General features: G+C 43.8%; 1 protein-coding gene across 2 annotated transcripts; it reads right to left on the bottom strand.

Moving 5' to 3' along the window:
* Positions 1–33557: 33557 nt before the first annotated feature.
* HNRNPAB (heterogeneous nuclear ribonucleoprotein A/B) lies at positions 33558–64831 on the bottom strand. 2 transcript variants are annotated; one of them, XM_044280871.1, is made up of 9 exons: positions 64676–64831; positions 64344–64569; positions 51393–51561; positions 50122–50280; positions 39753–39884; positions 38947–39040; positions 36874–37029; positions 36693–36773; positions 33558–33867 (listed from the first exon to the last, which is right to left on the bottom strand). In XM_044280871.1, exons 2-8 carry the CDS (start codon positions 64538–64540, stop codon positions 36703–36705), a joined length of 978 nt encoding a protein of 325 aa, XP_044136806.1. In that variant the 5' UTR covers positions 64541–64569; positions 64676–64831; the 3' UTR covers positions 33558–33867; positions 36693–36702. The 2 variants fall into 2 exon arrangements, with proteins under 2 accessions (XP_044136806.1, XP_044136807.1); XM_044280872.1 differs by having other exon boundaries at positions 64383–64569.
* Positions 64832–72089: the final 7258 nt, after the last annotated feature.

Here is a 72089-nt window from a genome sequence, read left to right as displayed (position 1 = left end):
CTTTTAGGAGGGCATTTTTAGACATTTGGATCCCAGACTTCTTCTCATGCTTTAGGGCCCCTAAAAAGCCAGGGCAGTATAAATACCCCACATGTGACCCCACTTTGGAAAGAAGACACCCCAAGGTATTCAATGAGGGGCCTGGCGAGTTCCTAGAATTTTTATTTTTTTTGCATAAGTTAGCGGATATTGATTTTTTTTTGTTTTTTTTCTCACAAAGTCTCACTTTCCGCTAACTTAGGACAAAAATTTCAATCTTTCATGGACTCAATATGCCCCTCACGGAATACCTTGGGGTGTCTTCTTTCCGAAATGGGGTCACATGTGGGGTATTTATACTGCCCTGGCTTTTTAGGGGCCCTAAAGCGTGAGAAGAAGTCTGGAATATAAATGTCTAAAAATGTTTACGCATTTGGATTCCGTGAGGGGTATGGTGCGTCCATGTGAGATTTTATTTTTTGACACAAGTTAGTGGAATATGAGACTTTGTAAGAAAAAACAAAAACAAAAACAAACAAAAAATTTCCGCTAACTTGTGCCAAGAAAAATGGCTGAATGGAGCCTTACCAGGGGGGGAGTGATCAATGACAGGGGGGTGATCACCCATATAGACTCCCTGATCACCCCCCTGTCATTGATCACCCCCCCTGTAAGGCTCCATTCAGACATCCGCATGATTTTTTACGGATCCATGGATACATGGATCGGATCCACAGAACGCATGCGGACGTCTGAATGGAGCCTTACAGGGGGGGTTATCAATGACAGGGGGTGATCAGGGTAATCAGGGTGATCACCCCCCTGTCACTGATCACCCCCCCTGTAAGGCTCCATTCAGACATCCGCATGATTTTTTACGGATCCATGGATACATGGATCGGATCCACAGAACGCATGCGGACGTCTGAATGGAGCCTTACAGGGGGGTTATCAATGACAGGGGGTGATCAGGGTAATCAGGGTGATCACCCCCCTGTCACTGATCACCCCCCCTGTAAGGCTCCATTCAGACATCCGCATGATTTTTTACGGATCCATGGATACATGGATCGGATCCACAGAACGCATGCGGACGTCTGAATGGAGCCTTACAGGGGGGTTATCAATGACAGGGGGTGATCAGGGTAATCAGGGTGATCACCCCCCTGTCACTGATCACCCCCCCTGTAAGGCTCCATTCAGACATCCGCATGATTTTTTACGGATCCATGGATACATGGATCGGATCCACAAAACGCATGCGGACGTCTGAATGGAGCCTTACAGGGGGGTTATCAATGACAGGGGGTGATCAGGGTAATCAGGGTGATCACCCCCCTGTCACTGACCACCCCCCCTGTAAGGCTCCATTCAGACATCCGCATGATTTTTTACGGATCCATGGATACATGGATCGGATCCACAAAATGCATGCGGACGTCTGAATGGAGCCTTACAGGGGGGTTATCAATGACAGGGGGTGATCAGGGTAATCAGGGTGATCACCCCCCTGTCACTGATCACCCCCCCTGTAAGGCTCCATTCAGACATCCGCATGATTTTTTACGGATCCATGGATACATGGATCGGATCCACAAAACGCATGCGGACGTCTGAATGGAGCCTTACAGGGGGGTTATCAATGACAGGGGGTGATCAGGGTAATCAGGGTGATCACCCCCCTGTCACTGACCACCCCCCCTGTAAGGCTCCATTCAGACATCCGCATGATTTTTTACGGATCCATGGATACATGGATCGGATCCACAAAATGCATGCGGACGTCTGAATGGAGCCTTACAGGGGGGTTATCAATGACAGGGGGTGATCAGGGTAATCAGGGTGATCACCCCCCTGTCACTGATCACCCCCCCTGTAAGGCTCCATTCAGACATCCGCATGATTTTTTACGGATCCATAAAACGCATGCGGACGTCTGAATGGAGCCTTACAGGGGGGTTATCAATGACAGGGGGGTGATCAGGGAGTGTATATGGGTGATCACCCGCCTGTCATTGATCACCCCCTGTAAGGCTCCATTCAGACGTCCGCATGTGTTTTGCGGATCCGATCCATGTATCCATGGATCCGTAAAAATCATGCGGACGTCTGAATGGTGCCTTACAGGGGGGTGATCAATGACGGGGGTGATCAATGACAGAGGGTGATCAGGGAGTGTATATGGGTGATCACCCGCCTGTCATTGATCACCCCCCTGTAAGGCTCCATTCAGACGTCCGTATGCTTTTTGCGGATCCGATCCATGTATCCGTGGATCCGTAAAAATCATACGGACGTCTGAACGGAGCCTGACAGGGCGGTGATCAATGACAGGGCGGTGATCAATGACAGGGGGGTGATCAGGGAGTTTATATGGGGTGATCAGGGGTTTATAAGGGGTTAATAAGTGACCGGGGGGGGGGGGTGTAGTGTGGTGTTTGGTGCGACTGTACTGACCTACCTGAGTCCTCTGGTGGTCGATCCTAACAAAAGGGACCACCAGAGGACCAGGTAGGAGGTATATTAGACGCTGTTATGAAAACAGCGTCTAATATACCTGTTAGGGGTTAAAAAATTCGGATCTCCAGCTTGCCAGCGAGCGATCGCCGCTGGCAGGCTGGAGATCCACTCGCTTACCTTCCGTTCCTGTGAGCGCGCGCGCCTGTGTGCGCGCGTTCACAGGAAATCCCGGCCCTCTGCGTTAGGCGGTCCGGAGGTGGTTAAAGTTGCTAAGGTCTCCAAAGGTCAAAAATTCCTTCAGTATGTTGGGAAGGCTGACCAGTGGGTCTGACAAAAAGATCATCTGCATAAATGGCAATCTTCAACTCCAGTTCTCCCAATCTCAGGCCCCTGATAGACTCATTGGCTCTGAGAGCTCTGGCTAGAAATTCCATAACCATAATGTACAGCAGAGGGGAAAGTGGACACCCCTGTCTGGTGCCATTATGAATACGGAAAGGTGTCGATAATGATCCGTTAACTCGAACCTGGGCGCTAGGATCACGGTAGAGAGCGAGTATTCTATCAATCATGCCAGGGCCGAAACCGAACGCCCTCAGGGACTTGCCCAGAAAGGACCAATCTACACGATCAAATGCTTTCTCATCGTCAATCGATAGAAGACAGAGAGAGGATCCTATTTTGCTAGCTCTGTTTATGATGGCCAGAGAGTGAATGGTGTTGTCTCGTGTTTCCCTCCCCGGGACAAAACCCGCTTGGTCCACATGAATCAAAGAGGGCATAAATGGCTTCATTCTGTCTGCTAAAATTTTAGCATAGATCTTCACGTCCACATTAATCAGAGAGATAGGACGATAATTGCTGCAGGCTAACGGGTCTTTACCTTGTTTTGGGATAACACATATGTGGGCCATCAATGCCTGGGGAGGGAAAGACGAACCACCCGTCAGGGAATTACACATTCTAGTAAAGGGGGTGGAATTCTCATACAGAAAGTGCTTGTAAAAGCAAGGCGTGAAGCCGTCAGGACCAGGGCTTTTACCTGCTACCAACCCCTTTATTGTTTTATGAACCTCTAATGCTTTTATCTCTCCATCTAACTCCTCTCTCTGGTCAGAGGACAGCTTAGGGCCGAGTAGACCAGACACTTCCCTCTAAGACTATGCAATTCATCATAATAGGAGCGAAATTCCTGGAGGATGTCCCCAGTCGCATGTATCCGTCCCCCCACCCTGCGATTTAGGGAGGGACATTCTCACCAGCATTCTACCGCTTTTATCCCCGTGACCATAGAAAAGTTTTTGCAACCTATCCCTAGCGCCCAGGTACTTTTGATCAATTATTTTCCTGAGAGCTGTGCGAGTCTCGCAGAGCTCATAGAAAAATGCAGAGGAGAGTGACCCTTTATGCTTCTGCTCCAAACCAGCCAATTTCTGCAATAGTGATTTAACCTCCCCAGATCCAATTTTCGAGAATCAGTCTAGAAGCATGTAGAATAAGTCTACCTCTAATTACACATTTTAAAGATTCCCATTGAATAGTCGGGCTAGAGGGTTCAGATTCGTGAATCAATGCAAAGTCAGAAAGGGCGGATCTAATGTCAGCGGCACATACAGGGTCTCTAAGTATGTTGTCATTGAGCTTCCAGGTACCGAAAGTTCTGGAAGAGTCTCCAATGTCTAAAGCAATCCAGGTCATAGAGTGATCTGAAAATAAGACGGGTTCAATGCCGGCAGCGGGTCGTGAGTCAAGTAGAGAGTAAGAAATGAAGATGTAGTCAAGACGGTGATAAGTGTTGTGTGAGGCAGAAAATAACGTGTAGTCCTTGGTAGTGGGGAATAGAATGCGCCAGACGTCTACTAATTTGAGGGATCGGAGGTGTGTCTTGAAGCTACGGGCTACCCCAGAGGAAATCGAGGACCTACCGGAGGAGGCATCCAAGGACACGTCTAAGGGGAAGTTAATATCTCCGCCAAGGACGATCGGCAGACCATCAGCAAAGTCGATCAGGGTGGAAAACATCTTGGAGGCAAAACGGGAATGCCTTGTATTAGGGAAATAAACATTAGCAATTATTAGGAGATTGGAAGATAATGAAGCCTTAATGAAAAGGAATCGGCCACAACCGTCAGATACTGTGTCTATAATTTCACATGGGATTGATTTGTGGACCGCAATGGACACTCCTCGAGATTTAGACTCTTGGTGTGTACAGTGCGACCAGGTCGTGTAATATCTGTTTTTGCAGGAGGGCACATGACCTGTCTTGAAGTGGGTCTCCTGCAAAAGAGCTATGGAGATTTTTTGTTTGTGCAGGTTATACAGGATTTGGTTGCGTTTGACAGGCTCGTTAAGACCGTTTACATTATAGGAGCTAATTCTAATAGATGCCATCAAGTGCAGCAGAGGTTAACAACCTTAGTACATACTGACTTACTCACATTGAGAACAAAAACCAACAACCAGTGACGTTCTACCCGAGAAATAAACATCTCAGGAGTGTCTCGGCCACACTAACTAAACAGGTAGGAGAGATGGAAGCCCAAGCTGAGCAAGCACCCCCCCACCACCCACATAGAAAGAAAAACTGGTAGTAAGCTATCTGTTAGAAGAGCGAACGCCTACGCTCTACAAATAAGAGCAAGGGCGAAGTCCATACATACAAAAACTGCATATAACACCCGTAGGGGTACATATACAATATGTGGAGACTAGCTAGAGGAGACTAATTGTAAACTGAGAATAGGGAACTGGACATATAAACCCAGATAATTGCAAAACGAGTGTAAGAGACCACTTGGAGAGTGGACAAATAAGAGTCAGCCACAAAATTGAGAGACAGAGGACATCACGACGTCTTCCTTGACTTCGCTCTCCGCGGAGATACTTGTGTCCACTGTGCTCTATCTGGCAGCTGTGCTGGAGACGACATCAACGGCCAGTCTGGAAGAGAGACCTTGGGTAAAGAAAAAGTCTCTAAAAACTTGGGGAGATCTTCCAGGTCCCGGAACGTCGCCATCTTGCCATCTTTCCTGGCGTGCAATTGGAACGGAAAGCCCCAACGGTAAATAATGTCCTTCTCTTTCAGCAGGGCCAGGATAGGACGTACCGCCCTTACCAGATAAATCTGGTAAGATCTGGATTTGAGCACTTTGAAAAGATAAGTCCTCGGACTGCCGCATGGCTTTCATAATGTCCTCCTTAACTTTGAAAAAATGTACGCGGTAAACAATACCCCGCAGTCTGTTAGGGTCAGCTGGTTTAGGGCCTAAGGCCCTATTGCACCCGGTCTAGCTCTATGGGGGTAGTGTTTGACCCTTTCAACAGAGAGCTAAATAGCGACTGAACGGTGGCCTCCAAGTCAGACGGCATAACGGTTTCTGCTAGCCCTCTTATGCGGATGTTGTTTCTCCGGTGACGATTGTCAATGTTGTCAATGTGGGACAATATCTGGGAGATCTGCATAGAGTGTGCAGAGAGCACCTTCTGGTGGTCTTCAAGATGTTCAAACATGACCTCCTGTGTCCTTTCAGAGGCTTCCACCCAGTCCCAAGTGAATGCTTTCCCCCTTCAGTACCTCCATCTCTGTTTTATAAGTCTGCTCGAGTCGGGAGACCGAATGCTCTAAGTCCTACTTTGTAGGCAGCGCATGTAGCTGAGCTTGAAGGTCCCATCCGATATCGGAGGTACACGAGGAGGGGCTATTTCAGAGGGTGCCGAGCGTGGAGGTGCCGGCGGCCATCTTGGGAGCTCCCTGCTGTCCCGCTGTATTCGGCTGTAAACCGAAAAATTTCTGTATACCGGCTCCGTGCCCTTGCTGGTCAGTATCCGCTTGACCCTTGGCTGTTTTTCTGCCCATTTTGATCGAGTTAATGATGGTTTTATAACCGGAAGATAGTTGTTAAAGCCGGAGTGGCGGGAGAGCTGCAGCAGTGCACATCTTACTCAGCCATGAGCAAGCCACTCAAGCTTTCTACTCTTCAGTGTTATTCTTCTCATTAATGTACCAGTCTGCGAAGAGGCCTCTCCTTGTCTACTTGTAAATTTATGACGGGAGAGAAAGATAAGCTCTATGCATCTGGTGATAATTACCTATACAATTAGGTATTTATTAATAAAGCAAAATATATAATATGTATGTATTCATTTATTGAGCCTTAGTTAGTCCTTAGCATAAAACAATCAGTAGGACACATTATATATATATATATATATATATATATATACATATATACAGTACAGACCAAAAGTTTGGACACACCTTCTCATTCAAAGATTTTTTTTTATTCTCATGACTATGAAAATTGTAGATTCACACTGAAGGCATCAAAACTATGAATTAACACATGTGGAATTATATACATTAAAAAAAAAAAGTGTGAAACAACTGAAAATATGTCATGTTCTAGGTTCTTCAAAGTAGCCACCTTTTGCTTTGATTACTGCTTTGCACACTCTTGGCATTCTCTTGATGAGCTTCAAGAGGTAGTCACCTGAAATGGTCTTCCAACAGTCTTGAAGGAGTTCCCAACAGTCTTGGCCCTTTTGCCTTCACTCTGCAGCCCAGCTCACCCCAAACCATCTCGATTGGGTTCAGGTCCGGTGACTGTGGAGGCCAGGTCATCTGGCGCAGCACCCCATCACTCTCCTTCATGGTCAAATAGCCCTTACACAGCCTGGAGGTGTGTTTGGGGTCATTGTCCTGTTGAAAAATAAATGATGGTCCAACTAAACGCAAACAGGATGGAATAGCATGCCACTGCAAGATGCTGTGGTAGCCATGCTGGTTCAGTATGCCTTCAATTTTGAATAAATCCCCAACAGTGTCACCAGCAAAGCACCCCCACACCATCACACCTCCTCCTCCATACTTCATGGTTGGAACCAGGCATGTAGAGTCCGTCAGTTTACCTTTTCTGCGTCGCACAAAGACACGGTGGTTGGAACCAAAGATCTCAAATTTGGACTCATCAGACCAAAGCACAGATTTCCACTGGTCTAATGTTCATTCCTTGTGTTCTTTAGCCCAAACAAGTCTCTTCTGCTTGTTGCCTGTCCTTAGCAGTTGTTTCCTAGCAGATATTCTACCATGAAGGCCTGATTCACACAGTCTCCTCTTAACAGTTGTTCTAGAGATGTGTCTGCTGCTAGAACTCTGTGTGGCGTTGACCTGGTCTCTAATCTGAGCTGCTGTTAACCTGCGATTTCTGAGGCTGGTGACTCGGATGAACTTATCCTCCGCAGCAGAGGTGACTCTTGGTCTTCCTTTCCTGGGGCGGTTCGTATGTGAGCCAGTTTCTTTGTAGCACTTGATGGTTTTTGTGACTGCACTTGGGGAGACTTTCAAAGTTTTCCCAATTTTTCAGACTGACTGACCTTCATTTATTAAAGTAATGATGGCCACTCATTTTTCTTTACTTAGCTGCTTTTTTCTTTTTTTTTAAATTAGTCTTTATTTTAATTTCGTAGAAAAACATCCAAAAGAAAATACATTAGTCTAACAATAGATAAAAGTCAATATTAAAAATTGGTGATTACAATTTATCTTTATTTTATACCCTCCCACCCATGGGGAGTGGGGTGGGACGTGAAAGGAAAAAAACAAAACAAAAAAAAAACACATCCAGCCCTAGAGTAACCAGTTTTTCCATACTTGGTCAAGATTTTGTGATTTTTTTGTATGACTCTCCATCACACGTTCTTCTTTGATTAAGTTATCTATTGCTTTTCTCCACTGTCCCACTGTCGGTGAGTCTGCCTTTATCCATTTCCTAAGTATAAGAAGTCTGGCCTGGAATAGTACTTTATTCAAAACCAGTCGTATTTTTTTTATTTAACTTCAAATGTTCAGTTGCCCCTAGAATACAAATTACTGGATCATTGGGCAACTGAACGTTCAAAAGCAAAAACACGGTTTCTACTATTTCTGTCCAATATCTAAGGAGTTTGGGACATCTCCAAAAACAGTGTATCAAATCGGCTTTCTCCTCCCAACATTTTGGACACTTATCTGTAGCTCTCACACCCATTCTTTTCAACATCCATGGAGATCGGTGTAATCTATGCACTATGAAAAATTGTGAGATCTTGTGTGAACCCCTATCCGAAATCATCACATAGTTTCTAAGGGAATCTCTCCATTTCTCTTCCGTAAAAGATTCTAGATCTTTCTCCCATTTTTTCACAGCAAGCATTGTAATCATTTTTCTCTTTACCTCCATCAAAATCCCGTATCTCCTTGCGGTTGTTCCTCCTCCTTCCCCTCCTCTGGTAGACTTGTCCAGCATGTCTGATTTTTCCCTTCTATACCTATCGTCCTGCTCCACTGTCCGCAGCGCATTCCTAAGCTGAAAGTATTTATACATGTCTCTATGGGGGATCCCAAATTCCACTACCATTGTATTATAGTCCTTCAGCTTATCTTCCTCAAAAATCTGATCTAGGTATTTCATTCCTTTTTTTTCCCAGTCTATATAATCCCTAATCGTTTCCAATTCCTTTAAATTAAGATTTTTCCAAATCGGTGTATAATGCAAAAACCCTTTAATCTCCAATATCTTCTTAATTTCCCCCCATACGTATTCTACTAGGTTTAGTGTCCTGTTACCAGTATTTTTTTTCCCCAAAAAACCTGACTCCAACACCTCTAAGTGATTACACTCCTCTTTCCATCCCCATCTATTTATTTCTTGCCTACCCACCTGACTATCTAAACTACCCTTTATATTCCCATATTGTGTTATTAAATAGTAAAAAAACAAATTAGGAACCGCTAGTCCTCCCTCCCGCACTGGAAGCTGAAGGACTTCCTTCTTTATCCGAGGGATAGCTCCCTTCCAAATAAAATCCCCCATTAGGCTATCAAATAGCTTAAAAATGTTCTGCGATATTCTCACTGGGGCATTTTGCAAAACATAAAGTATCTTTGGGAGAAAGACCATTTTTATTAGATTTACCCTACCTTGTATTGACATTGGTCATCTTTTCCATATATGTATTTTGGTTCTTAATTCTTTTATTAAAGGGAGGACATAAAATTTTTCATATTCTTCTATATTTCCGGAGATTTGTATACCGAGATATTTAAAATTTTCGTGTTTTTTGAGAACGTGCACCCGTGTATCTCCCTGTAATTGTCCATCTCCTAGTAATAACTTATATGATTTCCCCCAATTAATATTTAGACCAGAGAAAAAACCAAACGTATCTATTATTTCTATCACTCTATTAAACTGATCCCCAGTATTGTGCAAAAAAAGTAAAATATCGTCCGCGTACATTAACAGTTTTTCCTCTCCACCCACATATCGAAAACCTTTAATCTCCCTATCATTTCTTATTATGCTTGCCAAAGGATCAATTGCGATAGCAAATAACAGTGGGGAGAGAGGGCATCCCTGCCTTGTGCCGCGGTATAGGGCAAACGGCAGGGACAAGCTCCCATCCACAACCACTCTAGCCCTTGGGTTAAGATATATTAACTGGATCCACCCTATAAATCCCTCCCCTATACCAAACCTCCTTAATACTGCCCATAAGTACTCCCATTCAATACAGCCCTTTTGGGCATCCAATGAAAGTATTGCTTTCTCCCCTGCATCTAATCTATTGGCTTCGATGTTAAGGAATAACCTTCTTATATTTGAGTATATTGTTCTGCCTGGTATAAAATCTGTCTGATCTTTATTTATTACTACTTTAATAACCTTTGACAGCCTATCAGCTAAGACCTTTGCCAAAATTTTAAAATCCGTATTCAGAAGGGATATTGGCCTATATGACCCGGGATCCATTTGTTCTTTTCCCTTTTTTGGAATTAATGTAATAATTGCTTCCTTCGTGGAGTTCGGTAGATCGCCTAGTTTCCGAGCCTCATCCAGTGTTATTTTTAACTCTGGTACTAAAACCTGAGAGAAGGTTTTATATATTTCAAAAGGGAGCCCATCTCCACCTGGTGTTTTTTTCTACTTTAACCTTCCCCAGAGCTAAATTTATTTCTACCACCGTTATTTTTTTTCCCAAGTATTAGTTTTGGACCTGGGATATCCTACTAAAAGCAATCTTGTCTAGATATAAATCTAACTCTTGTTTTGAATATTGTACCCTGGACTTATAAAGCTCTAGGAAATACTCCAGGAACACTTTTTTAATGCCTTCCGGTGTATTGAATAATTTACCCGTTTTGTCTTTAATTGCACCGATCCATGATTTCCCTTTTTGATTTCTCACTATATTTGCTAACATTTTGCCAACCTTTTCACCCTCCGAAGCTAACCGGATCCCTTGAAAGAGCAATTCTTTCCTACTTTTTTCTAGTTGGTATATTTTTAACTTTTCCTGTTCTTCCTCCCAGACTCTCTTATTGAAATCAGTAGGGTATCTTATACATGCCATTCCTGCTTCTTGTAATTTTTTTTCCAATGCCTTCCCGTTCTCTCTGGTACTTTTTTTCCAGTAATTTACCTTTTTAAACAACACTCCTCCCAAGAATGCCTTAAAAGTGTCCCAAACCATGAGTCTATTGGCAGAACCATTATTTACCGTAAAAAAGAATTTTTTACTCCTCAATTATACTCTCTTTAACTGAGATCAGTAATAGCCAATGAGAATTTAATTTGAACAACGGCAAAATGTTATTTTTATTCAAGTCTAGTTTAATTACCATTGCATTATGATCTGACAAAGCCATGGGTATATACTTTGTCCTAATCCTGTTTTGGGACATTACATTTTTATTTCCAAAAATCATATGTATTCTTGACCAAGTTTGGTGTGTTTTTGAATAACAAGAGTACATGGTTTTGTCAGGGTTCTATCCCTGAGTGGATCCATAACCGCATTATAATCACCTACCGCAATCAATATACATTCCTGTTTGTTCAACAGAAATCTATACAATTGATACAAAACATCTGGTTTATAAGGTGGTGGGATATATATATTGGCAATTACAGTTTTAATCCCTTCTACGTAACAATGTAAAAAGAGGTATCTGCCATAGTCATCGGTCTCACATGCCACAGGTTCAAATTTAATCTTATTGTGTATCAAAATTGAGACCCCTCTAGAGATGTGTCTGCTGCTAGAACTCTGTGTGGCATTAACCGGGTCTCTAATCTGAGCTGCTGTTAACCTGCGATTTCTGAGGCTGGTGACTCGGATGAACTTCTCCTCTGCAGCAGAGGTGACTCTTGGTCTTCCTTTCCTGGGGTGGTTCGTATGTGAGCCAGTTTCTTTGTAGCACTTGAAGGTTTTTGTGACTGCACTTGGGGAGATTTTCAAAGTTTTCCCAATTTTTCGGACTGACTGACTCGTTTTTCTTTAATTAGCTGCATTTTTCTTGCCATGATACAAATTCTAACGGTCTATTCAGTAGGACTATCAGCTGTGTATCCACCTGACTTCTCCACAACGCAACATTTATAAGGCAAGAAATCCCACTTATTAAACTTGACAGGGCACACCTGTGGAGTGAAAACCATTTGAGGTGACTACCCCTTGAAGCTCATCAAGAGAATGCCAAAAGTGTGCAAAGCAGTAATCAAAGCAAAAGGTGGCTACTTTGAAGAACCTAGAATATGACACATTTTCAGTTGTTTCCCACTTTTTTGTTATGTATATTATTCCACATGTGTTAATTCATAGTTTTGATGCCTTCAGTGTGAATCTACAATTTTCATAGTCATGAAAATAAAGAAAACTCTTTGAATGAGAAGGTGTGTCCAAATTTTTGGTCTGTACTGTATTTATAGAACATTCTTTGCCAAGCTAAATTATGGATTCTCACAGGAAAGACTTGTTTTAAGTCCTTCCCATTTAATATATGATCTAGCAAAGATCCTAGATCCCTGTTATTTGTCTTAATAGTCTTACCAAAGTCATATGTGTGAAAATAGTCCAGGATGGGGCTGAAGGATACAGTTATCTCTTCTAAGTTATATCCTTGAATGGATTTGCCCAGCCTGAAGTCATGTGATGTGTAGTTGGTTAGAAGGGGGCAGAATGTCTTTAGCATTCCATATTGATGTCTAGGATTAGACATGCCCATATTGATATCATGAGGTTTTCTCTGAACAGAAGTAATATATATATATATAACTTATGTTCCTATTTGATATCCTAACTTATCCTAATAGCTTGGTTATAATGTGACAAGTTATTTCCACTCACATGTATTGTTAAGCTTATAATGCTTTATATCAATGCTATATATATTCATTTGCATGTATCATTGTGTTTATTTACTTATATTTGTTTATAACTGTCACCGCCAGTTCTGTGAGAAGGTCTGGCAGACGTTCTTCTCTACCTCTTGCATGACGTTCTTTGTTTTGGTTTCACTTTGTCATCTCCTTTCCTTCTCCCAGGTGTCACCTATTTAGACTAATTGTCTCCCTTTATATTCCCTCCCATACTGCCTCACTTTGCGGTTTATACTACTTCCTGGATGAGGTGTTCACTGCTGGAGGCTGCTGCTGCTGTTTGCTAAGATAAGTCTTTTTCTTTATTTGTGTTTCCTTGCTGGCTTGATTGTAGGTGACCCTGACTCTGTCCGTATTAAGTGCAGGGAGCCGGTGGTCGTGTCCCCTCACTATTATAGGGTCTTCAGGTGTCACACAGTCTTAGGTACGTGGGCATGCAATTGTCTACCATTCAGACCCTTGCATGGACATAGCAGTCAGGGAGAGTTCTTAGGGTTTTATAGGGCTCACCCATATGCTCCTTAGTTTGGGATCAAGCCAGTTGGATGTTTATTTATAAGTTCTAGCTATCTGCAACATCATCCGTGACATTATAAACCGCCAAAACCGTCATAAGCATTGATCCGGTTTCAGCCTTGATTGACCGCCTGCAAGGTCTTTCGCTGGAGGTAGCAAATCTCCATAAAACTGTGTCTCAGTTTCAGGTGACCAGTTCATGGAGTTTGTTCCGAGCCTAAGCTCTCGCTTCCAGGATACGTTCTCTGGGGTAGTGAGAATTTTGTTCGCTTTAGAGAGGCTTGTAAACTCCATTTTCGCCTACTTCACCATTCATCTGGTGATGAGGCCCTGGGACAGATATATGATGACCTGGATCGTATTGCTCTGGCTGAATCTAAACTGCGTCTTTTATGCCAGGGTAAACAGTCCGCAGAGATATATTGTTCTGAATTTCGGAGATGGGCAGCTAATACTGGTTGGAAAGATGCTTCACTCCGAAGTCAATTTTGCCATGGTGTTTCAGAAAGATTGAAAGGTGCATTTGCTTTTCATGAGAGACCAGCCTCATTAGAGTCTGCCATTTCTCTAGCTGTTCGTATTGACAGGCGTCTTAGAGAGAGAGGAGACTATTCCTTCCTGTCATATTCAGCCCAAGGACAGTGGGGCTGTCTCATTCAGTGTGCAGGGGTCTCAGTCTCTCTCAATCCCCTCTGAGGAGGAGGCCATGCAGCTGGGTTTGCTTGCCTCTGATAGAGGATTCAGCTCTCAGAGGAGGGTTTGTTTCTGTTGTGGGGGTATAAATCTTTTGGCTAATGTTTGCCCCTCTAGGAGATTCATGGAGTTTTCTGAGAATAATAAAAAAAAAAAAAAAAAAAGAAAACTTTCCATTTGCTACTATTGGCAAGGTTGATGTGGAAATTGAAGGTTTGTCGTTTGCTTGTAGTTCCTATTTTCTCCTACCTGCCAGGGTGGCGCTAGACAGCAAGAACATTGTTTGTGAGATTTCTTTAGATAGTGGAGCAGCTGTCAATCTCATTGATAATCAATTTGCAATAACGGTTTCCAGTTATGCACTTTGGAAAAGGATATACCTGTTTTTGCTATCGATTCCGCCCCACTTTCTCAAAGATCGTTAAAGGGCATAGTTCACAATATCCATTTGACTGTGGCTGACGCTCATGTTGAGGATATGTCGTGTTTCGTCCTAAGCGGATTACCTACTCCTCTAGTGTTGGGGCTACCCTGGCTCACTAAACATAACCCCACCATTGATTGGCAAGCAAAGCAAATAAATGGTTGGAGTGAGTTCTGCAGAGAGAATTGCCTCAGGGCGTCTCTTTCAGAGGTACCATCTTTTCGGATGTGTTTTCCGAGAGTGGCATCCAGGAGTTTCCCCCTCACCGGCAGTACAACTGCCCTATTAATCTCATCCCAGGCGCCAAGCCACTGTTTTGTTTTTTTGTTAAGAAAAAAGATGCTTCTTTAAGACCTTGTCTGGATTTCAGGGAGCTGAACCGTATCACAATTCGTTACCCATATCCGCTTCCTCGGATCCCGGACCGGTTTAACCAGATTGTTGGGGCTAAAGTTTTTTGTAAGTTGTATTTAAGAGGGGCATACAACCTAGTCAGGGTCAGGGAAGGGGACGAATGGAAGACGGCCTTCAATACCCCTGAGGGTCATTTCGAGAATTTGGTTATGCCCTTTGGTTTGATGAATGCTCCGGCCGTCTTCCAACATTTTGTGAACATCATTTTTTATCATTTAATGGGGAAATTTGTACTGGTGTATCTAGATGACATTTTGATATTTTCTCCTGATTTCAAGACTCATCGGGACCACCTACGTCAGGTCTTGCTGATTCTGCGGGAGAATAAATTGTAAGCTAAACTGGAAAAATGTGTGTTTGTGGTTCCGGAGATTCAATTTCTTGGTTTTCTTCTCTCCGCTTCTGGTTTTCGCATGGACCCTGAGAAGGTCCGCGCTGTGCTTGATTGGGAGTTTCCTGAGAATCAGAAGGTGCTGATGCGGTTTTGGGGTTTTGCCAATTATTACAGAAAGTTAATTTTGAATTATTCCTCTGTTAAGCCACTCACTGATATGACTAAAAAGGGGGTAGATTTTTCCTTGTGGTCAGTAGATGCGCTTAAAGCCTTTTCTAGTATAAAAGAGAGTTTTGCTTCCGCTCCCATTTTGGTACAACCTGATGTCTCTCAACCTTTTATTGTTGAGGTGGGTGTGGGTGCGGTCTTATCTCAGGGTCCCTCTCCTGCCAAATGTCGACCGTGTGCCTTTTTCTCAAGGAAACTCTCCTCTGCAGAGAGAAATTACAATGTGGGAGATAGGAAGTTGTTGGCCATCAAATTAGCTTTTGAGGAATGGCGCCATTGGTTAGAGGGAGCCAGACACCCTATTACCGTGTTTACCGACCATAAGAATCTGGCCTACTTGGAATCGGCCAAGCGTCTGAACCCGAGACAGGCCAGATGGTCTTTGTTCTTTTCTAGGTTTAATTTTGTTGTCACGTTCTGCCCTGGGGTTAAAAATGTAAAGGCGGATGCCCTGTCACGTTGTTTTCCGGGAGGGGGGAACTTTGAAGACCCGGGTCCCATTTTGGCTGAAGGGGTGGTCGTCTCTGCTCTTTATCCTGATTTGGAGGCAGAGATTCAGGCAGCCCAGGTAGCCCAGGCAGAGGCTCCTGATCTTTGTCCTCCTGGGAGGTTGTTTGTGCCTCTCGATTTATGACACAAGGTTTTTAAGGAGCACCACGATACTGTCCTTGCTAGGCACCCGGGGAGTAGAGCAACAGTGGATCTGTCACGACCATGGTCATGGTCGTGACTCCTTATCCGCATGCGGTTGCCTGCGGTCTGGTTTTGTTGTTCAACCACAGGTGAGTACCGCTAGTATGTTGCCTCACTTGTGGTTGCCGCTGGCAACATGTTGTTATTGTCAGTATAGCAGCCTGAGCTGTGCTAGGCTGCTTGCTGCTATGTGCATGTGGTTACACCTGGCAACCTCTCTTGTAGGTGTGCTTTTAGTATGTCTGGTGTGCACAAGGTTTATTTATGGGTGCATGTCCCCTTTAAGTTGCTGTCCTCCCTTCCCTGGTGTGAGAAGGGTTAAGTCCCTTCTGTGTGTGTGAACACTGGGTGTATCTGTGTGGGTGTGGCTACATGGGCTATTTAGCCTCTGCTGAGAGCAGTAGTCAGAGGGGTACTTCAGCCATGGTCTGCTGGAGTTGTCCTCCTACTTTATACCATCTGCCTGTGAGGGCCACCCTTGTGGTCATAGATGTTTATATGTTCAGTTGATGTTGTATTCTGATAGGGGCACGCAATTTGTTTCCAGATTCTGGAAGACCTTCTGTTCTCGGTTGGGGATTTGGTTGTCGTTCTCTTCTGCTTTTCACCCGCAGTCAAATGGTCAGACCGAACGCGTCAATCAGAGATATCTGCGCTGTTTTGTGGCAGAGAATCAGGAGGATTGGTATTCTTTTTTGCCCCTTGCTGAGTTTGCTTTAAATAACCGTCGCCAGGAGTCCTCTGATAAGTCACCATTTTTTGCTGCATTGGGGTTTCATCCGCAGTTTGGGACATTCTCTGGAGAGGGGTCTTCTGGTTTACCTGATGAGGAGAGATTTTCCTCGTCTTTGTCATTTATTTGGCAGAAGATTCAGGGTAATCTGAAGAGGATGAGTAAGAGATATAAGCATGTGGCGGATAAGAGACGTGTGCCTGGTCCGGACCTGAATGTGGGTAATCTGGTGTGGTTGTCTACAAAGAATATCAAACTGAAGGTTCCCTCCTGGAAGTTGGGTCCTAGGTTTATTGGGCCTTACAAGATCTTGTCCGTCATCAATCCCGTTGCCTTCCGTCTTGATCTTCCTCAGAATTGGAAGATCCATAATGTTTTTCACAGGTCCCTATTAAAACATTATGTCCAACTCACTGTACCCTCCTCTTTGTCTCCTCCTCCGATTTTTGTTGTTGGCAATCTTGAATTTCAGGTCTCTAGGATTGTGGATTCTTGCATTATCCTCGGTTCTCTCCAGTACCTCATTCATTGGGAGGGTTATGGTCCTGAGGAGAGGATATGGGTCCCAGTGCCAGACATTAAGGCCACTCGTCTCATGAGGACTTTGCATGGGTCTCATCCTGAGAAGGGGGGCTCTGAGTGTCCGGAGTCCACCCATAGAGGGAGGGGTACTGTCACCGCCAGTTCTGTGAGAAGGTATGGCAGACGTTCTTCTCTACCTCTTGCATGACGTTCTTTGTTTTTGTTTCACTTTGTCATCTACTTTCCTTCTCCCAGGTGTCACCTATTTAAACTAATTGTCTTCCTTTATATTCCCTCCCATACTGCCTCACTTTGCGGTTTATACTACTTCCTGGATGAGGTGTTCACTGCTGTAGGCTGTTGCTGCTGTTTGCTAAGACAAGTCTTTTTCTTTATTTGTGTTTGCTTGCTGGCTTGCTTCTAGGTGACCCTGACTCCGTCCGTATTAAGTGCAGGGAGCCGGTGGTCGTGTCCCCTCACTTTTATAGGGTCTTCAGGTGTCACACAGTCTTAGGTATGTGGGCATGCAATCGTCTACCATTCATACCCTTGCATGGGCATAGCAGTCAGGGAGAGCTCTTAGGGTTTTATAGGGCTCACCCATATGCTCCTTAGTTTGGGATCATGCCAGTCGGATGTGTATTTATAAGTTCCAGCTATTTGCAACATCATCCGTGACAATAACCTTGTAACCAATAAACCTGTGTTTTATTGTACAAACCGGATTCCCAAAAATTTGGGACACTATACAAATCGTGAATAAAAACTGAATGCGATGATGTGGAGGTGCCAACTTCTAATATTTTATTCAGAATAGAACATAAATCACGGAACAAAAGTTTAACTGAGAAAATGTACCATTTTAAGGGAAAAATATGTTGAATCAGAATTTCATGGTGTCAACAAATCCCCCAAAAGTTGGGACAAGGCCATTTTCACCACTGTGTGGCATCTCCCCTTCTTCTTACAACACTCAACAGACGTCTGGGGACATCCGCTTGGATGGAAGGAATTGCTTGAAATGTAACCTTCCTTTAAATTTTACAAGTGACTCATCAACTGAGACATTTTCAGAGGGGGTATAAACAGTTAAACATTTTTCTGACAGATAATTTAGAAGCGGCTTAATTTTATATAACCGGTCGTAATCCGGAGAAGAATTTGAGGGGCACTGACTGTTGTCATTGAAATGGAAGAACTTTGAGTATTTCATATCGTTGCCTGGACATAACAGTTGCAAAACTTGGGGTGCTATGGATGGGACTTGCCTCCCAATAAGACCGCATTGTAGGTTTTTTTACGATACCTATTGCAAATGTTAAGGCCAACATTTTTTTCATTTCTTCCACATTTGTGGGTGTCCATTGTCCAGGCCGGGCATAGTAAGAGGAGGGGTTATTTGAAATATATTGAGCACCATATAAATTTGTCTCTTTTACAAAAAGCTCAAAAAGGTTGTCAGGTACAAACAGCTTAAAAAACTGTAGTGGGTCAAATCCAGTGTAATACCTGGTACAGCATTAAATTCTGGGACAAACGGGATGCCTGTACTTGGGGGTTACCAATTCAGAGAGGCAGTTTGAGGGAGCGTTTCAGGCACTTGTGCCTCTCTGCTGAAAGTCGGTATAAATCTGCTGGTGCTAGGCGTGTCTGAACTTGGTCCACTTGTAGTTGTGACATCTCTGCTGGTGCTAGGCGTGTAAGAACTTGGTGCACTTGGAGTTGTGACATCTCTGCTGGTGCTAGGCATGTCAGAACTTGGTGCACTTGTCGTTGTGACATCTCTGCTGGTGCTAGGCATGTCAGAACTTGGTGCACTTGTAGTTGTGACATCTCTGCTGGTGCTAGGCGTGTCAGAATTTTGTGGTTTGGTGGTTCTGCACCTCTTTGATAATTGTCCAGCGTGCACACTACTGTCAGAGCTCTCTGTGTCGCTCTCCTCAAAACCACAGAAACGGACATCAGCGTTATCAGACAGCTCAGTGTTTGTAAGCCTCATCTGCAGTGTACTGTTTGAGACATGTTTCATTTTTTTTTTTATAACTATCAGCGAAAACACTTATTTATTCTCCATTTAACTATATGGGATGGATTAAAACAGAAAGTGTTCCTTTTGTTTTCCGTTATACCAGTTCTGTTATTTTTCATTATAACCATGTTATATGGAAATCAAAACTCTTATGTGAGTGATATAAGTCACATCACTGACCACCTTTTTCACAGATTTGAGCACGGACACGGATGTGTGAATGAGACTTAACTGTCAGGTGGTTGATCCCACCTAAACTGCTGCCACTCTGGCTCACTTTTTTTCCATACCTGCCTAATCAAGTTAGTAAAAAAAAAATTTTTATATATAGGGCAGCACTCTCAGTGTAGGAATAAATCGTGTGCCTTACCAATTATCTGCTGTATAAAAAATCTGCGTCACATCCAGATAAAGTGAAAAAAATGGCGTCCTTTATTCACCCAAGTAGCGATATTTCAGTTCGCTTACTGGTACTAAGCAGATTATATTCCAGTAAGAGAACTGAAACATCATTAAAGGACACCGCTTTTTTCAATTTACCTAGATGTGACACTGCATTTTTTTATATACTGTATATATATCAAAAGGAAAATTCAAGGCAGCACATAATTGTAACCACAGTATGGATTGCCTGCAATAAGACGCAACCCACCGTCTTGAAATACAAAGAAAAGACTGCAGCACTTCCAATCAGTGAAAAGTCCTTTATTCACCCATGCAACGTTTCAGTCCGCTTTCTGGGACTTGAGAACGGTCCCAGAACGCGGACTGAAACGTTGCGTGGGTGAATCAAGGACCTCACTTTTTTTTTTTTCACAGATTAAAAGTGCTGCAGTCTTTTCTTCTTTGTATTTCCAGATGGTGGGTTGCGTCTTATTCCGGGCAATCTATACTTTGGTTACAATTTTGTGCTGCCTTGAATTTTCCTTTTGAATATATATATATATATACACACACACACACACACACATACATACATACATACTATATACAGTACAGTCCAAAAGTTTGGACACCTTCTCATTCAAAGAGTTTTCTTTATTTTCATGACTATGAAAATTGTAGATTCACACTGAAGGCATCAAAACTATGAATTAACACATGTGGAATTATATACATAACAAAAAGTGTGAAACTGAAAATATGTCATATTCTAGGTTCTTCAAAGTAGCCACCTTTTGCTTTGATCACTGCTTTGCACACTCTTGATGAGCTTCAAGAGGTAGTCACCTGAAATGGTCTTCCAACAGTCTTGAAGGAGTTCCCAGAGATGCTTAGCACTTGTTGGCCCTTTTGCCTTCACTCTGCGGTCCAGCTCAGCCCAAACCATCTCGATTGGGTTCAGGTCCGGTGACTGTGGATGCCAGGTCATCTGGCGCAGCACCCAATCACTCGCCTTCATGGTCAAATAGCCCTTACATAGCCTGGAGGTGTGTTTGGGGTAGAGTCCATCCGTTCACCTTTTCTGCGTCGCACAAAGACACGGCGGTTGGAACCAAACATCTCAAATTTGGACTCATCAGACCAAAGCACAGATTTCCACTGGTCTAATGTCCATTCCTTGTGTTCTTTAGCCCAAACAAGTCTCTTCTGCTTGTTGCCTGTCCTTAGCAGTGGTTTCCTAGCAGATATTCTACCATGAAGGCCTGATTCACACATTCTCCTCTTAACAGTTGTTCTAGAGATGTGTCTGCTGCTAGAACTCTGTGGCATTGACCTGGTCTCTAATCTGAGCTGCTGTTAACCTGCAATTTCTGAGGCTGGTGACTCGGATGAACTTATCCTCCGCAGCAGAGGTGACTCTTGGCCTTCCTTTCCTGGGGCGGTCCGCATGTGAGCCAGTTTCTTTGTAGTGCTTGATGGTTTTTGTGACTGCACTTAGGGACACTTTCAAAGTTTATCCAATTTTTCGGACTGACTGACCTTCATTTCTTAAAGTAATGATGGCAACTCATTTTTCTTTAATTAGCTGCTTTTTTTCTTGCCATAATACAAATTCTAACAGTCTATTCAGTAGGACTATCAGCTGTGTATCCACCTGGCTTCTCCACAACGCAACTGATGGTCCCAACCCCATTTATAAGGCAAGAAATCCCACTTATTAAACCTGACAGGGCACACCTGCGAAGTGAAAACCATTTCAGGTGACTACCTCCTGAAGCTCATCAAAAGAATGCCAAGAGTGTGCAAAGCAGTAATCAAAGCAAAAGGTGGCTACTTTGAAGAACCTAGAATATGACATATTTTCCGTTGTTTCACACTTTGTTATGTATATAATTCTACGTGTTCATTCATAGTTTTGATGCCTTCAGTGTGAAACTACAATTTTCATAGTCATGAAAATAAAGAAAACTCTTTGAATGAGAAGGTGTGTCCAAACTTTTGGTCTGTACTGTATATGAAAAATAGCTGCGTCACATCAAGTAAAAATAAAAAAATGTGGCGTCCGTTATTCACCCAAGTAGCGATGTTTTAGTTCTCTTACTGGGGCTAAGCAGATTATCTTCCAGTAAAAGAACTGAAACGTCACTAAAGGACACTAGTTGTTTCAATTTACCTGGATGTGACGTGCATATAATATATATATATATACACACACACACACACACACACATACATACACACAGTCCTGATTAAGACCACTTTAAAAATAGCAAAAAATCATATTTAGCATGGCTGGATCTTAACAAGGTTCCAAGTAGAGCTTCAACATGCAACAAGAAGAAATGGGAGTGAGACAAAACATTTTTTGAGCATTCAATTTAATAAAAAAAAAATAATAAACAGAAACAGGCAGTTTTTCAGCTGATCAAAATTTTAGGACCGCATGCCTTTAAAAGGCCAAATCTGTGCAAAGATGTGGATTTATTGTCATTTTCTGTCAGGTAGTCATACGTGATGGCAAAGGCAAAAAAACTCTCCCTTTTTGAACATGCTCGGGTTGTTAAACTGCATAAGCAGGGTCTCTCACAGCGCGCCATCGCTGCTGAGGTGGGACTCAGTAAAACAGTCATTTGGAATTTCTTAAATGATCCTGAGGGTTATGAAACAAAAAAGTCAAGTGGAAGACCCAAAGATTTCATCAGCACTGAGCCGGAGGATCCACTTGGCTGTCCGTCAAGACACTGGACGATCTTCGACCCAAATTAAGGCCCTTACTGGTGCTGACTGCAGCCCCATAACCATCAGCCGGCATCTGAGACTGAAGGACTTTAAAAATAAAAAACCTCTTCAAAGACCTTGTCGCCTTGAATGCCACAGAACTTCTTGTTTGGACTTTGCAAGAGAGCACCAAACATGGGACAGTCAAAAGGTGGAAGAAAGTTTTATTCTCTGATGAGAAAAATGTTTTAACCTTGATGGTTTCCAACGTTACTGGCATGACAAGCAGATCCCACCTGAGATGTTTTCTACATGGCACAGTGGAGGGGGCGCCATAATGGTCTGGGGTGCTTTTTCCTTCAGTGGAACAATGGAGCTTCAGGAAGTGTGGGGGGGAACGGCCGCTGGCTATGTCCAGATGTTGCAGAGAGCATTCCTCATAACTGAACGCCCTCGTCTGTGTGGTAACCACTGGGTTACAGTACACAATGCCTGCAGGACAAGGGACTTCTTCCAGGAGAATAACATCACTCTTTTGGCCCATCCTGCATGTTCCACTGATCTAAATCCAATTGAGAACCTTTGGTGATGGATGGCAAGGGAAGTTTACAAAAATGGACAACAGTTCCAGACAGTAGATGGCCTTCGTGCGGCCATCTTCACCACTTTGAGAAATGTTCCCACTCACCTCATGGAAATGCTTGCATCAAGCATGCCGAAACGAATTTTTGAAGTAATAAACAATAACGGCGGAGCTACTCATTACTGAGTTCATGTTTGGAAGTTGGATTTCTCTTTTGGGGGGGTTTTAGTTTTTTTTGGGAGGTGTGGTCCTAAACTTTTGATCAGCTAAAAAACAGCCTGTTTCAGTTTATTCATTGTTTTCATTTAATTGAATGCTCAAAAAATGTTTGGTCTCACTCCCATTTCTTCTTGTTGCATGTTGAAGCTGTACTTGGAACCTTGTTAAGATCCAGCCATGCTAAATATGATTTTTTGCCATTATTCAAGTGGTCTTAAACTTTTGATCAGGACTATATATATTGATCGATCTCTATCTCTCTCTATCTCTCTCTCTCCCCCCCCCATCTCTCTCTCTCTCTCTCTCCCCCCCCCATCTCTCTCTCTCTTCCCCCCCCCATCTCTCTCTCTCCCCCCCCCCTATCTCTCTCTCTCCCCCCCCCCCCATCTCCTCTCTCTCTCCCCCCCCAGCTCCTCCCTCTCCCCCCCCACCTCTCGCTCGTCTCTCCCCCCCCCCATCTCTCGCTCTCTCCCCCCCCCATCTCTACTCTCTCATCCACCCCCCCATCTCTCTCTCGCTCTCTCCCCCCCAGCTCGCTTCTCGCTCTCCCCCATCTCTCTCTCTCTCCCCCCCCCATCCAGCGCTCTCTCTCACCCCCCCCCATCCATCTCTCTCTCCTCCCCCCCTCTCCCCCTCCTCCTCTCTCGCTCTCTCCCCCCCCACCATCTCTCTCTCTCTTTTCCCCCCCCCAGCTCTCTCTCCTCTCTCCCCCCCCCCCTCTCTCGCTCTCTCTCTCCCCCCCCCCCCCATCGCTCTCGCTCCTCCCCCCCCCAATCTCTCTCTCTCTCTCCCTCTCCCCCCCCCATCTCTCGCTCTCGCCTCCCCCCCCAGCTCTCTCTCTCCCCCCCCCCCATCTCTCTCTCTCCCCCCCCAGGCTCTCTCTCTCCCCCCCCCCATCTCTCTCTCTCTCCCCCCCCCCCATACACACACATTAAATATATATATATATATATATATATATATATATATATATATATATATATATATATATATATATATACACACACACACACACACACTATGTATAAAGTTATATAGAGAAGTGTCACACTGTCTTCTTCAGTCCTCCTTCACTGGATCGCTGTGAAGTGAAGGAGAAGGGGGCTGAAATAAGGACAGGAGCGCTGGGTCATGTAGACAATTGTGGTGGTCAACAGAAACTACTCTGCCCAGAAACCGATGCTTTAGGCTCGGTTATCCCTGGGCAGAAGAAGGAAGCAGGGGAAGATCATAGGTATGTCTTTATTCATTCGTGATGTCAAGGAGGAGGGAGGCGGAGGCTGAAAAAAAGCAAGGGGAGCGCCGGTTCATGTAAGCAATACTACCACCACGATTGGACAAAAATCATGGTGGCCAACAGATACTATTCTGCCCAGAAACTGATGCTAAAGGATCGGTTATCACTGGGCAGAAGAAGGAAGCCGGGTACATTGCGGGGAAGCGCTGCATAGAGTAGTGAAGCAGCGTTTCCTCTCTTTAAGGCTCCCAACGTCTATACACGTGATAACTGCACGGGGCATGTGTAGTTATCACGTATATAGAAGGATTGCGGGCGGGAAGGGGTTAACAACCATGCAAATTGGAGTGAAAAAGATCAGGAAGGCTTCCCCCATCGTTTTCTTCCCCTTCACAATGAAAAAGGAACATTGGGGTCAAACTCAATTTTGTCCCCCATAAGTCCTCCACCATATCACCCACCTCAGACTAGAGTTTTCTACTACTGGAACACGTCCAAAGTCCATGAAAAAGGTCTGAATGACCTACATGACATTTAGGACAGTGTGTTATACGGTCGGGTTGGAGCGGGTGAGAAGGTATAGTGAAACCAAAGATGGCCCTATGGATAATTCTCAACTGAGTATCTCTCCATACTTCATTATATGCTTCCTAACTCGCAACCATCCCTTATGCATCAATTGTGTAATGTTTACTAAACCCAACTGCTCTTCCCATTTTTGAAAACTTCCTTCTCTATCATTTAATAGTTCTTCAGTTCGCAATCTGTATTATAAGTGGGAGACTGAAGTCCCCCCCCCGCCCCCCAGCTCAAATATTTTGTCCAAAATATGTTTTATTTCCTTGTTAACCATAAGTAGATTTGAGTGTATGGCTGCCTTTACTTGGGCATATAGAGTCTGAAAAGGGGTAAGAGATAATTTATCACTTCTGACTCCCTAAGCCATCTGGGCTCGACGGGATGTAGCAAGTGCTAGACCTGTAGGATTCCCTTTAATGCCCATTCTTTAAAAAGACTATTTGTATATCCTTGTGGAAACTCCGGGTTAGGCCTTATTCGCACAGTCAGTGTTTGGTCAGTGATTTTGAGCCAAAACCAATTGCGGGTCCAAAACACAGAACAGGTGCTTATGTCTGTAGGATGCACTCCTGGTTTTGGCTCACAATCACTGATGGAAATCATTGATCAAACACTGACTGTGTGAATGAATCCTTATTCCACAATGGAAGGTGCTTAGATATCCTATATGATAACCAAAACTTTTTCCTCAATTCTCCATGTAGCAATGGTATCCTTGATGAGGACAGTTTTTAATCCAAGAGGGTATGCTAATCAATCTGGCATGTAATAGGGCTACCAAGGACCACAGAAACCAGCTTCGAAAGGCAAGGCTGAATAAAAGCCAGTGCCATTAATCCCATCAGCAATGTGTCTTGCCATACAAGCCAGGTTATAACCTCTTACATCTGGGAAACTATACCACACAATTCCTTAGGGGCCATCAGCTTACGCAAACTAATTCTTGGGCGCTTGCAGTGCCAAAGAAAGCTTTCACAACCTATGTTTATCCTATTTATGTCAGTATGCTTCAAGAGAATAGGTATAGTTTGTATGGGATATAATAGTTTAGACATTGACATTTTGAGGAGATGATTTCGGCCCATTAAGGATAAAGGGAGGTTGTGCCACTGTCATAACTCATTAATGATATTATTTATTAAAGGGACATAGTTTAGCCTGTACATGGATTCCAAGGTTTTACCCATCTTGATTCCTAGATATTTAATAAATGACTTTGGAACTGGTATATTCTCCACGGTGTTCTCTCTTCCTCCTGAACCAGCACTTCGCAAAAAGAGAATTTCACTTTTGGAATAGTTTATTTGTAATCCTGAGATTGAGCCAAAAGCCGAGAGCATCTGCATTATTCTGGCTAAATGAGCAATAGGATCCGCCATGAATAAGACTATATCGTCCGCAAATAAGGCCAGGCGCATATTGTGAGGGCCCAATGACAAGCCTTCATATATTGCAGATGAGTCTAAACATCTAGCCAGTGGCTCAATCGCTAGATCAAGAAGAAGGGGGGACAAGGGGCATCCCTGCCTAGTTCCTGTCTGTAAAGTAAAGCCGATAAGACTGAGTGAAAGAGACCTTAGAAGCCCATAACGTCAAGGACCTGATCAAGCCAATGCCAACCTATGCTATCAAACGCTTTTTCTGTATATAGCGTGACAATAGCCAGATTTTTCACAGAATATATTTCGGGGATCCCCTCCCCTTTATAAAGCCCACTTGTTGAAGTGAGATTAAACAAGGGAGGATAACTGCCAGTCTATTGGCTAAAATTTTAGATAACAATTTCATATCATGGTTGATCAGAGATCAGTCTGTAAGAGGAAGGGTCCTCCGGATCCTTTCCTTTTTTGTGAATTAAGGTAATCAAAGCTGTGTTCATAGGTTCAGAGATGGTTTGTCCTACTATAGAAGAATAGAGTGTAGCGAGCACAGGAGATATGAGTATTTAGGGCCTTGTAAAAATTAGCAGAGTATCCATCAGGACCAGGTACTTTGCCAGAGGGGAAAACTTTTATAGTGGACTGGGGCATTTACATTTGTGAGTTGTTCCGAAATTTTTGGGAGGGAGATAGGCCTCCAAAAATTCCCTACCCTTTCCCAAATCTCACCATCTCCTCTGGTAGAAGCGATCAAAGTAATCTCCTAGAAGATTGGTTATCAGCCGTGGTCTGCGCTCCCTAGCCCCATCCTTTCCCTTAATGCAGTGTATTTGGGTCCTTAGGCACCTGCCTTTTGCTAAAGATGATAGTAATCGTCCTGATTTGTGCCCAAATTTGTGCAATGTGAAATTTCGTTTTCTTGAAACTTTCTTGCTAGTCAGCCCAAATATCAAACTCTCTCTTCGCCAACACCCATTTACTTTTGGCCTCTGGGGTCTGAGCGGAGAGAAAGTCCACATAAGAGGACCTAAAAGACTCTGCCTTTTTGAAAGCGCTCTCTTGCTACTTTCCTAATGGAGGATGTGTACGCCAACAGACTCCCTCGGAGTACTGCCTTTCCAGGCTCCCAAAATAGTATTGGCGACTGAATATGGCCTTTGTTATTGTCCACAAACTCCATCCACCATCCCTGGAGTAATTTATGGAAATTTTCATCCCGTAGCAGGAAGTCAGGGAATCTCCAGATATATTCATTCCCCCTGGGATACTGATCAGTAAGATCTAGAAGAGGGGAGTGATCCGATATTACCATGTCTGAAATTACAACATCAGAGACTAAGGGGATATGAAAACAATCAATTCTAGACCAACTGTCATGAACATGTGAGTAATGCATGAATTCTCTATCCTGTGGGTGGAAAAGCCTCCAACAGTCTTGAAGAAAAGTATTAGTGGCAAAATCTTACAATGTTACCTGCTGCTTTTGGGTTTTATCACTTTTCTTATCCTCCCGTGTGTTTATGACCAAGTTGAAATCTCCCCAAATTAACTTTTGGATGAGAATCATAAAGTATCTTGTGACTCACAACCTCAAGAAAACCACGCTGGTTGTGATTAGGAGCGTAAAGATTGTACAAGCTATAATCTCCAAAAGTGCCAGATATATGAATATGCACCATCCTATGTTGATCCCATAGTTGCAGAGTGAAAAACCAAGAGCTTACAGTATAATAAACTGAAAAAACAAAACTGTAGAACATAGAAAAAAACATTGGACAATAACATAACGTCAAGTGACCTTCCTTTTTCCTGGAACTTGCAGCAATAACCTCACCGGCATTCCTTCAACTTATATCACACCCCGCATCAACATTTTCCTACCCCACACAGGACAGTCCTTTTGATCTTCAGTAATTGGCAAGATGATGTCTGGCTGAAAGTCTTTTCTCTTTGGGAGAATTACGAACACTTGACTGGGAGACTGTGGGGATACGGTTTCAATCTTGCCACCCGCTTGGCGCTTCAGAGGCCCTCCGTCTGGTGTCAGCTACTTTCATTACTGCTCCCCCATCTTATAGGAGTCGTAAATAGGTTTCTGCTTCTTTTGGATCCAACAAATTGGCAGATTTCACAGTCGCCTTGATTCACTTTCAAAACTGCGGGGTACATGAGTTGAAACTTGACCTCCATTTTATGCAGACCTGAACAAACAACACTAAACGCTCTCCTTTTGCTTGTGACTTCAGAAGAGAAATTGGCAAAAAAGGAGAGTTTGATGGCCCCTCAGGATCAGCGGCTCCCTTCTCATTCTATAGGCCCGCAAAATGTCCTCTTTATCCGAATAGTCCAAGTATTTACCGATAGCTTGGCGTGGTCTTTGGTTTGAGCGAGCTGGAGACATATTAGACAGATCTCTTAAAAGGGCCCACTCTGTGCGCTCTCCACTCTTCTTGTTGCAGGTAGTCCCAACGCCTGTGGCAAATCAGTGTCAAAGAGGCGACGCAACTCCTGAGGCGGCACCGATTCAGGCACCCCCACTAGCCTCAGGTTACTTCTCTGGGACCTGTTTTCCTAGGTCCTCAACCGTCTCATGAAGGCGATTAGCCAGTTGCAATAAATCCATGAATTAAGCGGAAACGTCTGCAGAGTCCTCTTTCAAACATGCCAGCCTTTGTTCCACCTCCTCAAACAGATGGTCATAGAGGGCAACCTCTTCATGCAGCTTATTCAGAGCTGCTTGTATGGTATTAGAGAGGGAGGCTATTATATCATGGGCAAGCTGCTTTGCCACTTCTATGGCTAATAGCTTAATGTCCACTGTACCTCCAGTAGATTCGAATAGATCCGCCTGTGTCTGCAGGGGCGCTGTCCTTTCTCTCTGGTGCCTCGTGCGCCACTGTCTAAGAGGGGGTCGGGGCCATCTTTGATTATGAACGGCCGTCTGCGGAGGAGTTGCTGCGGCTGGAAGGGGTCTTTTGCCCGTTCCGAGGAGGTAGCACTCCATACAACTGAGGGAGCAGGTGAGTATGGAGTTTTCTCCTGTAATGCCAGGGAGGATGTGTGTTCAGAGCGGGACTGGTAAGTGTTAGCAGTGAGGAGCTAGCTGCAACACGACCTCACATACCAGCGCCGGAACCGGAAGCCATAACAGGGCATCTTGAGTCCTGTATTGTTATTTATCATCACTACCTTCCCGAGTCAGGAGATGTTAACTGCTGCGTGCCCCCCTCCTTAACTTGGAAGCTTATGCTTCAATACTTTCTCCCACATTTCCACTCGATTATATTTAATTTCATCCATTGACCCCTTGGATGTGATATCCCTTTCCCAGGCTCCCTCTCCGTCCTGGAACCCCGATTCTCCGCCACCCGTGATCACCATGGTAGGCGCATAAAAGCACATCAAAAGGTGATAAAGATATCGAATTGGATCATGGACATCACGGGGACATGCAACATGGTGGACAAGTATGTGTGCACACGCCTACCAGTACTGAATGATGGGTCTGCCCCCTTCAACTTCTGGGTCTCCAAATTGGGCACATGGCCTGAGCTTGCCCTTTACGTCTTTGAGGTGCTGGTCTGCTCTGCAGCCAGTGTATTGTCTGAATGTGTGTTTAGCATGACTGGAGGGGGTTATATCAGGTTATATTTCCTAATATTTTGGGGTGTACCCCAATAAAAAAATACATTTAAAAAAACAAAAAGCAGTGTAGTCTACCTCCTCCACTTCCACCTACACCGCCTCCTCAACCTACTCCATATGGACCTCATCCTCCTAGATAAAGATTATTATTTTGTATTTTTACCTATTTTATGTCATTTCCCTATCCACATTTGCAGCCCTTTCCATGACATTTTTAGAGCCATTTTAGTGCTCCAAAGTTCGGGTCCCCATTGACTTCAATGGGGTTCAGGGTCAAGTTTGGGTCCCGAACTTTTTTGTGAAGCACGGCAAAACCAGTCCATCCAGGTGTCCGCTCAACTCGTCGTAGCTTAGCCCGGGGGTGGTCATCTGTTCCCTACCCGCTAACATACCTTGCAGGTCCTACAGTACTGGTCTATGTCCTGTGTGATTCCGGGCCAAAAGAAGGTCTGAGTCAATCTATTCCGGGTTTTCTTTATCCCTTAATGTCCAGCTAGGGGAATGTCGTGGCTAATCCACAACAGTTCGGTATTTGCGGGGCACTATTAGTTCTTTTTAGGTCACTTGGTCGGCCCCCCCTCTCCGATCTCATCTGTCACCCTGTATAACCGTCCTTTATCCCATTGATCCATGGTCTGTGCCTACGTGGGGTTTCGCTACAGCTCTGCCGTAACCTGGTAGGATCTTCCTATTGTACCTTCTCAAAATCTTGGTGTCCCAGTAACCTAGTGAGGTTTAATGCAAGGGTCAGGACATCAGTTCCTACCTGGTGTTCCTGAGTGCGGTCTCCGTGGCCCGGATCTGCTGCAGAGTAGTCATGGGTAAAGCTCCCTCCTGGGCTGGCATAAACTGGGTGATCATACATCCCAAGTCATTCTCCAACAGCACTACAGCTGGCAGGTCAGCCATAACCCCCACCTCCAGTGATTTTGCTCCCGTCATAGTCAGCCTCCTTGGTTACTCTGTATGCCTTCCGTTTCAAGATAGGATATGTTCTATTATCCGGATAACCGACAAGGATAGGACTGTTCCATCAGCTGTACCGTTAGAAAAAACAAAACAATGCACAGAGACGTCATCCATACTTTTTGCAGACCGCAAAATAATGAAAAAGCTGTACGGTCATGTGCAAGAGGCCTTACCAGTACTGGCTGTTGCTCAAGTGGGCCCATCTCTGTAATTTGACCAGAGGTATGGTAAAAGGTCTCTAGAACACATTCTGCCTTCTCATTCGCCAAGGGTCTGATCCCTCTCTTTGCTAATAAATGCCTTCCTACATGGAGTACACTGCTACAAGCTTCTAAAATAACCACTATTGTGCAATTGTACAGTAACTAAGCCTACCTTTGTAACATCAGGAAAGGGAGCTTGGGCATGCCTTTACACAGGAGATATCCTTGATACTGTCAAGCTTGCATGGTATAGAACACCAGATTTCCTTTTTTAAGATAGTCACTCCCGATGAACACTAGATGTGGGCACTCCCACATACTTTGGGATTGTCACCTAATAAAGCACTTTTGGTCCGACGTGATACGTCAAGTCGGATATGCCCAGCCACTGAATAAAGGATTTTTTCTACTTTTGCTCCCATTGGGCTACATCCATCTTTACAGCATCAAGATTGTTGGTCCCAATTCACTGGTGATCACACTTACACCCCCCATACCCTGGAAATGTGGATTGATAAAGTCAGATCCGCAGGCTAGAAGATCTAGTGTGGTGCGAAAAAGTTGTGAAATCTCTCCGAATATTGTCACCTTGGATTGACTATGGCTCAGATATCCCAAAGAGTTCACCTAATACTGAATGCTTGGGTCTTTTATTTAACTCACATATCTAAGTCTCATTTGACCCTCATTGAAACTCCTTAGCCATTGATTTGGGAGTTTACTTGATCCTAAGAATACTCATGATTCCTAAGTGGGGAATCTGGAGCGTACAGTTTTTTTTATTACTTTTTTTTAACTGAACAGCATTAAAATGTATTGGAGTCAGTTGTTGTCCAAAGTCACATGACTTTGGTCAATTCCTACTGTATGCATATGAGCATATGGAAAAATAACTTAAAATGGCAATCGAACTGCATTTAGTACCGATGTGCCAAAGCCCAGTTGGATTGCCACTTTAAGTTGTTTTTCAATACACAGATATACATACAGATGTAATTAACCAAAGTCTCATGACTTTGGACAAAAACTTTGGCTCCACAGACCCAATAGATTTTTATGCTATACAGATATAGCATTAAACTATAAGTATTTTAACCAATCTATGATCCGAAAGTCATTTTGCTCAAGCCTAGATTCAAGACCAGTGCATATTTAGGAGGGTGCCCCTTAGCCTCCAACACACCTTCCTGGATACAGGGGTGTCCAAACTTTTCGAAGAGTGCCAGATTTGATGAAGTGAACATGTGTGAGGGATGACTATTTTGCCTGAAATTCTTTGAACCATTAAAATTAAATGCAAATTAACATTTTCATTTGACTCACATGCTCTTGTAAGAAAATTGCTGTTGTGACACAAACAGCTTTAAGTTGCTTTCACTTTAATCTGCAGTTGTGCGCCGTTAGCTTGTCATATGTGCCATGTCTTGACTAGTGTCTCTTGACATTACATTCCTTATAAACAGCCACAGTCTCTTGGCATATCAGACAGCAATTTCATATTTCAGTGAAAAAAATATTCCACTTTCCACCTGTCCCTCACTGTCAACCTTTCGTTTCTTATATGTAGTTGCAATTATAAAAAAAATGGCCAGAAGGGGAGAAGTTATGTAGTGAGTACTAGGAGCACAATCAGATGATCAAATTATAACAGTGACCGGTTAATGAAGGGTATGACAGCTTGCTACCACAGATTCCTATTATGCTCCCTTGTCTGCTTTATTATACAAGTATCCTGAGTTCACAGCCCTGTCTGCCTTCCAGTATGTTTTTTTTTTCCTTCAATAGGCTTAAAAGCCCTTTGGTTGCCCTTGTGGCTGCGTATGGAGGCACAGGGAGAAGTAAAGGCCAAATATAGAACTTATGGTGCCCCAACAGGGGATCACAATACTCTTCTAGAGCTGGTCATTACAGACAGCAATATCCAATATTTTAAATCGCTGGGGGTGAGGGGGTTAAAGAGCACACATTCCTACATTTGAAAGTTTATTTTGTAAAACTATCCTGTATGGGACTTTTCCAATGCAGCATGATGCATGCTGTATTGTACTGCACTGCAAAAGAGCCTGGGGGCTCATAGGCTCCCATAGCTGTCAAGCACCAAAGACTTTGCAAGGACTCAAGCTTCCATTGCACCCAGTGGCTGCATGGCAGGGAGCAGGTGGGTGAAAAGGGATCCCCTCACTCCAAATGTAGACATAGTGGTCAGCAATGACCGCAGCATCTAAGGGTTAATCTGACAACACGGGAGTTTGCAGCAATGCCATAAAAATCAGCAGGGGTCAGGCTGCTGATCAGGCAAGAACCTGTGCTCCCTGTACATGTACTGCAATGGCTGGGAAGGGGTTAAGGGTTATAAAAAATAAAAAAAAATTACACATTCACTTATCCACATTCCAACCATAAACTGAAACAGGTTACTCAAAGTTGATTTTATTTCAAAAGCTTTGATAGCTTCAAAAATGTAATGGTGAATTTGCACATGTAAAATACCTTACAATACATTAGAATCCAAAAAGGTACCAAAAAGTACAGTAAAATTAACACTTCCAAATCTGGAAATGTATGACACAAACAATACTAAATAAAAAGGTGGAAGTTGACACTGGTTCCCTAGGATGAAGCCTTCTGTACAAAAGGAGCGAGAGTCCATACTTAACTCCAAAAGGCAGTTCCTAGATGCAGAGCTGCAGTTTAAGCAGGCCCCAAAAATCAGCTGCATTTAACCTAGTGACAAAATATATATATATATAATCACTTATTCATATAAATACCAGCAAAACATTTAATTTTCAGTGTTCATGCAATTCTGAATTAAACCCAAAATTAGAGGCATTTTGGCAATTAGTGTGCACTCACAGAATACTTTAATACATTGTGAAGTACCCATAGCGAGACTACTATGATCAGTTCTATAATGCTTTTGGTATATTCTGTATGTCATAGCATTACCAATCATTCAAACTGACAGGCAGCATGATAAACAGCCCAACAGACATGCATACATGGCAGTCTGGTTCCTCTAAGCATCAGCCAACATGGCAAAAACAGGAACGAAGTGCTCAGATGAAGACCGGAAGAACCCCTTTCTCTGAGATTTGTATACGGAACCTATACTCCGGATTAGGGTTTAGAAAAGTGTTTAGATTGCTGTATTTGAGCCTCAACCTCTTAAGACAGGCATGTCTAAACTGCGGCCCTCCAGCTGTTGCAAAACTACGACTCCCAGCATGCTCCAATAGCTGTAAGCTATCCAGGCATGCTGGGAGTTGTAGTTTTGGAACAGCTGGAGGGCCACAGTTTGGACATGCCTGTCTTAAAGGGGTTGTCCAGGTTCAGAGCTGAACCTGGACATCCTCCATTTTCACCCCGGCAGCCCCCCTGACATGAGCATCGGAGCAGTTCATGCTCCGATGCTCTCCTTTGCCCTGCGCTAAATCGCGCAGGGCAAATGCATTTTTCTGAGTTCCGGTGACGTACCGGGGCTCTCTATGGGGCTGACAGGAACCCCGGTGACGACACCGGCACTGATGGGCGGGATTTGGCTCTGCCCTAGCCAGTAAAACGGCTAGGGCAGAGCTAAAGCCCGCCCCTCAGAGCCGGTGACGTCACCGAACACACTGCTGGGCGGAAGTTACCGCCCGGCAGTGTGTTATTGTAAACACAAGAGCCTGTGCTCTTGCGATCTAGCGCAGGGCACGGGAGCGCATCAGAGCATGAGATGCTCCGATGCCAGGCTCAGGAGGGCTGCCGGGGTGAAAATAAGGGTATGTCCGGGTTCAGCTCTGAACCCGGACAACCCCTTTAAGACAACTACCTTAATATTGACTGCTACTGTAGAATGTATGGCCTCCGGAGAGCTTTTCAAAGATTCAGCAAATATTGTTAGACTGTCTTGTCTATCAAGTCACTGTTTTTTCAAATTATTGTATCAAAATAAGCCAAACTCCTCATTAAGAGGCATGAAGCAGAGATTGGCTTAGTACTATAAGTAATTTATGCAAATGAACAACGTGACACGATAGAGGCAAGACAAAGCAAGTCTTGCAATAGCTGATGAAACTTTGAGAAGTCCTCTGGAGCTCATACATTTTTACAGTAGTACAGTTGATATTAACAACAAAGTTTAAAAATTGTGTTCGGCTAGAACTGAACCAGAGTTTGGCACCAAGGTTTTCAGTAATTGAAAATTACATGAATTTGTGAAGTAATTATGGTACATTGTAATACTGTACGGGGCAGGAGCTTCAAAGTTTTATGTGAATAAGCTTCAGATGAAGCATCCGAAGTCAATTCACTGATCCCTAGTTATCAGTATCTGATCACTGATGCCCACGTGGAACAGCTGCTGAAGACACCAGTACTCACAATAGCACCATGGCTTTCTCTGCTCACCAAGCACAGCACCATCCATTTGATAGCTGCTGCGCTTATTGCAGATGGACCAACTGAAATGAATGTGGTTAAAGCTGTGCCTAGCCCATGTGACCAATTAACAGGTCACAGCCTAAAGAAAGCTGCGAGAAGGCAGCTAAGCCAGCGCAACTGCTGTCTCACCAGGCTGATCAGCAGGGGTCCCAGGCCTCCATTCCCCATAGAACAGATACTGAACACTAAGTCTCAAACCGTTTTAAAGAGGTGGTGTCACCATAAAATGCAATACAATCTGCAGGCATTAGCATCTGACAGCATTCTGTGCAAGTGTGTATAGCGAGCCACTCACTGATAATCTCCCAAATGAACAATGGGAGGAGGGACTTAGAACTTGTACATTTAAAGGGAACCTGTCACCGGTTTTATGGTGTCCTAAGGGCAACATAAATAAGTGACTGATTCTCTTAGCAAAATGCTGGGTCACTTTCTTTAATTGACCCAGTCAATCTGCCAACATCTTGTATTGAAAAGCTGCAGCTGATAATGATGAGTCATGAATATTCATGAGCTCCTGACTCTCCCTGCCCACCTGCTGCTGAGTGACAGTTTCCATAGGAATCAGCAGGTGGGCAGGGGAGTGGCTATAGCTCTGAATTAAATATACGCCGGACTCAATGACATCACGCCGGACTCGAAACAGCTCACTGGCATGCGGCATCTTTGTGTGTATATTATGAGGTAACCATCTGTCACACCAGTAAGTGAATACATCTAAGGTACTTTTTAGTAGTTAATGATTGTATATAATTAGTTAGATTATAATCAAATATCCACATTACAGGTTCCCTTTAAGTTTCACTGACTATTCACAAACCCATCAACCTGCTCAGCTCTTCCTGCAGATTGCACTACGTTTTGTGGTGGCAGCTTCTCTAAGACCTGCCAGTCACTGATGCATTTAAAACTTCAGTTATGTCCACCTGGCAAATTTTGCAAAAGGCAAACTCCACTATGCTTCTCACTTTGAAGGCCATGACCTGCTTACATTTTAGCCCAATTCCAGTGGAGTCCACCCTGGTACCACTCCAAGAAAAACATCTTTATGCTGGCCACAACTAAAATACAATGTTAAGTCCCAGACAACCCCCTTTAAAGTCTGGAATTTGACCAATGCATACCTGAAGAAAGTCAATATGGCTTGTAGTTATTTTGATGGCCACCACGTCTAGGAGCTTTGCCATAATTTGCACTGCCCTGACCTAATGGGAAACAACAAAGGCCTTAGAAAACAGATTCAGCATTGCTCAGTGTGTAGAGATTATAAGTTTGACAGTAACTAGTCAATCCAAAAGCACTTACTGTAATCATAACCTGGTCCATATCCATAATACCCATATCCAGAGTAGTCATAGTTTCCATAGCCACTATATCCCTGTTGGCCATAGCCATATCCCTGATTGCCATAACCTTGGTTCCAGTAATTGTTGTATCCTTGATTCCAACTCTGTCCTTGACCTAAGAATAGATATTTTTCAGCACATACCATCCAAAACAGATTTATATTAAAGTAAAAAGTGGACCAGTCCAATTAACACTTTCCTGCCAGATTTACTGTCTTCGCATTTTTGTTTTTCACCCCTTTGCCTTACCACCAACTTAATTTTTCTGTTCAGTCAAGAGGACTTGTTTTTTGCAGAACAAATTCATTTCTAATGGTGCCATTTAATATTGCATAGGATTAGTGGAAAGCTGGAGAAAAAGTGGGGTGGAAAGGGAAAAATGCAATTCTGCTACAGTTTTGTCTTTACAGCATTTACTATGCGGTAAAGCAGACTTAGTTTTTTTGTATTAAAACGCAAGAAACTAGAAGTTATGATCAGCCATATTATCATTCCCACAACTTTTTTTTATAGTTTTGTCTAGATACGTCAGGGCTCATTTGTTGCAGGACAACCTGTAGTTTACCATTTTGGCATGCATGACTGATCACTTACATTTTAGGTAGTGATTAACTGCAAATATGATTTGTACGTTACGCCACTGTATGAGATAAGTATGTTTTGTGGCGATGTCCGTGTAATTTTTTTTTAAGTTATTTTTATTTTGGGGGAAGGCAGAGATTTGAATTCATACATTTATTTTAAAACTACTGCCTTCTCTGAAATCACACACTGCAGCTGGGCCAAGGCATGTGCAGTACCATAACACTTGTAGGCAACTGCACCATGCATCATGAGCCAGCAAGGATGAATCGTTCATTGGATAATCAGTGGTACAGTTAACATCGCCAGCTCACTGCTGAATAGCGTCTCTATGAACACTAGTTAGGCTACTTTCACACCTGCGTTAGGTGCAGATCCGTCTGGTATCTGCACAGATGGATCTGCTCCTATAATGCAAACGCTGGTATCCGTTCAAAACAGATCTGTTTGCATTATTCTTTAAAAAAAAAGTCCAAGTCAAAACGGATCCGTCCTGACTTCAATTGAAAGTCAATGGGGACAGATCAGTTTTCAATTGCACCATATTGTGTCAGTGAAAACGGATCCGTCCCCATTGTAAGTCATGACGGATCCGTTTGGCTCTGCATCGCCAGGCGACACCAAAACGCTGCAAGCAGCGTTGGTGTCTGCATCGCAGAATGGAGGTGGAACAGATCCTTATCCATTCAGAATGCATTGGGGCTGAAGCAATCCGTTTTGAACGGTTTGAGATCCTTGAAACAGATCTCACACAGAATTCAAAACGCCAGTGTGAAAGTAGCCTTAGTGATGAGCTTTTCAGTTCTTGGACCTCAAGACAGGATCCACCATTCACAATAGGTCATTATACAATGAAAGAACAGCAGCTTTGGCAATGACCTCTACACAGGTCACAGCATGCCTAGAAAGCTCTCCCATACGAGTCAAAAAGATGGCCCATGTGGCTGTTGTAAAGCAATTTTCTTAATGCCAGCATGGTTAGGTGTCTGCACAGTTTTGGAAGCTATAGGAGTGATTGTAAGACAGACGAGATGCATCTGTCCTTTATACTTTGTGCTTTTATGATCCACTCTGGCTCTTTGCTTTCAGAACTGCATGCAGTAACCTGAGGGTGTTGAAAAAGCGCAGTTGGGATGCAGTTACTGCATCGAACACACATCGACAGTTTTTAAATCTAACCAGCTGCAGTGAAACACTGATTAAATGATTAGTTAGGTGCCAAATGCCATAACGGCTTTGTGAATGTGTTAGCCGATGCACTAACTGCGTGCAGCTTAACTGTGTGCCAGCACCCTAAATGCTGCAAGAAGCTCAGGCATGATGGCAGCAATAAAAAAAAACAAAAAAAAAAAAAACTGTGTAGCTATCTGGTTTTACAAGCATATATAGCTCCAGGCAGTGAATTTACCCCAATACATCATCTGACTTTTTATAGTTCTTTATAACATACCTTTTCCACCCCGTCCACCTCTACCACCAAAACCTCCTCGCCCACCATACTGTTGCTGATATACTTCTTTTGGTTGGGCAATCTTGATCTCACACTGAAATAAAAATGTTATGCCAGTGAAAAGTCATACCTAGCCAGCAAAAAAGTTACATAAGGAGGGTTGGTGGGGGCCATGGCAAAATCAAACAAGCAAATGCCATTTCAGCACAATTTTAATCATTGCATAGAAGTGTATAGCTTGATACACTGATTAGTCAGCACAAGCCGTTACGTTAAAGGGGTTGTTTCGTCTCACCGTTACCAAGGTAAGATGGCGCTGTCCCAACCTCCTGGCTGGGAAACAGTGCTGCAGCGCTCACCATTTCAGTAGCTTCCATTGCAGTGTTTGAGCATTACAAAAACCATAGTACAGCAGGTTATGCCATTTCCAAGATGGGGCTCTTGTGCACAAATTTGTTCTACATTTTTTGCAGGATGGATACAAACCCATTCTTTCCAACAGCTGCGCGAAAATATATATTTTACACATATCCAATTCTTGTCCATTTTTTATAGAGGACCAGACATTCTGCTTCACAAAATGCAGAATCTGTTTTGCAGACTGCAAAAACAGCAATGTCTTTGCGCATGATTTATAACTCAGAAGCAGCATAGCTGTGTTAAGCAGTTTCCATATGGGAGCTACTGAAACAGCAAGCGCCAGAGACTTTCCTTAGTAATGGCAAGATGTGACAACCACATTATGTAGCCCAAACCAGACACCTGCATTAGAAAACAGTCAAAAAAAAATTTATAAAATAAATTACCTTGCTACCACTGACGTTATGGAACTTCTTTTCCAATATCTTTTTTACAGGTTCTTCTTCTTTAAACGTAATGAAGACAAAGCCTCTTCTTTTATTAGTTTTTGGATCCATTGGAAGTTCAACTGATTCAATCTGAAATGTTTCAGAGCAGAATCAAACAGTTACAAAGGTATTTCACACAAACATTAGGGGAAAAAAATTCATCCAAAATATTTGCCATGAAATGGGTAAAAATGTTACTCATTCTGACTCCTGTCTAGGTGACATTTTAACATGTGAATAAATATTTGCTATGCATTTCAAATACAAGACTAACCAATTCCTAATTGCACAATGAAAAAAAGCATGAAATGCATCTATTGAGCAGGTTCTGTACAGTAAGTGAATTCATATGACAACTAGTTGGCAGTGCTAGTTTGTACCTCTATCATTGACATCAGATCCAATGTCAATTCAAAATGCCAGTTAAGAAAACAGGATATCAAAAGAATGCCAGCAATTTAGGTTCAAACTTGTGGCTCTATCACCAATATTGACCCCTCAGTGACCCGACTGTTTTGGGTCTTACTGAACAAGCGTTTTCATTGTCTCCTTCCAAGAGCCATAACGTATTTGTCTATGTAGCTGTATGAGGGCTTCTTTTGCCAGACAAGTTTAATGTTATCATTTTGGGGTACACAAAACTGATTAACAGTTTCTGGGTGGGAGAAGGGACAGCAATACTGCCAGTTTGTTCGAAATTTTGCAGAGTTAATTTTTTGGCATAAAGATCAGTGATCAGTAAAATTAGTGATAATTTTTTTTGTTTTACTAATGTGCAACAATACACCCTCTTTAAAAAAAGATTGTCACCTGGATTTTGCCTAGAGTTGGACATGTGCCGTTAGATCGTTGCTAGCACATCCGCAATACATTCCCCATAACTCAGTGCTTTTATTTAGGCAAAAAAAGATTTTATGTATGTAAATGAGGCAAAAGGCTGTTAATGTATCTGGAGCTCAACCACACCCACTGAAGGAGCCTAGCACCGCCCTGCATCCTCCAAGTCTCCTTGCTACCTGGGGTCACCAAGAGCACTGAAATCTTGCACATGCACGAGTAGGCAGCATAGTGTTCCTGCCCTGTGCTGGCATCAGCCACAGGGAATTAACTGCACATGCGTTGGCTGCGAGATTACAGCGCTCCAACTTTGTGATGTCCGGGAGCAAGGAGGGGATTCGGAGGATGTGGGCGGTACTGGGCTCCTTCACAGTGGGCATGGAGTTAGTAACAGCCCCTTGAGATGGTTGCAAGAAACAGTATGTGAACCCTTTGGAATGATATGGATTTCTGCACAAATTGGTCATAACGTGATCTGATCTTCATCGAAGTCACAATAGATTATAAAAAACAAAACCCCCAAAAAGCATTGCTGCGCGCAAAAACTGCACTTTTTTGCAAAAAAAAAGAAGGTTCACACAGTGAAGAACAGAAAAATACAATTTATGACTTAGGCTACTTTCACACTAGCGTTTGATCGGATCCGTTCTGAACGGATCTGATCATATTAATGCAGACGGAGGCTCGTTCAGTACGGATCCGTCTGCATTAATAACTTAGAAAAATTTCTACGTCCGAAAGTAGCCTGAGCGGATCCGTTCAGACTTTGAATGTAAAGTCAATGGGGGACGGATCCGCTTGAAGATTGAGCCATATGGTGTCATCTTCAAGCGGATCCGTTCCCATTGACTTACATTGTAAGTCTGGACGGATCCGCACAGCCAGGCGGACAGCTGAACGCTCTTGCAGCGTTCAGCTGTCCGCCTGGCCGTGCAGAGGCGAGCGGAGGCTGAACGCCGCCAGACTGATGCAGTCTGAGCGGATCCGCATCCATTCAGACTGCATCAGGGCTGGACGGAAGCGTTCTGCTCCGCTCGTGAGCTCCTTCAAACGGAGCTCACGAGCGGACAGCAGAACGCTTGTGTGAAAGTAGCCTTAGGCCTCATGCACACGCAGATCCACAAAACACGCAAGTGCTTGTTTATTGTTCAAGCTTGTGCCCTTTCATATGAGCCCTTTGTGGGAGTCATGGTCCATCATGAATTCATTAATAAATTACAATTTTAGTTTGATTAATCATTTCCCGATGGAGCTCTGAACTAGTGTGATCACAAGTGACATACTGCTGTTAAAGGGGTATTACCATCTTAGACAATGGGGGCATATCCATTGTCTGATAGGTGCGAGTCCCACCACTGGGACCCGCACCTATATTGAGAACGGAGTGGGGACCGAAGTGGCTGTAGGACCCCAGATTTCCCAGGGTCTGTGCATCACCAAGCGCCAATCCCCGCCTCCCATAGAAATGAATAGAGGGCGGCAGTGCACCCTCCTGCCCCTTCGGGTCTCTGTTCTCGATATAGCTGCGTGTCCCAGCGGTGGGTCCTGCACCTATAAGACAATATCCTAGCAATATGCCCCCATTGTCTGAGATTAGAAAACCCATTTAAGGCCTTTTGCACATGACTGTATGCCCTCAGCAGGCAACCTGTCCCATAGTGGCATTGATTGTGCGCACGGTAGCACACAGCATCATAGTGTACAAAGATTCTGTGCAAGTCGAGCTGCCTGCAGGTCTATTGTCCAAAACTAATAAATCAGGAGCGCAGGACAATAGCCAAGTGTGCGTCCCAACAGTCAGCATCATGATATGCACTCCTGTACGCACGATAAATGGCTATCTGGGACATATGGCCCACTAACGAACACTATACATCTTTTAGTGGATGTAGTCGTGTACAAGAGTCTGAAAGGTGTGGTCCATGATGAGAGCTGAAACCGGACAGACTTAGAATTTCAACCAGACAGTCCCCAAAAGATTAGCAACGGAGCATTTAAATGCTTCAATGCTAAAAACGGAAACAAACGTGACAAACAGATCCGCATTAGACTGATCAGTTTGTACGGATCTGTCTGAATGGCTTCTGTTAGTCTCCGTTTAGTCATTTTATTGACTGATCCTTTTCAAGCAAGTTTCAAACGGATCCATGAAACGCCAGTGTGAAAGTAGCCTAACCTGTCATATGAACACAAAAACATAGTGCCAAAACAGCCATTTTGTTACCTTGCCTCACAAAAAGTAACAGCGCACCCAAAAATCATATGTACACTAAAATAGTAACAAAACTGCCACCTTATCCCGTAGTTTCCAAAATGGAGTCTTTTTTTGGAGTTTGTACCCCAGGGGTGCATCAAGGGGTTCTTCAAATGTGACATGGCAACTTAACCGTGTTAAGTGTGGTTACTAAGGGGTTAAAATTATCCAAGTGAACTACAGAATCAGGGCAATATTGAGTTTTGTTTGGCTGTTAACCCTTGCCGTGTTACTGGTAAATGGATTAAAATTGAAAATCTGCCAATTCTGAAATGTCATCTACATTTTCCTTTGTGGAACACCTAAAGGGTTAACGTTTGTAAAAACTGTTGAATACCTTGAAGGGTGTAGATTCGAAAATAGGTCATTTTTGGGTGGTTTTTGTATGTAAGCCCCACAAAGTTATTTCAGACCTGAACTGGTCCTTAACCCCTTGATCTAACCTGTCAGATGAATGTTGTAAATAAATAAAAAAATAAAAAAACACGGTGCCAAAAAAGCTATTTCTTGTTACCTTGCTGCACAAAAAGTGTAATATAGAGCAACCAAAAATCATATGTACCCTAAACTAGTACCAACAAAACTGCCACCCTATCCTGTAGTTTCTAAAATGGGGTCACTTTTTTGGAGTTTCTACTCTAGGGGCGCATCAGGGGGGCTTCAAATGGGACATGCAAAATCTGCCTTCCAAAAACAGTATGGCATTCCTTCCCTTCTGCACCCTGTCGTGTGCCCGTACAGCGGTTTACAACCACATATGGGGTGTTTCTGTAAACTACAGAATCAGGGCCATAAATGAGTTTTGTTTGGCTGTTTACCCTTGCTTTGTAACTGGAAAAAAAAAATATTAAAATGGAAAAATCTGCCAAAAGTGAAATTTTGAAATTGTATCTCTATTTTCCATTAAATCTTGTGCAACACCTAAAGGGTTAACAAAGTTTTTGGGTGGTTTCTATTATGTAAGCCTCGCAAAGTGACTTCAGAGCTGTAGTGGTCCCTAAATTGTTTTTTTGTAAATTTCTGAAAAATGTCAAGATTTGCTTCTAAACCTCTAAGCCAGGGCTGGCCAACCTGAGGCTCTCCAGCTGTTGAAAAACTACAACTCCCAGCATGTCCAGTCTGCCTACAGCTATCAGTCTACAGCACGGCATGGTGGGAGTTGTAGTTTTACAACAGCTGGAGAGCCGCAGGTTGGCCAGCCCTGTTCTAAGCCCTGTAACATCCCCAAAAAATAAAATAGCATTCCCAAAATAATTCAAACATGAAGTAGACATATGGGGAATGTAAAGTCATCACAATTTTTAGGGTTGTTACTATGTATTACAGAAGTAGAGAAACTGAAACTTAGGTTTTTTTTACTTCATTTTACCAGTGTCATGAAGTACAATATGTGACGAAAAAACACTCAGAACGGCCTGGATAAGTCAAAGCGTTTTAAAGTTATCAGCACTTAAAGTGACACTGGTCAGATTTGCAAAAAATGGCCTGGTCCTAAGGTGTAATAAGGCTGTGTCCTTAAGGGGTTAAAGGGTAACAAGATCATCCCAGCAACAAATTTCTTCAGAGTACACTTTTCATCCAAAAATTATAAGCTAGCAGGATGTGTTTCAACCTGTCCAGCCTCTCAACCGCTTGATATTAAAATGACCAAGGACAATATATAGGTACTCAATATAACACCTGACAATGACAGTCAAATGAAGAGGAAATGACATCATGCAAAAGGAAATAAATTTAATCTACCACATCTATGAGGTTTTTCATCCTTGATAATGTTGATCAGTAGGATGTGGCTATTTGAAAGGAAAAAGATATATCAGGTGATTAAAAACAATTTCATAATCCCTATTGAGACCTCTGGGTTGTAAGGTGTCTAGTGTATGCATTCACAAGGCCTCCCTCCTTAATAGCGCCTTTATATCACCTCCCCTTCACGGTTGATGCACCCGTTCTATGACCTGGTATTTTAACTGATATGGAGGGATTGTGGTTGTGAAAATGGTATGGGTAATAAAAAGATTCTCTCCGTATTGTCGACATGTTTACCGATTCGATCTTTGGCACTTGATCAAATAGATTACATTAGAGGTGTTGCAGGTATAGAAGCCATTGATCTGTAGGGTTTACCATCACCACATTGGAACACTGCATGCAGTGTAAACATGGAAATGTTCCTGGTTTTTGTTGTGAGGGTCCTCTGTGGTCTCTTCATACTACCAATGTCCGCATGTACCAATCTGTCCCTCAAACTTTGACTACGTTTGTTAGATTAATGGGGGATTGTTGAATTCTTCAGCTGTGGGGTATGCTTTCTGCAATATATGCCAATGGTTATGCATGATCTCAAAATGATCGTTGAAAGGATGGAAGGTGTACAAAAGCTATCCGGTTTGTATTCCCCATTTCCTTTTTGGTGTACCTCATCCCCTGACCGTGGTAAAATCTCACTTCTAGCTGCTGTCAATATTCTCAGGATAACCCCTTTCTGAGAACCTGGATGTCATTTCCTCCATTCTAATGGCTTGTTGTACTGGATCAGTGACTATCCTTTTGACCAGTAAGTATTGTGATTTGGGGATGGCCTTTTTCAAGGAAGGGGGGTGAGCACTGAATGCAGAATGAAGCGGTTGAGAGGCTGAATGGGCCAAAACCTGTTCTGCCATCTTATAATTTTTGGGTGAAATAAATTATACTCTTCAGAAGTTGTTGCTGGGATTATCTCTACCTGGTGTATAGGAACAGCCCCTTGCAACACATCCAGGCATCGTGAGCCGTCGTTTTGACTACGCTTAAAGGGTAAATGTCATTTTTTGTTTGATAGTTTATTAAAGCTAGGCATGTATATGAGTTGGGCTACTTTCACACTCGCGTTTTGTGCAGATCAGTCATGGACTGATCCATTCAGATAATACAAATCTGCATCTGTTCAGAACGGATCTGTTTGTATTATCTTTAACATAGCCAAGACGGATCAGTCTTGACCATTGAAAGGAGACCATGGAGGATGGATCCATTTTCTATCTTGCCAGATTGTGTTAGTGAAAACTGATCCATCCCCATTGACTTACATAGTGTGCTCAGTGTTTGGCTCAGTTTCAGACAGACACCAAAACACTGCAAGCAAAGCGGAATGGAGACTGAACTGATGCAAACTGATTTATTCTGAGCAGATCCTTTTCCATTCAGAATGTATTAGCATGCAAACTGATCCTTTAGGATTTCTTGTGATCCCTGAACGGTTCTCAAACGGAAAGCCAAAACACAGAAGTAGACTTAGTCAATGATTGTCAAAAGATCTGTCATTACCTTATAACAGCTTTCATTAATGTACTGTCCCTTTCCACTGCTTCCTCAAACTGGCTTGTCTGGACAGGAAGACGGAGGGGCGGTCCTTCACACTGCATGCCTGCATTAGGCTTCAGAGTGAGGAGGCGTGTCTCAGTAATCCAATCTGATTGGCTGGCAGGGAGCTGCTGGCTACAGCAAGTGTGTATATGAAGTGAGGGAAAGCAGTTTTGGCCTCAGAACTGGCAGAGGAGCCATCTAGAGAAGGTCCTCATAGTAAGTACAATATGAGACAAGAAAACAATCTCAGAATAGCTCAGATAAGTAAAAGCGTTTTAAAGTTACCACAGTGACATTTCAGACTTGCAAAAATGGCCTGCTCCTTAAAGGGAGTCACCACATTTGAGCATATTAGACTGATCCAATAGTGTTATGTGCCACGAGAACTTAAAGGGAACCTGTCACCAGTTTTATGGTGTCCTAACTAAGGGCAATATAAATAAGTGACTCAACACAGAAGGTTTGTACACAAACATAGAAAAGGACTCTTTACGGTAAGAGCAGTGAGACTATGGAACTCTCTGCCTGAGGAGGTGGTGATGGTGAGTACAATACAATTCAAGAGGGGCCTGGATGTATTTCTGGAGTGTAATATTACAGGCTATAGCTACTAGAGAGGGGTTGTTGATCCAGGGAGTTATGCTGATTGGTGTCTGGAAGGATTTTCCCCCTTAAATTGGCTTCTACCTCAGTTTTATTTTGCTTTCCTCTGGATCAACTTGCAGGATCATAGGACAAACTGGATGGACAAGTGTCTTTTTGGCCTTATATACTATGTTACTTAACATACTAACTTCAGAAATTGATTTATACTGTAAAAACCATTCCTCGCGCAGAACCAGTGTGTATTCCCACAAGCTAAAGACACCATCCTCCTGGTTTATTCCACAACCTCCCAGCAAGGTACAGTTGTATGTAATTGATTTTAAATCACCATGCACTTTATTACATGCACTATGAATGGTTTGTAATATTACTGTGATAATGAGATTTATGCAGGACATCTTTTAGTTCCTGTTCACGATGTGTGGTGTACATGAATGAACTGTAACATTCCTAGTAAGGGGAGTGCACTTTTTTTGTATTTGTTGATTAATTGGTAACAACTTTATCATGTATTTATACTTGCACTATGTTTCACCTGACTTGAGAAAGGTTCTGTGAGAACCGAAATGTTGTCACTTGGTGTGAATGAAGAGCACATTTTAGCTTTTAAAGGAAACCTGTCACCATGATTTTGTGCATAGAGCTGGGGACATGGGCTGCTAGCTGGCCACTAGCACATCTGCAGTACCCAGGTCCCATAGCTCTCTGCGCTTGTGTTAAAAAACGTTTTGATTAATATGCAAATTACCTGATACGAGTCCTGTAGCCGGAGATGAGTCCAGTGGAAAGGAGCCCAGCACCGCCCCCCTGTCCTCCGAATCTCCTCTTTGCTGGCTGACGTCAGAGCTGGAGCTCCGAAATCTTGCGATGCGTGAGCTTGTGCATGCGTAGTTCGTTCCCTGTGCTGATGCCAGTACAGGGAATGAACATGATGCCGACACTGCGAATGCGCTAGCTCATGCATTGCGAGATTTCAGTGCTCCAGCTCTGTGACGTCAGCCAGCAAGGAGGAGATTCGGAGGACGCGGGGCAGTGCTGGGCTCCTTTCTGCTTGACTCATCTGGTCATTTGCATATCAAAACTGTTTAACACAATAAAAGCGCAGAGCTATGGGACCCGGGTACTGCAGATATGCTAGTGGCCATCTAGCAGCCCATGTCCCCAGCTCTATTCGCAAAATCATGATGACAGGTTTCCTTTGAGTGCTGCGGACTTCTATATATACACATACCTTTGCAACTTCACCTCCCCCCACCCCCAAGAAAGAAAAGCTTCCAGAGACAAATTTACTACAGCGTGCCCCACAAAAAAGCCCTCGCAGCTCAGTCAAAAAAAAAAGTTATCGCCCTTAAAAACCACAACAGAAAATTCCATGTTAGAAAATCCAGATGCTGTTCCTTCCCTTCCGAGCCCTGACAACAGTTTACGGCCAGAATTGTGGTATTACTTTATTCAGGAGAAAACTGGTAGCAAATTGTGTGCGTGTGGGGAAGATTCTCCAGTTTGTGAAAAAACAAGTTTTGGCCTAAAAAATCATTTTCTTAAAAAAAAAATATTCATTCACAGCCAAGGGTTACACGTTCTATGAAACACCTGTTGGCACAAAGTGCTTATACACTGTGGGGGTTCCTCAGGGTTTCTTCAAATGCAACATAGCACCCCAAGACCATTTCAGCGTTACTGTAAACTGCAGAATCAGGGTAAGGCCTCATGCACACGAACATGCCGTTTTTTGCGGTACACAAAAAAACAGAAGCCGCTCGTGTTGCCTTACTCAATTTGCGGAATGTGCACCAGCAATATAAAATGTCTATTCTTGTCTGCAAAGTGTGCTGCACGATCGATCCATGCTGAACGTCATGTGCCACATGGTCCCCGCATAACCAAGCGCCGCACCCCCCCAGCTGGCTTCATAGAATCCATAGGACGTCACACTTCACGCGTGCGTCCAGACACCCAGCTGCGGCTTTCCAGCAGAGGAATAACGCCCGCCATAAAACGCAAGAAAAACTATAAAAAAGCCATCACTGTATTTGTACTGACCTGTAGAATGAAAGTAACTGGTGACATGGAACGTCATGCTCTGATAGCGATACTGATACCAAGCACAGCATTGGATCAAACTGGGTATCAAAGTATAGAGACTTTAATACCAGACACCTGACATTTCCCCACACACTTTGGGGGTGGGGGTTGTCTCAAAGTGGAAAATATGGTAATTTAACAGAGTTTAATACCATATCCAATTACACAATACTAGCCTTTAGCCCAGGCATCCTCAAACTGCAGTCCTCCAGCTGTTGCAAAACTACAACTCCCAGCATGCCCGAACAGCCTACTGGTATCAGCCTACAGCAGGGCATTGTGGGAGTTGTAGTTTTACAACAGCTCGAGGGCCGCAGTTTGAGGATGCCTGCTTTAGCACATCTCTTGCTACAGGAGCCTCCTTATTAATGCTATGAAGAAAATGCACACCAAGCTATGCAACAAGCTTTAAACCAAGAATTCAGGAAGAAACAACGTGGCCACACCCATCACTCCAAAAATGACCAAAATTGAAGATTTCAGTGTGATTGCTTTAGCTGACCAGTCACCACCTACCACTGTCAGGAACACGTCTGCAATGTTTAAAGTTTGCCAGCCCATAACTTTTCCTTGAAAGATTGTTTGCCATTTGGGCATGCACAGTGGTTCAGTGGCTAGAACTGGTGCCTTGCAGCACGGGGTTCCTGGGTTAGAATCAGACCAAAGACAACATATGAATGAAGTTTGCATGTCCCTAATGTATTGCGATTGTCCATATTGCTTTCTTTGCTGGCTGGATTCACTTCTATCACATTATACACTACTTGTTTTCATGTTACAGACTACCCTACCTGCTGGGAAGCGGTTTTCACAGCGCTGACCGCATTGCTGCTACATACTTGATATATGTAAATGTTGTCTTTCAAATGATTATATTCAATAAAATATATGTTATCGTAACATGTCCTTGGTATTTGGTAGTATTGTATATTGTCACACATGACTTCATCCTTTTGATTATATTGGTTGTACAATTTTTTTTTCTATAATATGCAAGCACGACCACCATTGATTGATTGCAGGGTGGTCTGTAACCATGGAAACAAGCAGTGTATAATGGGAAAATTAAGCTAGCCGGCAAAGGGAGCTATATGGATAATAAATTAGTAAGTGGCTTTTATTAACTTTATCCTAATGAAATGCAACTTCCTGAAATGAGAACACCTTTAACTGCGTATACAAACATTACAGGAAACATACCTCTCCAAACGTTACAAAGTATTCCCTTATTTTATCTTCTCCAGCTTCTGGATTCAACCCACCAACAAATATTTTTTTTATTGGATCTTTCTTCATTGCCATTGCCTTTTTAGGGTCAATCAGCCTCCCATCCAATCTGTGTTCTTTTTGTTCCAGAACCTAAAAAAGTCAAGGTTTTGTAAAATGTTGAAGCGTTCCACTTATAAAAAACCGTTGGTAGACCACTTTCTTTTTAATGTCCACATGGCGTGACTTTACAAAGCAAGTGCAAATATACGCTTAAGCACAACTCTACATTGTTTCTAGTGCAAAAAATGCTTGCCAATTTAGTTAATCCTACAAATTAAGAAAAGACTATTGCCAGCAATTTTGCATATACCTGTATAAGGGGATGCCCATGCAACAGCATTTCTAAGCGTAGCGGGAAATTTTAATCTGTTCAGTTTCAAATCTGCCAGCAGAATGTAAGCAGTATCAATGCTTGTATTCGGTGCATGGAGCAGTGAACTACACAAGCATAAGCTTAAAGTGAATCTGTCACCTGGTTTGCACATATTAAGGGGTTACTACTGCCATGTACAATAAAATCCTAATTTCTTGCTGTAGTCTTCATTTTGTTTCACTATAAAATCCACTTTGTTACACAAATGAGTGTTCAAGGTCCCCAGAGGGGCGTTATTCTTCTCTGGAGCCCAGCAACTCCCCTGTACAGTGCACAGCCCACCTTTAGAGCTCAAGCATGCCTCTTCCAGCATAAAGTAACTGCTCATACCTGAACCTTGCCACCGCCCCCCTCTGCTATGTAAAATCTTGCGCAGTACCGCGGACTGACTGATTTAGAAACTCCTGAGGGCAACAGCTTCAAATGTGTCACTGGACATGCGCAGAGCCCAGTGACAAATTTAAAGCCATCGCCCGCAGGAGCTTCTACATCATGCAAGCAGTCCGCAGTACTGCACCTGCATGAGATTTCACAGAGGGAGCCTGTGGCAAAGAGTTCGGATGTGGGCAGTTACTTAGGCTGGAAGAGGCGTGCTTGGCCTCTAAAGGAAGGTGGGCACTGTACAGGGACCTTGGACAGTCATTTGCATAACAAAGTGGATTTTATCGCTAACAAAAAAAAATAAAAAAATGAAGACTACAGCAAGAAATCGGGTATTTTATTGTACATGGCAGTAGTAACACCTTAATATGCTCAAACCAGGTGACAAATTCCTTTAATGCAATTACGTCCTGAGAATCATACAACCCACTCAGGATCAGAGACAAACCTTGTCAACACTTGGAGCATCTTTAAAAAGAATGAATCCAAAACCTCTAGATCTTCCTGTATTGGAGTCCATTTTGATCGTACAATCCGATACCTCCCCAAACTTTGAAAAATAATCTTTCAAGTCTTTCTTGCTCGTGTCCCAGCTGAGACCTCCAACAAACATTTTCCTATAAAAAATAAAATAGGAAACAGATTATGCCAAAACCACCACATGGATCCCATGACGATTTTTTAAGCATGTAACACCAACACCAGCAAACACTGACATTGAAAAGTAATTTTAGTGAACAGCAAACTAAGCTGTAAAAAACAGTGTCAGGCAGCTGCTGCCAAGGCCAATAAGATAATGGGTTGCAGCCAAAGGGGCATAGATGCCCGTGATGAGAACATAGTCCTGCCACTGTGTACAGTTCTGGGCTCCTGTAAACAAAGCAGGCATAGCAGAGCTGGAGAGGGTCCAGAGGAGGGCAACTAAAGTAATAACTGGAATGGAGCAACTACAATACCCTGAACAGGTCGCACTACATTTTTTCCAGAAGAGTAAAAATACTCATTTGAGGAGTATGAAAGTTGCAGTAATTCAAATCCATAATAGATCAGCCTACACTTGCTCACATCTGCATTTGGATCCTCTGTTGCAGATTCTGTTGAAAGACCAGACAAAAGCCTCATATGCAGCTCTTTGGTAAAGAGACAGATCCCGAAAGGAAACTGAACGGACTCCTTCATAGTCAGTCTGTTCAGCTTCCTTGTCGGTTAGGCTGGGTTCGCATCACATTTGTCATACATTTAATGTACAGAAAGACGTATATATGTAAAAAGATGCCTCAGACAGATGCAATACTGTGGCATTTGTCAGAAACACATTAGCCACCATGTTTTTGCAGGATGAAAACGTGGTACACTATGCTTTACCATCTTGCAAAATGTATATTTTGTTTTGTTTCCATGCAACTCATGCCACAGTATGGCATCTGAGGGGAGTATTTATGTGAGGGACCATTACAGACCTAATTAACAGAAGACCATTCTAGCCTAGTGATCAAGTCCAGTCCCATATGGCAGATCTTCCCTGTGCTTTACCACCTGGCACTCCACCCTGCCACATACATCACACTGCACTACATACAGTGTGATTTGGTGCAGTGTGGGGGTAATGTAATTTTCAGTGATTAAGATGGAGTTGTATAAGTGACATTTAAGGTTTCTGTGTAACATTTTCTTTTTGTTGAAAGTTTTCCATATATCAGGCATAATCATTTCTTATGACATAATATATTTCATTCCAACTGTATGCATATAACAGACATTGACATTTAATGTTTATGGATGCGGTTAGATTTAATGAAGCCATAAAACAATGTTTGAGGAGATGTGCCAACTATGTCCATTATAGGGTTCTTACTATAATATGAAAGAAACCAGGGTTAAATCAAACCTTTAACCATTGAGATGGGGCTGATCTTTTCTGGACCAGTGCTGCAATTGCTTCTCTTCCAATTTGAATGGTACAAACGGAGCAAACTTTGATGCTTCGTTCCCTGGCTGCAGTGGGTGGTAGGAGACCTTTACCTAGTAACTTGGGTGCCAGCTGCACTACTTGCTTCCAGAATCTTATCTCAGCATGGGAAGGCATCATCTCCCTTTTTTAGGTCACAGTATGTTTTGCTGAGCACCAAACTGGGCCATGGTTGCCGGCACTCCTTGCTGCAGCCACCCCTCGAGTGTGCCCCTCCTTCCAGTTCACAATGGCTTCCCCTACTGTAGGGCCTGTATCTCCTCCAGGGCCCACCCAAAATAACCAACAAAGCTCCTTGCTGTGAGGAGCTTTGCTATTGGTTATTTTAAACACCGGCAGCACCGCCTGTGCAGTTCACAGCGCTCACTGTGCTGATGAATGGGAGGGAAAAGTCAAGGCGTATTGGAGTAAAATCGCCTGAACATGCGTCTATGACACCTGTACAGGCGTTCTTGCGACCTCTGGCCCTGAAAGATCAAAATCAGGGTTATTCACTTTAGAAAAAGACAACTGAGGGGAGATCTAATAACCATGTGTAAATATACCAGGGGACAGTACAGAGATCTATCCCATCAGCTATTTATCCCCAGCACTGTGACTGACGAGGGGACATCCTCTGCGTCTGGAGGAAAGAAGGTTTGTACACAAACATAGAAAAGGATTCTTTACGGTAAGAGCAGTGAGACTATGGATCTCTCTGCCTGAGGAGGTGGTGATGGTGAGTACATTAAAGGAATTCAAGAGGGGCCTGGATGTATTTCTGGAGCGTAATATTACCGGCTATAGCTTCCAGAGGGATCGTTGATCCAGGGAGTTATTCTGACTGCCTGATTGGAGTCAGGAAGGAATTTTCCCCTTAAGTGGGGAAATTGGCTACCACCTCAGTTTTTTGCCTTCCTCTGGATCAACTTGCATGATAACAGGCTGAATTGGATGGACATGTCTTTTTTCAGCTTTATAAACTGTTACTATGTGCTCCAAAATGAAGTGTGAACTTGCCCTAAGGGTACATGCCATCACACTTAGGCTCCTATGTGTAAATAAAAAAAACATGGTGTAACAGAATCAGCAAAGTATAGAAGAGAACATTGAAGAATGCAGTGGTGGTAGACCACAAGTCCCATCCAGCCAACACCAGGGGACAAACTACGCACAGTTGCCAGAAGAAACTGCTGCCTGTAGAGTAGTGCTGTGATAGGTTAATATAGCTTACTAGCCAATAGCAACACCTTCAGGGGATGCCAAACACTGCTTTGGGTGTAATTTGTGCTGCCCATTTCAGCTCTAACCACCTCAATTTTCTGCCCCTTGCCAGCTTTTACAATGAGCTTCCTCTGCCCTTGACATGTACAGTCGTGGCCAAACGTTTTGAGGATTACATAAATATTGGAAAAGTTGCTGCTTAAGTTTGTATAATAGCAATTTGCATATACTCCAGAATGTTATGAAAAGTGATCAGATGAATTGCATAGTCCTTTGCCATGAAAATTAACTTCATCCCCAAAAAAACTTTCCACTGCATTTCATTGCTGTCATTAAAGGACCTGCTAAGATCATTTCAGTAATCATCTTGTTAACTCAGGTGAGAATGTTGACAAGCACAAGGCTGGAGATCATTATGTCAGGCTGATTGGGTTAAAATGGCAGACTTGACCTGTTAAAAGGAGGGTGATGCTTGAAATCATTGTTCTTCCATTGTTAACCATGGTGACCTGCAAAGAAACGCGTGCAGCAATCATTGTGTTGCATAAAAATGGCTTCACAGGCAAGGATATTGTTGGCTACTAAGACTGCACCTCTATCAACAATGTATAGGATCATCAAGAACTTCAAGGAAAGAGGTTCAATTCTTGTTAACCAGCTCCCGACGACCTAACGCAGGGATGCGTCCTGCGGGCGGCCGGGTTATTCCTTGTTGACGCATCGTCACATCATCTCAGACGTCGTCTCATATTCCACTAACGTGACAAAAAAATTAAATCTCACATGAACTCACCATACCCCTCACGGAATCCAAATGCGTATTTATTTATTTTTTGACATTTATATTCCAGACTTTATACTGCCCTGGCATTTTAGGGGCCCTAAAGCGTAAATACCCCATAAGTGAACCCATTTTGGAAAGAAGAAACCCCAAGGTATTCCGTGAGGGGCATGGAGAGTTCATTGAATAAATATTTTTGGCACAAGTTAGCGGGAAATGTTTTCTTACAAAGTCATTTTCCGCTAACTTCTGGCAAAAAAAAATATATATTCTAGGAACTTGCCATTCACCTCACGGAATACCTTGGGGTGTCTTCTCTCCAAAATGGGGTCACTTATGGGGTATTTATACTGCCCTGGCATTTTAGGGGTCCTAAAGCGAGAAGTCTGGAATCCAAAATGCCCTTCGAAAAGGTACCCATTGGAATTTGGGCCCCTTTGCACACCTAGGCTGCAAAAGTGTCACATGTGGCATCGCCGTACTCCGGAGAAGTGGGGCAATGTGTCTTGGGGTGTAGTTTTACATATACCCATGCTGGGTGAGAGAAATCTCTGTAAAATGACAACTTTGTATAAAAAAAAAAAATGTGAAAGCCGTCTTTTACATAGATATTTCTCTCACCCAGTATGGGTATATGTAAAGATACACCCCAAAACACATTGCCCTACTTCTGACCACGGCAATACCACGTGACACTTTTGCAGCCTAGGTGCGCAAAGGGGCCCAAATTCCAATGAGTACCTTTTAGGAGGGCATTTTGGATTCTAGACTTCCTCTTGCTTTAGGGCCCCTAAAATGCCAGGGCAGTATAAATACCCCATAAGTGACCCCATTTTGGAAAGAAGACACCAAGGTATTTCATGAGGGGCATGGCGAGTTCATGTCAAATTTTATTTTTTGTCACAAGTTAGTGAAATGAGACTTTGTAACAAAAAAAATCCGCTAACTTGTGACAAAAAATAAAAACTTGAACTCACTATGCCCATCAGCGAATACCTTAGGATGTCTACTTTCCAAAATGGGGTCATTTGTGGGGTGTTTCTACTGTCTGGGCATTGTAGAACCTCAGGAAACATGACCGGTGCTCAGAAAGTCAGAGCTGCTTCAAAATGCAGAAATTCACATTTTGTACCATAGTTTGTAAACGCTATAACTTTTGCACAAACCAATATACACTTATTGCTTTTTTTTTATCAAAGACATGTAGAATACAATTAGAGAAAAATTTGTATAGAAATTAGTTTTATTTGAAAAATTTTACAACAGAAAGTGAAAAATTTCAGTCAATTTCAATTAACAAAAAAAGTAAATACCTTGGGTAAGAAAGTTATCAAACCTCAAGATAATTCTGTCATCGCTAACAGTTAAGGGTTCTCTAACAGAAAAGGCTTACAAGAAATACCATCTTGAGTGTCAAGTATTTAAAGGGATTGTCCAGGTTCAGAGCTGAACCCGGACATACCTCCATATTCACCCCAGGCAGCACCCCTGACAGGAGCATTGGAGCAGTTCATGCTCCGATGCTCTCCTTTGCCCTGAGCTAAATCGTGCAGGGCAAAAGCATTTTTTTTGGAGATCCAGTGATGTACTGGGCGCTCTCCATGGGGCTGCCAGGAAGTCTGGTGATGTCACAGCCACTGATGGGCAGGATTTAGCACTGCCCTAGCCAGTAAAACAGCTAGGGCAGTGCTAAAGCCCGCCACCCATCAGAGCTGGCAACGTCACCGAACACCCTGCCGGGCGGAAGTTTGGGGATTAGTGAGGTCTGAAAGAACTAAATTCAAGTCCCAAGGAGCAACTAGCAGTCTTATTCTAGGACCAAGTCTGCCGACACCTTTCATGAATTGTATGATCTATGGGTTAGAGGCCAACCTTTCGTACAAAGAAGCACTCAAGGCTGAAATCTGCAATGAGGGTGCTGGGTTTAAACCCTTTGTGTAAAAAAAAAAAAAAAAAAAAAAGGAAATGTTGCCCACTTTAACTGAAGGATTCTCCAACACCCAACGAATTATTTTTCCAGATTTTCTGGTAGATCCCAGTAGTCACTTTTTTTGCTGGCTAACATGGTGTTGACTACAGTCTGATAGGCCCTTAGATTTTAAAATTAACCTCAGGATCCAGACTGACATGGAAAACCGAGCCAGTAGAACCCAGGGTTTTTCCCTTGGTCATTTTTGAAAGAAGCCGATACTAAGAACTCATCGGCCAGTTTGGTACTATCAAAATTACATTCGCTGTCCTCATTTTGCTTAGGACTCATAATTAGAGGCAGTGGTGGGAAGCAGTAAGCTACATTAAAATTCAGCTGGATCGCAAGAGCGTCTGTTCCTGCACTCTTTGTCCCTTGGATCCAGGGAGAAGTAAATTGGCAACTTTGCATTGTTTTTGTTTGCAAGTAAATCTATCCCATCTCTGGACAAGAGAGTTGAATATCTTTTTTAGGGCTCTTTCACACTTGCGTTCTTTTCTTCTGGCATAGAGCTCCGTCGTCGGGGCTCTATGCTGGAAGAATCCTGATCAGTTATCCTAATGCATTCTGAATGGAGAGAAATCCGTTCAGGATGTCTTCAGTTCCAGACCGGAACATTTTTTGGCCGGAGAAAATACCGCAGCATGTTGTGCTTTTTGCTCCTGCCAAAAATCCTGAAGACTTGCCGCAAGGCCAGATCCGGACTTAAGCTAAACGTCATTTCGGCGCATTGCCGGATCTGACGTTTAGCTTTTTCAGAATGTTACTATGGCTGCCAAGACGCTAAAGTCCTGGCAGCCATGGTAAAGTGTAGTGGGGAGCAGTATACTTACCGTCCGTGTGGCTCCAGAGTGCTGCCATAGTAACACTGAACACATTTTGAAGACGGACCCGTCTTCAAATGCTTTCAGTACACTTGCGTTTTTCCGGATCCAGCGTGTAATTCTGGCAAGTGGAGTACACGCCGGATCTGGACAACGCAAGTGTGAAAGAGGCCTTAGGGTACTTTCACACTAGTGTTTGCTTTCTGGTATTGAGTTCTGTCATAGGAGCTCAAACTGATCAGTTTTATCCTAACTCATTCTGAATGGAGAGCATTCCATTCAGGATACATCAGCTCAGTCCCTTTTAAATTTTTTGGACAGAATATACCGCAGCATGCTGCAGTTTTATCTCTGGCCAAAAATACTGAACACTTACCGGTATAGCAGATGCGGCATTCAGTGTACCGGCCAAACAGATCCAGCTTTTTGGTCTGCGCATGTGCAGACCTTTAAAAAGGCAAAAACAAAATATACCGGATCTGTTTTTTCAGATGACACCAGAGAAATGGATCTGGTATTTCAATGCATTTGTCAGACGGATCTGGATCAGTCTGACAAATGCCATCAGTTTGCATCCGGATTTATGATTAAATGCATTTTCCCACTGTGTTTTGATACAATGAATACTGTGGAGTAGTAACCCAGACAGATGTGGTTCATCAGTACTGGTACCAAAACTTCCATCTGGACTAAGTCCAGAATCCCCTGCTCCAGATAAATACAACCAGGCCCTAAAGCCATGAGGAAGACAACCCAAATATTTGCCGTTTTAACTTAAAGGGAACCTGTCATGTGGATATTTGATTATAATTTAATTATATACTACTAAAAAGTACCTTAGATGTATTCACTTACTGGTGTGACAGATGGTTACCTCATAATATACACAAGGACTGCAACGATTAATTAACGTTATCCGATAATATTCGATAACTGGATTTGTTGTCAACAAATCCCGTTATCGAATAACCGGCCGATTAGTTGCTATGCGGGCGTAACAGTGCCATCCACAGATCCCCTCCATAAGGCTACTTTCAAACTTGCGTTCGGGGTTCCGCTTGTGACTTCCGTTTGAAGGCTCTCACAAGCTGCCCCAAACGTATCCGTACAGCCCCAATGCATTCTGAGTCGATGCAGACCCGCATAGAATGCATCATTATGGCTCCGTTTCGCCTCCACTCAGCAGGCGGACACCCTAATGCAGCTTGCAGCGTTTGTGTCCGCCTAGCTGTGTGGAGCCAAACTGCTCCGTCCTGACTTACGATGTAAGTCAATGGGGACGGATCCGTTTGACGTTTTCACAATATGGTGAAATTGCAAACTGATCCGCCCCCATTGACTTTCAATGTAAAGTCAGGAGCCCCTATGTTAGAATATACCATCGGACTTGAGTCGGATCGTGAATACTCAGACCCGACAGTTTATTCTAACACAGAGGCGTTCCCATGGTGGAGACGCTTCAAGTTAGAATACACTAAGAACTGTGTACATGACTGGCGCCCCCCCCCCCCCCCCCCCCCCCGACAGCACCCGATCTTACAGGAGGCTGTGATCTGCACAATTAACCCCTCAGGTGCCGCCCCTGAGGGGTTAATTGTGCGTATCATTGCCCCCTGTAAGATCAGATGCAGCCGGACCCCCCCTCCCCAGTTTTAAGTTAATTGGTGGCCAGTGCGGCCTCCCCCATCATTGGTGGCATCGGAAAGTGCCGATCGGAGTCTCAGATTATCCACAGAACCCCTCCATAACCCTTAGTTAGGACACCATAAAACTGGTGACAGATTCCCTTTAAAATCAAATTCTTTGAGTCCGGTGGGGTCAAATTGTATTGTTGGATTGAAAGTGTTGGATTTCTTGTGACTAGCAGCAATCCCATTTAAACTGGTGACAGGTTCCCTTTAAGTAGAGTCATTATAAGGAGTACCTTTCAGCCATGGGAGCTGCATGATCTAGGCTCCCCAGTCTGAGCCGCATGCCAGAAAATGCACCAGAATACATGTTCCCATGTGTTGCATGCGGTGGAATGCAATACCCCTCTGGGCCACTTCCTCTTACCCATGGATCAGGGCTTCAAACTTCACGTGGTCTTACAGCTCTGAGGAGCCCACGCATCGGCCGCAAGACCTGGGCAGAGGAGGACCTGGATCCCCCCCTCCCAGTTCCTAGGGTCCCATCAGCCCAAAACTATGGCATGATAGACCCTGGCAGGTATTACACAGAAAAAGTGGTGGCTCACTCACTGTTTCACATTTGGAAGGTGCACTACCCCACAGCAGGTATTACCACAGCCCTTCAGAACATTCCTGGGATCTCCTAGGCTAGCGGTACCTGAAAGGAAAACTGCAGGCCTGCTGCTCCAGGGACAGGAAACCACCGAGGAGAGGCTCCACCTTTTTATTCTGCAGGCTTCCTGTCCCTGGGGGTGGATCCTCTCTGGTGCTGTCGTGTGTGATGGGAAATACACTAGTGTGAAAGTACCCTTAGGAGGGCCTACCACCTCTCTGGATATCTCACTACACAAGGCTGTCGAGTCCAAGTCAAAGCTAGTTTTGGGTGGAGTCTGAAATGTTGCAATTAAAATATCTATTAACATTGTTACGTTAATTAACTTTTATAAAAGTTTATATTCCATCGATCCAAGGGCCACAAAACAAAATAGCAAGGTGTTCTAGTGGTGATCGAAAAGTCACTTCTCAAACCTTGTCCCTTTTACTAGGCATCTTCATGCTGCTCCAAGGTCCTAAGGCTAGTTTCACACTAGCAGCAGAGGACTCCAACAGGAAGGCTGTTCCGGCAGGTGACATGTACCGTTATTCCGGCAGCCTCTCGGCATGCGCTGCCGTCAGAACTCAGCCTTGCCCCATTATAGTCAAAAGGGGCCAGAGCAGTAGTCCAGGGGAACACATTCACTAGTGGCAGGATGGAACTGACAGGCTGTTCACCCGCCGGAGGGCCGTGCCACTAGTGCAAAAGTACCCTTACAATGCCTGAAACTTCTGCACATGCTCAGTAGCATGTTCCTTCTCTAAAGGCCAGAGGAGGAAGTTTACAACTGGGCATGCCTGCAGTCATCTCAGAACAAGACAGCATTAAAGTGTTCTCTGGGAATAGGTCACTTCACATGTGCCCACAACCTGCCTCTGCTATGGCAAGATTCATGCCTACCTGCCACCTGGTCCTGTGGACACCACTGAAGCCAGTCACTGGCTGCATCAGTAGCAGATATTTATGGCCATGCTGGAGATGATAAAACAAAAAAACACAACTGTGGACCAGAAAAGACATAGGAGCCAGTGCACCGGACAGGAGCTGCAGATAGCAGGCAAGTATGAGACTTTCCATAGCAGAGGTAGGTCGCAGGTACCTGTGAAGAAGCCATTTGTGTGGACAACCCTTTTGTGATTGTCCATATTGCCTCCTTCACTGGTTGGATTCAATCTTCCATCACATTAGTCTACGTTCACACTGGCACTTAGGCTGTCCGTTTGAGAGATCCAGTCAGGGCTCTAACAAGCGGTCCAAAACGGATCAGTTTGCATTCTAATGAATTTTGAATGGAAAAGGATCCGCTCAGTTTGCATCAGTTTAGTCTCCATTCTGCTTTGGAGACAGACACCAAAATGCTGATTGCGGTGTTTTGGTGTCCGTCTGATGAAACTGAGCCAATCCGATCCGTAGTGGCACAATGCAAGTCAATGGGGACGGATCTGTTTTCATTGACAATCTAGCACAATAGAAAAAGCAGTCAGTCCTCAATTGACTTTCAATGGTATTCAAGATAGATCCGTCTTGGCTATGTTAAAGATAGAAAATGTAAATTATCCAGCTCACCCGATTTCATCCCGTGACTGTGCACGGAGCAGACCCAAGCCAGTCCAGACATGAAGTGTAGAAAAAGAGGGTCCAGCACGCGTGGTAAAGTTTTGTAGGTCCCGGTCTTTATTGCACCGAAAAATTGTATAAGCATATACAGTGGCACCCCTCTTCACTCCCCCAGATTGAAGAGGGGTGCCACTGTATATGCAATAAATGTGCAATAAAGACCAGGACCTACAAAACTTTACCACGAGTGCTGGGGCCTCTAGTTTTCTACATTTTATGTTAAAGATAATACAAACGGATCCATTCAGAACGGATGCAGGCGGTTGCATTATCTAAACGGATCAGTCCATGATGGATGCGTACAAAACACGTGTGAAAGTAGCCTTAGACACTGCTCGTATCCATATTACAACCACCCTACAATCCATCAGTAGTCATGCTTGCATAGTAACAAAAAGTGGTGTCTTATGAACACTCCCAGCCACAATCATGGGTACAAGGCCATAATGTGATGAAACTGAATCTAGACGGTAAAGGAGGCAATTTGGACAATACAACACTAGTAGCATTAGCTGAAGTGAGACGACTGGCTAACAGTGCTCCAGTTACAGTGTATTGCATATTTACAGGAATTTCAGAAGCTGGATTCTGATAACGATGGTTTATGCTTCAGGTAGCTTGTTTACTTACAGCATAGTAAAAGCCTAAAGCTACCATTTACCACAGTAAGTTGTGGCATTGGCTACTTAGTCTGATAAAATGCAGGCGTAGGAGTCAACTCCACAGCCCTGTCCATGAACATTTTAAAAAACCTCTGCAATGCCATTCCTCCATCATTCTTGCTGGAGGTTTATGAATGACCTGCCAAAGGTGCCATAAAGGTCCAGCTAGGCATTTCTGGTTAGGTGCGAGTCTGCACAGTGCCGCTGGCAGTAGGACATACCCCAATGCTGCAGAACTCCTACATGGGAACTGCAAGTAGTTAAAAGTTCCAGGTGTTAAGAAGTCACAAATGTTTGGAGCATTTTCCTTGTACTAGTATGGTCAGACTTGCACACAGCTGCTTTGTGCTTAGAGAGGTTAGCCAAAATAATGAACGTCTTAGTTGCATGAATCACAGTTACTCACCTTTCTGTGGCACTGGTGCAATCCTCCTGCAGCAGCCACATACACATCAATTTTAATATACTTTAAAGCAGGCACCCTCAAACTGCGGCCCTCCAGCTGTTGTAAAACTCCCACAATGCCCTGCTGTAGGCTGTTCAGGCATGCTGGGAGCTGTAGTTTTGCAACAGCTGGAGGGCCGCAGTTTGAGGGTGCCCGCCTTAAAACCTTTAATTTGAGTTTGTTCAACAAATGCTTCCCCACAGGATAGGCGATAATTGATGGCCTATTCACTTCTATACGAGTCAGCACACCCATAGAAGTGAATGGAGAGATGGTTACACACACCACCATTCCATTCTCATGACACTTTGGAACCTCTGATAATCGCCTGCTGAGGGTCACATCAGTCAGACCCCCAACATCCCTATCGACTGGCTAAGGGTACTTTCACATTTGCGTTGTTGGATCCCGGCAGGCAGTTAAGTCGCCGAACTGCCTGCTGGATCCAGCAATCTAAATGCAAACGTATCATAAATGCATTGCAATACCAGATCCGTCTCTGGTTTTCAGCCACAAAACCGGATCAGTTTTTCCGAAACACTTGGGCATTAATGCATTACAAGGGAAAATAACGTCAGACCTGGCATTCCAGCAAGTGTTCCGGAATTTTGGACAGAAATTTAATACAGCAGCATGTTGCTGTATTTTCTCTGTCTAAAAACATAGCGACTGAACTGAAACATCCTTAACAGATTGCTCTCCATTCAGATCAGTTTTTCTGGTATTGAGCCCCTAGGATGGAACTCAATAGCAAAAAAGTTTAACCCAAGTGTGAAAGTACCCCAAGTACCGTTAAGCTACTTTCACATATGCAATTTGGTTTTTAGATCGGTTCCAGTTTGACTACGCATCAGTATGCATCTGTTCTGTAGGGAGGCGATTGTGTGAAATTGAACAAACTGGAGCAGTCACTAAATATATTGAAAGTCAAGGCTCCTAAAAAACTGAACCCGTCACCATTGACATTGTTTTTAGTGATAGATCTGGTTCAATGACTGGACTTAAAGGGAACCTGTCACCTGGATTTTGTGTATAGAGCTGAGGACATGGGTTGCTAGATGGTCGCTAGCACATCCACAATACCCAGCCCCCATAGCTCTGGGTGCTTTTATTGTCAATGACTCATCTCAGGTTAATGTGCATATGTATTACATTGTGTTTTTTTTTACACAATAAAAGCACACAGAGCTAAGGGGACTGGGTATTGCGGATGTGCTAGCGGCCATCTAGCAGCCCATGTCCTCAGCTCTATACACAAAATCCCAGTGACGGGTTCCCTTTAAAACCACAGCTTGCAGCAGTTTTGAGTCTGGTGACAAAATTAGGACGCCTTCCTTCTGTCAGCATTGGAATGGATCTCTCTCCATTCAGAATACATGGGAACAATACAACAAACAATTTGGCGCAGATAATAAACACTGATATGGAAGCGTAGCCTTCATTGGTTAGCCATTTTCACATTTGAACCCAGCTTGTAAGAACCGTGCACAGCTCAGGTTTGGCCACCCATAAATGGGGGATAACCTACAGATAAACCCACAATCGGCGATACATGGGCGGCCCCTCCCCCTCCAGCAGATGGCGCCAACAAAAGCAGAACAAAGGATGCATATATGAACATTGTTAAAGGCAGAAGATTACCAGAGGAGAGCTCCACAACTTACGCTGCTTGATTTACACTGGGAGAAATATCAGGTACGCACCCTGCGTCCTCCTCGGCTTTGCTTGCATCGATCTGCTCACCCTCGGAGCCATTTTGGCCTACCGGCATCACGGACTGTTTAGCGTCGGCGGAGTCACCCTGTGCAGTCTCATGGCCGTTCTCGGAGGTTTCCATGTACTGCTGCTCGGTCTCTGACATTTTCGATCACTCGAGCAAGGGGATCACGTCTAGAAAAGAAAGCAAAGCGTTACAGAGGAGAAGACGTGCACACGCGCATTAGACAGGCAGGCGAAGCATGCGTGCTGCGAGCGCAGGCGGCCGAGCGCCAAGTACCTGAAAACAGTCGCGGTGCGTGCGGACTCGGCCTCCTCGATGCTGCCTGTTCGCGAAGCCGCCTCTCACCCTTCCCCCAAAATGGTTTCTCTTGAGACAACCGACTCGTGGCTACCTTTATAAAGCAGAAACGTCACACCACTGAATATGGCCGCTCGCTATTGGCTAGTCCACAAACAAGCTCGTATCATTGAGCTTCCCTATTGGTCTGATTACTGCAGGGGTTGAGGGCGGGGCAATCTCCTGCGTTTCACCGCGAGACTTTTAAAGTGGAGGAACATGGGAAGCTTTTATTGTCTGTCGCTGGGACGCTGATCTCTTCGAGGACGGCCGCGGGTCATTAGTGGTAACACTATGTGTGACGTCTGTTGTCGGTGTTTCCACAAGGTGTTGCAGTCTTTTGCTAAGGGTACATTCACACTAGCGTTAGTCTTTCCCAGGCTTGAGTTCCGTCCTAGGGGCTCAATACCTGGAAAAGAACTGGTTTATCCTAATGCATTCTGAATGGAGAGCAATCCGTTCAGTATGTATCAGGATGTCTTCAGTTCAGTCCCTCTTATGGTATATGGCTGGAGAAAATATTACCAAACTGATCCGCTTTCCCACTCTGCACGTGCGCAGACCTTTAAAAATGCAAAAATAAATAAATGCCAGATCCGTTTTTCTGGATAACACCAGCGCAATGGATCTGGTGTTTCAATGCCTTTGTTATCTGGATCCATCGACAAATGCTATCCGTTTGCACGTGGATTCCTGGATCCAGCAAGCAGTTCCGGCGATATGTAATATTTATTGTTTATATATTGTATGTAAAATTGGCAAAGGGCGTGATTTATACTTAATATTTTGGTGTGTTTTTATTTTTACAGTTTATTTAATAACAATCCCCCCTCCTTTAGGGGCTAGAACCTGGGATCTTTTAATCCCTTGTCCTACTTGCCCTAATAGAACTCTATTAGGCTTCTTTCACACGGGCAAGATTTCTGTGCTGGTGCAATGCGTGAGGTGAACGCATTGAACCCTCACTGAATCCGGACCCGTTTGTTTCTATGGGGCTGTGCACATGAGCGGTGATTTTCACGTGTGTTGTGTGAAAATCTCAGCATGCTCTATATTGTGCATTTTTCACGCAATGCAGGCCCCATAGAAGTGAAAGGGACTGCGTGAAAATCACAAGCAGGTGTGGATGCGGTGCGACTTTTCACCCATGGTTTCTAGGTGACTCTCAGGATGGGTACACGATCATTATCATTTTCCCTTATAGCATGGTTATAAGGGGAAATAATAGCATCCTTCATAGAGAATGCTAAGTAAATTAGGGATGGAGGGGTTAAAAAAATAAAATTAAACTCCCCTCATCCACTTGTTCACGCTGATGGTGATGGACCATGTGATGAGCGCAGTTACGTCACCTAAGGTCCTTTTATCCCAGGTCCTCAAAGAAGAAGAAAGAAGACAAGCCAGGCTGCGCAAACAAGTGGATGAGGCGAGTTTAATTTTTATTTTTTAACCCCTCCATCTAAGGATCGCCCTATTATCGGTCTTACCAATATCATCGGCCGATATTCAGGATTTTGAATGTTATCAGCATCTGTTTTGCCAATATACCAATAACTTATGGGGAACAGCGCTCTGTGTCCCCTCAGCAGCACAGGGGAGAAGGAAGCAGTGTCTCCCCCCTGTGCTGCTGCCACTAATGAGAGGAGGCAGGACAAGAGGAGGGAAGGGGCTGTGGCCACTGCGCCACCAATGAAGAGAACTCTCTCATTAATTCATATACAGGAGGTGGGAGCTGGTTGCAGAATCACATAGCCAACCTCTATGAGCGGTAGCTGCGATCTGCGGTAGTTAACTCCTCAGGTGCCGCACCTGAGGGGGTTAACTGCAGCGTATCGCAGCTAACGCTCAGAGGTTGGGTGCCAGCTATGTCATTCTGCAGCCAGCTCCCGCCTCCTGTATATAAATTAATGAGTTATCTTCATTGGTGGAGCAGTGCGCCCCCCCCAACCCGAGTATTAATCATTGGTGGCAGTGCTCACAGGGTCCCCTCCTCCTCAGTGGCAGTTCTGATCGGAGCCCCAGCAGTGTAAGCCTGGGGATCCGATCGGTTACCGTGGTAGCCAGGATGCTATTGAAGACCTGGCTGCCATAGTCGGCTCCCTTGCTGCTGTGTGCACAGAGCAGCAGGGAGAGTGTGAAGTCCTATTAGCCCCCTTGGGGTTCTAGTCCCTAAGAGGGTTAATAGTTAAAAAATATATATATATATAATGATTTACAAAAAAACCTACATGTTAACAATAAACGTATTCATTTTCAGCAGATTTGTGTATGAATTTTTGAGTTTTTTTCAAAAATGAAAATTCTGACTATCGGTATGAATTATCAGCTATCGGCCTGAAAGTTCAGATTATTGGTCTTGGCCATAAAAAAATCAATATGTCAATCCCTACCTCCATCCCTAATTTACTTGGCATTCTGGATGAAGAATGCTATTATTTATCCCTTATAACCATGTTATAAGGGAAAATAGTAAAATTTACACAACACCGATCCCAATCCCGAACCTCCGTGAAGAAGTTTGGGTCTGGTTACCAAACATGGAGCTTTTTCTCACGGGCATGCAAAATGCATGAAAACGCTTTGCACTCACGTGGAATACTCGTGGAGCCCCTTCTCCGCCCCTCTGCGCTCTCTCTCATTAGAGGCAGGGGGAGAGACTGTTTCCCTCTTTCCTGTGCTGCTGAGAACAGCGCGATCCATATTCTGATACTGGGCTGCCTAGTATCGATAAGAGACAAATCCCAGTATCGGGCTAAAAGTATCGATTGGATATATGATACTGGAAACAACTTGGAGAAAAAAAGGTTTAAAAGCCTCCTCCCCTTTATCATGTCCCTTGGGTTGAAGTGGAGAGATGCTTCAGGGGTTCCCTCCTGCTTAAAGGGAACCTGTCACCATGATTTAGCGCATAGAGCTGGGGACATGGGCTGCTAGATGGCCACTAGCACATCTGCAGTACCCAGGTCCCATAGCTCTCTGCGCTTTTATGGTGTTAAAATACCGTTTTTAGTGATATGCAAATTACCTCCTATGTGTCCTGTAGCCGGAGAGGAGTCCAGCGGAAGGGAGCCCAGCACCGCCCCGCGTCCGCCGAATCTCCTCCTTGCCTGCTGACGTCATAGAGCTGCATTGCCGAAATCTCGCGATGCGCGAGCTAGCGCATGCGCAGTCTCGGCATCATGTTCATTCCCTGTACTGGAATCAGCACAGGGAACTAACTACGCATGCGCTAGCTCGCGCATCGCGAGATTTCGGCACTGCAGCTCTATGACGTCAGCAGGCAAGGAGGAGATTCGGCGGACGCGGGGCGGTGCTGGGCTCCCTTCCGCTGGACTCATCTCCGGCTACAGGACACATAGGAGGTAATTTGCATATCACTAAAAACGGTATTTTAACACCATAAAAGCGCAGAGAGCTATGGGACCTGGGTACTGCAGATGTGCTAGTGGCCATCTAGCAGCCCATGTCCCCAGCTCTATGCGCTAAATCATGGTGACAGGTTTCCTTTAAACATTTTTGCTCAGCCTTGGTGTTGCCTTGATTGAGTCAGGAGGGCTGATGCAGGGCGGCAGTCTCCGGGACAAGAGAGGGTAGATAAAAATGATTTTTTTTCTTTTTTTTTTTTTTAATTGGATTTTCTATTTATTTTTATTCAGATTTTTGTATATAAAATGCTTTTTGAGGAAAATATATTACCATCCAAAGGTAATTCCATCATGAAATAAAGATATTTTTTTTTTTTTTTTTTATAATTATGTAGAATAAGGTTGTATATATGATTAATTTTTTGGGTAAATAAATTCCATGAATCCATTCACAATGGCATGCTCTTCCAGAGGTTTTTGTAAGATTATTGGGCAGTTTCTCTGCCTACAAGATATTATCACAGATGCTTGGTTTACTTTTGCAGTTCTCAAAACTGAATTTGACTCAGCAGAGATCACAGGTCTCTTCACAGCAAAAATGTTATAACATGAACAGAGTTGAGAAAAATGCCTTAATCCTACTTCTACAAGCCTATGAATACAGAATCAACCTAATCAAACTAATATGAAAAGTTATTCTAAAAATCTTCATCTACTTGCATATTATAATTTATACCAGCAAGAATTAGTCTTCATGTAGAAAACTAGGATTTAAATCAAGCCTTACTGACTAGTGATTTAAATCAAATCCACCCCGCAAGAGAGCGGTCCTTCCGTCTGCCTAGGCCTAAGTCCTGCAGTGGCATGCTGCCCCGGGTGTCTATGCATCTTCTGTTAAGGTGCCTGGGAGTGTGGGCCGGCACTTGCATCTCCCCAGGGGGTGGGGTCTTGTGATACTGGGTCACGTAGGGGATGTGCAGCTGCGCCCCACGTGACCCGGAGTTCAGGTAAAAATGCCAGCTCAATACAGGGATTGGTGTTCCTCATTGGCGCTAGTGTCTGTACGGATGCAGCCATGTCCCTTCGTGCAGAGAAACCATCTAATTGCTCCCAAGGCCCTCACCCAGTAAGCCTCCTCCTGGGTGAAAAGTTTTTATTTTATGCACCACTTCAGGTCTTGGTCATTATTTTTTTTACTTTTTTTTTTTTCTTTTCTGGACGGCAGTGTTTGAACAGGTCTGGTTATATTATCTTTAACATATTTTTAAAGGGGTTGTCCTGGTTCAGTGTGTTGGGTGATGTAACCGCCTCTGATGGGTGGGCTTTAGTGCTGCCATAGCTGTTTTACTGGCTAGGGCAGCGCTAAATCCCACCCATCAGTGCCAGTGGCGTCACCGGGCTTCCTGGCAGCCCCATGGAGAGCCCAGGTATGTCACCGGATCTAGAAAAAATGCCTTTGCCCTGTGTGATTTTTAGCGCAGGGCAAAGGAGAGCATCGGAGCATGAACTGCTCCGATGCTCCTGTCAGGGGGGCTGCCTGGGGGAAAATGGAGGTATGTCCGAGTTCAGCTCTGAACCCGGACAACCTCTTTAACATTGCCAAAATGGATCCGGTACGTTCATATGGATTTTGACCTGGATGATGGTGAAATTACATCAGAATCGGACTCTGTTTCTTCTGACAACGTCTCTGGAGGACCCTTGTGTTCTGTGGAAGAAACTGAATCTTTGCTTAAGACTAATAGGGATAATGGGGGGGGTAGGGAACAAGTTTTTCCTATTCATGAAAGTATATATATAAAAAAAAAAAATCATTCCAGATCAGTGGAGCGACCCAGAGAAATGATCAGGAGTCTCAAGGGTTTTTAAAAGGAAATATTCCTTAAGTGAGTCAGATTCTGGCCACTGGGATGAGATAAAACTCTTAGGGTTGACAACCCTATAGCTATAATCTCTAATAAGTCCTCCCTAGCTTTTGAAGATGTAAGGGTTTTGAGAGATTTTATGGATAAAAATGTGAGTCGCTTAAAAAAATCGTGGGAGACCTGCACTTCCATGCTGAGACCCAGCTTTACAGCCACTGCCAGGGCCCTGTCATTGTGGTTTTCTCAACTACAGGAACATTTTAGTTTCAGGAACACCTAGAGAGGGTATTTTATCCCCCCTGCCAGTTCTAAAACAGGCTTCGACGAATTTTAGTTAAACTCTCCGCCAGATCTGCGGCTCTTTCTAATTCTGCCAGAAGATCTATTTGGTTAAGATTGTGGTCAGGGGACAATACTTCTAAGAGCAAATTTTTTAGTATTGCCTGTGAGGGCGACACTCTTTTGGTCAGTACTAGATGATATTTTTCGATAAGGCATCTGATAGAAAGAAAGGTTTCCCATCAGAGTCTAGGTTTTTCCACCAACGCCGGTCCTTTCGCAACCAGAGGAAGGGTAGGCCGGATTGGAAAAAGGCGAGTTGAGGCTCCTGGCAGCCCTCAAAAGGCAGAGGCATGGGTTTTCTGTTTTGACCAGGAGAAATCAAAACAGCCCAGTCAATGACGCCAGGGACCCGGTGGGGCGGGCATTAAGGAAATTTGTTTCCGCCTGGGAAAATATTTCGAAATCCCCATGGAGTCTAGATTTTAATTCAACATGGCTGCAGACTAGAGTCCCCCAACCCCCCCCCCCCCCCCCCCCCCTTCTAGAGTCATCAGATTCTGGCATTACTAGAAAAATAAGTCATTGTTCCAGTACCACTAGAACAGAGAGGGAAGGGATATTACTCCCCAATTTTCCTAGTAAAAAAATAAATGGTACATTCAGAGCCATAATAAACCTCGACAAACATATCACTTACAAAAAATTTAACATGGAGACTGTCAAGTCAACAATCAACCTACTACCCCAGGACTATTATATGGTAACACTAGATTTGGCGGACGCTTGCTTACCATGTTCCCATACACATAAATCATCAGCAGTACCTACGTTTTGTAGTCTACCTAAAAAATGTACTGTTTCACCTACAATTTCAAGTCCTACCTTTCTGTCTGTCATCCGCTCCCAGAGTTTTTACAAAACTCATGGCGGAGGTTTCAGGATTTCTTCATCAAAAAGAGATTCTATTTATTCCATATCTGGACGATTTTCTCATTGCAGCCTATTTGGAAATCCTACTCAAGAATAGACAAATAGTCAAAGATGTCCTTCAGTCCCTAGGTTGGAAGCTAAAACTAGAGAAGTCGGATTTGTCATCCAGCAACAGGAAGATTTTCCTAGGAATTCTTCTGGACTCACATTTTGAAGTCTTTTCTTCCGGTTCAAAAGATACGGCACATAATATCAAGGTTATCAGCTTTCCAGACACATCTGAAATTGTCCTTCAGGGACATAATAATGGTTCTAGGCCTAATGACCTCAAATATCCCAGCAGTCAAGTGGGACCAGTTTCGGGGAAGAGTTTTGCAGGATTTTCTCTTAACCACCTTTAACAAGAGCCAATTCTCTCGGAAGTATCTCTTCCTACTCAGGTGAGGGTTTCTCTAAGTGTTGGTTAGAGCCAGCCAATCTGAACCAGAGAGTTCAGCAGAAAGCGGCAGATCAAATGATTATAACAGAGTCGGACACAAGCGGGTCAGGCTGGGGGGCCCATTGCGGGGATCAGCTAGTCCAGGGAGTCTGTAGTCTGAGTCTCCTCCCGCTATCCTCAAACTCAGAGCTTTTAGCAGGTTTTCTAGCCTAAAAGCTTTTCTTCCAATCATCCGTTGGAAGGACTTCAAAGTTCTGTCAGACAACAGTGCCACAGCTAACCCTGACGAAGGAGCCCGATAGGCTCTGAAACGCGTAGGTAGTAGTCTTTTGTCCTACGGAGGCCCCTGTACTCGTAACGGTGACGTCACTGCAAGCAGTTTCCCGGGTAACAGACCAAGCTCCCTCGCTGCGCTGCTGCTGGCAGGTGAGCAAGAAGGACGCCGCGATTTGAAAGGACAACAGCAACAGAAA

Source organism: Bufo gargarizans, chromosome 2 (assembly GCF_014858855.1).
Source record: "Bufo gargarizans isolate SCDJY-AF-19 chromosome 2, ASM1485885v1, whole genome shotgun sequence".
Taxonomy (NCBI): Eukaryota; Metazoa; Chordata; class Amphibia; order Anura; family Bufonidae; genus Bufo; species Bufo gargarizans.
The sequence above is the reverse complement of the archived record's forward strand: the minus strand, read 5'-3'. Positions and strand labels throughout refer to the sequence as shown.

What these genes read in the sequence shown, in the direction of transcription:
- HNRNPAB (XM_044280871.1), bottom strand. Translation starts at nt 64,540, where the DNA reads ATGTCAGAGACCGAGCAGCAGTACATGGAAACCTCCGAGAACGGCCAT. An exon ending in ATAACGTCAGTGGTAGCAAG is followed by an intron (nt 39,041 to 39,752) that starts GTAATTTATTTT and finishes TTTTTATTTCAG; the next exon opens with TGTGAGATCAAGATTGCCCA. An exon ending in TGGACCAGGTTATGATTACA is followed by an intron (nt 36,774 to 36,873) that starts GTAAGTGCTTTT and finishes GTTTCCCATTAG; the next exon opens with GTCAGGGCAGTGCAAATTAT.